Here is a 71,375-nt window from a genome sequence, read left to right on the forward strand (position 1 = left end):
CTTTTTTGCCATAGGGGCTAACCATTCTTCTCAGTAAGGTCTATTTCCCAATTCGTGATATTTGCCTTGCCTTTCAATCTGCACGTGAGAACATGGGTCTGCAATGTAGTTAGCTATCCAATTCCCTTTAAATTCGGCATAACTTCACAATATGACCATGCATACTTCACAATAATGCGACCTGTGTTAATATTTATATTTCCCATGGAAATTTATGAGTTGCATACATCCATAACATACAGATATGAGCCATAAGGTACAGGCATACGTGAATGTACTATTGAAATGTACTATTGTACTATTCTAGTACGAAAGAATGTTCTCGGCACACAGTCGCAAGGTTTTGGGACCTCATTGGTCAGTTCCAATTTGGTTCCAAGTTTTTGTGAGCTAATTGGTCAGTTTTAAGTTTCAGACGCGAACCCCATTCGCCAAGAGTGCCTCGTTTTGGAAGTGAACGATTTGCCGAGAGAGCCTTCGTTCCGCATTACTCGCGCATGAGTTCGCGGGCTATAGGGTATTGCGTCCCGCAGTAATGTATCTTTGTAAAGGGATGGTAAAATAAAGAACAAGAATGTATGACTTAGTTTGATTGTTTTTCATTTTATTGATTTATCATCGACTTCAACACCTTAACATAAGGTGAATTATTCAAGGCAAATATTGTGATTAAACATCACAGGCAGAACTTGGACACATCTCCAAGACACATGACACTCCAACTGAGCACAGGGTACACAAGTAATGTCTTTATAAAAGACACATGGAAATGTTTCAACAAACATTGAAGAATATGTAATTTAGAGAATTAGAGAGTTGATTTTCTCCCACCAATAGCATACACAATATGCACAGTTTCACAAAAACAAACCATAATACAAAAGGAACATTTTGATCTTAGAACAGATCAGTTGATAGTTAATCACAGAGTGATATTAACAGGTATGATACCCAGTATGGGTAGATGATCCTCACGGAGGAACAGGGATGTTACTTATAACTCAAGTTGACTCAAATGACACATGCATCATCGAAGATGCTCAATATAATATCAATATGGCCATATCACTACAAAAACGTAGTTGGAGCCAAATAAACTTTTCTCTCACAAATGTTGACCTTAAAACAGATCAGGAAACAAATCAGAAAGATTGAAGAATATAATACCCATCATGGGCAGAAAGCCCTCAAAGAGGGCAACTAGAGCTAAGATCATGTTGATCTTTAACATTGCAAACACATGATAAACATAATTATGCTTTGCCTACATAGTGGCTGTAACCTCAATTATATGATGCCAACACTTCAAAAATGTAGTGTTGATGAATGCAATCAATTTCATAGAAAGAGTTGCAGTTCTTTCAAACAACCCCTGCATAAGCAGAACAAGAGGAAGAATTCTTCCTATTTTCATTGCAGTCTCTGACTTTAGTAGACCAACATGGTCTAATGTGTTTGTCTGAAGAGTGGAGCTCCAGTCTGTAGGACTCTACCAGGGCCTCCAGGGGGCGCTGTTGACTGGACTCTTCTCTTTGCTGATGCTGTGCTGGGCTGGGGAGCTCAGCTGAGGCAGGTCACTCTCCCTCCTGTTCTTATCAGAGGAGGGCTGCAGGCTCTGGAAGTGGCTCAGCAGTCTTCTCTGGGGCTGTGTCTTCACCTCATCCTTGGACAGGAAGTGCACCATCTCTTGGACACACCTGGAGTAACCCTGATTGGCAGCTGCTGAGCAGGAGGAGGAGCTCACTGGCTTGTTCTGCTGCTGTCGTCTCAGGTAGCAAACTGTCATCTCCAGGATGTCGGCTTTCTCCAGCTTGGAGTCAGACTGCTGGTTGAGGATCTCTGGACCCAGGAGGGACTTGAGCTGCTCAATGCTGCTGTTGATACAATCTCTCCGTAACTTTTCCACCTCTGGCTTTCTTAGCTGCAGACAGAAAGGAGGAATCATTAATAACCTTATTCTGAAATATCATATAAATTAAGTAAATTCAAAATAGAATTCTATCAACATAAATGTCCATTTAAATATTCAATTTACCTTGTTGGTCAGACTCAGGTGCTCTTTAGAGTAGGTCATTGCTGAAGTGATTGTCGGTGCCATGGCTGGATCTCTGTGTAGAGTGAATCTGATCTCTTCTGGCTCCATCCCTCTTATATATAGTCCCAAATCTCCATATGAATGTGTGGGTCTTGGTCTATTTGGAGGTTCTCACAGTCTGTAGCCAATGGGTGAGCTTGGGGGGACAATGAGGAATGTGAAGCTGCCTCATGCTCAATGCTCTTATTGCTGGGGGGACAATGGCCAAGTCTCAGGGGAGCAGGTGGAGGGGTTGGGGGTGATGGAGAGAGACCCACAGAGCGCTGTGTGGATCTGGGAAAGTGGTGACCCTGTAGAGAGAGCAGATCTGCTGCCTGATGTTGGGATCAATGACACATCAATGACAGAGCACACGCTCATCATCACAACATACACGTGCGAGACTGACCCAGATGCCCAACAACACAACTGGTGATACCTGATCCATCTTGATTGTTACATATCTGACGTTATGATGTTGTGCAAGTTAGCAAAGCACTTCAAAACAGATTGTACACCTACAAGTATTGCTTATCTCATTCATGGATTTCGAGCAATATCACCAAATATTTTCATTTTTTCTAACTGACAGAAGTTTTATTGTTCAGAACTATTGAATACATATTTTCTTTTACAGTTTTGCTTTGATTACAATCAACATGAACTATATGGACTGAAATAAGTGGTAAATGATTGTATATAAAATAAAGTGCATTCAAAGCATAATTTGGCGGTTTGAAGTATAATGCTGCCAGGTTGGCTATCCTGGTATCTTTAGATCTCCAGGTATCTTTAGATTTCCTGGTATCTTTAGATATCTCTCCCAAAGCTATCCTCTTTAGATTTTCCTCCCAAAGTGTGCCTCTGGCTGTGGTGTTGGTGAGATCTTGAATGGAAATGACAGACACTGAACTAAATACATCATTATCTAAACTGGGACGAATAAATCACTTGCAGGAGCAAATGGGTCCTAGTCCTGCAGTGTCTTTAGTTTCATTAATGATAGGTATGTTCCATATCGCGTCTTCACTATCCTGCCATACACGGAAAGCTTCCTTAAGATATGCATATATCTTATGCATAATGTACTCTCAGAGACTGGATTCAACCCCCAACCCGACCCCACTGCTAATGTGATGGTCAACCAGACACACTTCTTTTGTTCCTCTGTTGAGAGCAGTGAATGGACAGAGTGTGGGAAACCAAGTAGAACTCACTCACAGACCCCCTGTGGGATAATAGATTCAGGACCTCTACCCTGGAAGGTCAGGGCATAGGGAGAGGAATTTTGTTTGTTGAATTTTAATATGAAAATGTTCAGTAATTGTTGTTTCCAAACGGCTGAAACCACACTAACTCATAGAGCATGGTAGAGATAATACATGTAGATTCAGATTCCAAAGTAATTTTATCACATTATTCAATTAAATTATAAATACTTGATGTATCCCAGAGGGGTGATGGTTACTGGATATTATAATAAAAAGCACTGTGGGATAAATGTATTTTAATTTTTTAGTTTGTCCTCAAACCGATGTCCTAAACTAAATTGTCTGTCAAAATATTTGTGTTTAGCACCTTCTTAATTGAGGACGATCAAACGTTAGCCCCAGGGGACGGTTGGGAACTGCTTGTGTAGAGAAGCATTAGCATTTAACAAGGCACACTTCTATTGTCTAGAGGAGACTTTCTCCATGGGCAGAGTGTGGGAAAGTTCTGGAGAGCAGAGTCACAGTTCAGTATCATTAGCATCCTCAATCCCTTCAGCACCTGACTGTCTGGGGAAGGACACACACACACACACACACACACACACACACACACACACACACACACACACACACACACACACACACACGCACACGCACACACACACCCACACACACACACACACACACACACACACACAGACCCTGGGGAATAGGCACGCTTTAGGAGGGGAATGGGGGGGGGGTGCTCCTCTAACTTTTAAAGTATTTTTACTATGAGAAGAAAAATCTTGACTTTCTACTTTTCCGATGTGCAATGTTTTCATGTGTTCCATAGTTGCCTAGAGCTATTGCCTGATATATTGCGTCATATACAATTACATTTAACTTGAACTGTGGCAGTGAATTTAGACCAAGTCATGCCCATTTCTGCTCAGGTATTGTGCCTGTATACAATTGCACGCATAGCTAAATGAGTCAGGTAGTGCCGTTCGGCTAGCTGTCCCCCTCCAGATGGCCAGTGACGTGGTCAGGCTCTGTCTATAGAACAACACACAGCCAATAGCGCTCACTAATGGCCTATTCAGAACTCAGCTGCTTTTGTAGTGCATTGATCACAGCACACAGGACTCAGTGTGGGAAACTCAGAGCAGCTCTCTACTCACACTGACTAGCAGCCAGTAAATTAGACAGAGAACACACACACCTGCTTCAGCTGGGCTCTGACACTGAAGGAATCCTCTCCCCTCTGTCAACACACAGCTCATATGAACAGTAGTGCAACATCACTTCTCCCAAGTTGTTTGTTTTTGCATTTTTGATAACTAATTAGTGTTGTCCCATGATATTGATCTAAAAAGTTTAAACATTTGGTCACAGTTGGTTAGTCTTTCTTTCACTTTGTTTAGAATGGAACCCCAATTCATGTGGACCATGCTTACTGTGATATGAGCATGATATGAAAAACGTGTCTCTCTCAGACTGCTATAAAACCATGTTCAAATCCTTTACAGCTCAAGAAGCAACATCAAGCCATAACAACAAAATAATGTTCAACAACATCCAGTGAGTTCATATCCCTCTATTCAGGCCATGACAAGTGTTTATTCCATATAATACATAATAATATTCACATTAAAGTATGAATCCTCCGATAAAAGAGATTAGCAACACTGTAAGTTTTACTCCAGATGATTTGCGTCACTCTCGCACGTGTATGTTGTGATGATGAGCGTGTGCTCTGTCATTGATCCCAACATCAGGCAGCAGATCTGCTCTCTCTACAGGGTCACCACTTTCCCAGATCCACACAGCGCTCTGTGGGTCTCTCTCCATCACCCCCAACCCCTCCACCTGCTCCCCTGAGACTTGGCCATTGTCCCCCCAGCAATAAGAGCATTGAGCATGAGGCAACTTCACATTCCTCATTGTCCCCCCAAGCTCACCCATTGGCTACAGACTGTGAGAACCTCCAAATAGACCAAGACCCACACATTCATATGGAGATTTGGGACTATATATAAGAGGGATGGAGCCAGAAGAGATCAGATTCACTCTACACAGAGATCCAGCCATGGCACCGACAATCACTTCAGCAATGACCTACTCTAAAGAGCACCTGAGTCTGACCAACAAGGTAAATTGAATATTTAAATGGACATTTATGTCGATAGAATTCTATTTTGAATTTACTTAATTTATATGATATTTCAGAATAAGGTTATTAATGATTCCTCCTTTCTGTCTGCAGCTAAGAAAGCCAGTGGTGGAGAAGTTACGGCGAGATCGTATCAACAGCAGCATTGAGCAGCTCAAGTCCCTCCTGGGTCCAGAGATCCTCAACCAGCAGTCTGACTCCAAGCTGGAGAAAGCCGACATCCTGGAGATGACAGTTTGCTACCTGAGACGACAGCAGCAGAACAAGCCAGTGAGCTCCTCCTCCTGCTCAGCAGCTGCCAATCAGGGTTACTCCAGGTGTGTCCAAGAGATGGTGCACTTCCTGTCCAAGGATGAGGTGAAGACACAGCCCCAGAGAAGACTGCTGAGCCACTTCCAGAGCCTGCAGCCGTCCTCTGATAAGAACAGGAGGGAGAGTGACCTGCCTCAGCTGAGCTCCCCAGTCCAGCACAGCATCAGTAAAGAGAAGAGTCCAATCAACAGCGCCCCCTGGAGGCCCTGGTAGAGTCCTACAGACTGGAGCTCCACTCTTCAGACAAACACATTAGACCATGTTGGTCTACTAAAGTCAGAGATTGTAATGAGAATAGGAAGAATTCTTCCTACACTTCTGCTAATGCAGGAGGTTTGGAAGACCTGACCATGTTGGTCCTAATAGCCTTTGCTTCTACTTTTGAAGTTATTTTCTTTTGCTTTCAGTGTAAAAAGCCCATTATTAGCTAATAATTATATTCAATATTTGAATATACATTTCTTGATATCTATTGAGAACGGAATCTACGAACAAAATGCTAATCTGAAATATATTTACTTAATGACAGATAATGAAATGTTTTATTTTCATTTTAAATTATATATGAAGAGTGAATACTGCTTATTTGTTTCCCTATGGGAATATTTTAACTATCAATGAGATGGTATATATGTTCACTGCCTTCCTTATAGGTAAGATTAGTGAACAATGTTTACCTGTATGTAACCTGTGTGTTATATGTATGTATAGATGTAACATATATTGCTTTGATATTGATATTGGATATCATAACAAGAGAGCAAACATATTATCGCAGATGCCACAATGGCATTTATTGAACATGACGTCTGCATTTTAGGCAGACAAACAGTATATTCCTCTCAATTGAGACAACATGAGGAAACTGATTTCCATTACTATGTGTCAATATCCCTTACCTTCTGTGAAGGCATTTTTAAGTCTGCAAATGTATTTTCGCAAAATGAATGTATTGATCCTTCAAATGAAGCTGCGAATAAAAACAATCACAGAAATGTCTTAGTTTCTTAGCTTTCATGCTGCTCGTCATTTCCCCATACCGAGGTCAAGCATATCCAGCTTCAATCAAACTGTAAGTTCCCTCAGTCAGATAAAGCTGCCTCTGTCAGATAAAGCTGCCTCTGTCAGATAAAGCTGCCTCAGTCAGATAAAGCTGCCTCAGTCAGATAAAGCTGCCTCAGTCAGATAAAGCTACCTCAGTCAGATAAAGCTACCTCTGTCAGACAAAGCTACCTCTGTCAGATAAAGCTGCCTCAGTCAGGTAAAGCTGCCTCTGCGCTTTGAGTACAATCCTTTAAAGGGGCAATCTGTAATTGGTACATCCATGAATTTACTTTTAAATTAATGATATAGCCATTGATTCTTAAATAATATAACATATAAATGCAGCTTGAGCTTAGAACAACTGTCCTACCCCGTCAGAAGCCAAAATATAAGCTTGTTTTACTCCATTGTTTGTAAACAAACACTGTATACCTTCAAAACATGGTTAAAATGATAATTTTGATCTCACGGATGGTCAGTCGTTGCATCCATAGCTTTGTCTATCACATTGATAGAGTGGTAGAGTGGCTACACATCTCAAGCCCCATTCTTCAGCTGTTTACCAAAAAAAATGGCAGACATCCCGCTTTGTTGTTGTTTGAATTACAGATTGCACCTTTAAAGATACACGCTGGGAGTTTAATTGCTCATCGTTTACCTACACTTTTAGCTTTAGGCTTACAAACAAAATAAGATTGTGCTCATTGGAAAGTGCACTACATTCTTACCAATGAGATAATTTCCTGACCATTATTTCTGACTATTAGGGGGATCCCTTTTGGCTCAAGGGCACCCCCAGAGGCAAAATCCTCCATGATGTAACTTTAAAGGGTGCTACATTGGACACACGCTCTCTCACCCTGCTATTGCTGACCTCAGTGTCGTCAGCTTGTCATCACTATGACTTCACTATGGCAGGAAATGCACATAGATATTTCATCTTTATTACGTTGAGCTTCCTAAGAAAATACTGGGTAAAAGCGTTATTACCTGATAATTACCTGATATCATATCAGTTACGCTCGCTGGTTCTCTTAGATGAACTGACTCAAGCATCACCGTGTGCCACTTAGCATCAGTAGGTATCAATGGTACTAGGCTGCAAAATGCGCTTATCGCATTAGATGCGGAGAATTAGACCCTATTCAGCTGATAGACTGGTCTAGTTCTCTGTTCCTAATCAATTTGATCAATATTCTGTACTGTGCAGGTACAGTGCATGCAAGCTACACCATCATCATCATCATCATCATCATCGTTACAGAGTGTAGAACAAAATGAAGGAGATAGAGTTGCAATAGGTTTGTGAATTTATTTGGCCACAACATTGAAAAAAAAAACGATTTACACAAATCAAATCCTATTGGGTTTTTACAATAATGTAAAACAAAACAAGTTTGCTGTATGCATCATCATACAAAACAATAATCTGCTCCTTTAAGAAAGAAAGGTACAGTTGGTGTGTGAATGTATCTGCCACCTTGAAATAAGGCAGTGTGTATCTTTAAAATCAAACCTGAGGGTTCACATTTTCACAGAAAACGACAGAGCAGCACAACCCTGCTTATATAAATGCATACAATGCATTTCAAACGCCTCTACAGCTTCACATTTAATGTAAAACAACTCAATAGGGTCCAGATATGTTGGGACCACACCGTGTTAGTAAAACACCATGTTAGTACCACACCATGTTAGTACCACGACATGTTAGTACCACGACATGTGAGTACCAATACATGTTGGTAACCCACCATGTTAGTACCACTACATGTTAGTAACCCACCATGCTGGGACCACTACATGTTGGTACCACTCTCCAGACTGGTAATCAACCACACCAACAACGGTGCAATGATCATTCTGTCCTAGACCATTGTTTCAGCTTGGTCTGTGACCCCCGACCCCTGGCTTTCGACCTCTGAGTCCAAGCATCTTGTCTAGTTCATTGTTGGAGGCAGAGTGGTGCTACGTCCTCCTCTGAAGCGGGGAACAGACGCAGGATGTCCCTGGAACATTTAGAGTAGCCGTTGTGTGACAGCAAGGCCTTCCTCAGTGTGAAAAAGGACACAGCCTTCTCCAGGAGGTCCGCAGTAGGGATCCCGTTGTGGAGATGTTCTCCGATCACAGTCTTCAGCTTCTCCACGCCACTGCAGCACTTCCTCTCCAACATGTTGAGTTTACACCTGAGAGGAAAACAAGGACACGCCGTTAACATCTCTCCCTCTCACAGACTTGAGTTTCTATCACTGCAACCTTGACAACAGTTACGTACAGGCCTGGAGTATTTCACTACGATGAAACCTGAGCTTACCTAAGCTGCTGCTCCTTGATGCTGTCCTGAAGAGCCATGTCCAAGTAGGCTGACATATTCAGACGTTGGTCTTGAGTTTGTAGCTTGTCCTGGATAAAGTTGAGTTCTTGATCTTAGTTTCGTCGTTCGCCGGAGGTCTAGAGTTTGTGTTATGGCTGCTCCTCTCCTGTGATGCTGCAGGTCTTGTGTATGTTCAAAGTATCTTCTCCAGTGATCTCTGCATCTCCACTCTCTATTTATGCGACTCCTTGCATGCTGTCTCATGCTCTGTAGCCAATCAGAGGTCCCCTAGCTTGGGACAATAGGCAAGGAATATATTAGCCGACTCCACACAGAGCAGGTGGGATGTTGTTCTTTCTGCCATATGCCAATAGGTCGGGCCAAGTCAGTCCCTGGGAACGTGTGGAAATATCACGTTCCCATCGTCAAGTTGAGACACAGACAGTGAGTTTGCTCTGGCACATCTGCTAGGACGAAAAGCACCCCTCCATGTTCCTATTGATACATATGATTAAAATAGATAAACACATCACAAAAACATATCACACGTATGCAATAAGATATGGTCATATATCTTAAGACATGATGAAGAGACATTGGAGGGAACTTTGAATCATATATTAGGGTCACCTGTCTGTCGTCAGACAACTGTTCCAGCAAATGCATGAAAAAAATATATAACTGACAAACATCAACTGGTCATCTACCAGTTTGATAACTTTGTCACATTTTGATTTAGTCAACGTTATAATACACATTTCCAATACCCCAACAATTGTAAACGATATAGAATTCAACCCTTGAAAATTACATTAAAACGACAATACAAAAAAATGGTCAGGAAGCTATGAGGTTTTTGTTTTGTTATTTTTTAGCAGTAGAGAATAAACAATAAAAGTTTTGCCATGTTGTTCACAAGTATCTCTCCCTGAAGTGAGTTATCACCGGCCCAGATGGTTAGCCTGTGGTTGCTAATGTTACACTGGCCCATAAACCAGCCTCTCTCCCTGCATGGGAACAGTCTGAGGGGTTTTGTGGGAGCAGACACACTTCTATTGTGTGAGGGGCTGAGCAGGCTGCAGACAGAAGTGTGGGAAGCCATGTGTCCCTGTGGCTCCCAGCTCCAGAGAGAGGAGGGAGGGGGGGTGTGTGGGTCCCTGTGGCTCCCAGCTCCAGAGAGAGGAGGGAGGGGGGGTGTGTGGGTCCCTGTGGCTCCCAGCTCCAGAGAGAGGAGGAGGGGGGGGGAGGGGGCGTGTGACTGGGGCACGCTCAGCGTTGGGCAGGGAGGGAGCCAGGCAGCTGTGGGAGCTCAGAGGAGAGAAGTGTGCTGCTGCTGCAGGTCTGGGAAACATGGACCTGTAGAGTAGAGAGAGGGACAGACAGACAGACAGACAGACAGACAAACAAACAGACAGACAGACAGACAGACAGACAGACAGACAGGCAGGCAGGCAGGCAGGCGGACAGACAGACAGACAAACAGACAGGCAGGCAGGCAGGCAGGCGGACAGACAGACAGACAGACAAACAGACAGGCAGGCAGGCAGGCAGGCAGGCAGGCGGACATACAGACAGACAGGCAGGCGGACGGACGGACAGACAGACAGGCAGGCGGACAAACAGACAGGCAGGGAGGCAGGCGGACAGACAGACAGACAGACAGACAGGCAGACAGACAGACAGACAGACAGACGGACAGACAGATGGACTGACATCATCACCTCAGTGTTGTGCACCCTCTACTGGAGTCACATGACCTGGTATCACCTAGACTACTCCATCTCATAGGAATCATGTCTGACTAGCAATATATCCTATATACTCTGATATTGAGTTTTAGTGAAAGAGTCCAAATTTAGCATTGGAGTGTTGGTACAACATTATACTTCAGAAAATTATAAGATGCATGTCACTCTTGCACGTGTATGCTGTGATGATGTGCATGTGCTCTGTCAGTGTCATTGATCCCAACATCAGGCAGCAGATCTGCTCTCTTTACAGGGTCACCACTTTCCCAGATCCACACAGCGCTCTGTGGGTCTCTCTCCATCACCCCCAACCCCTCCACCTGCTCCCCTGGGACTTGGCCATTGTCCCCCCAGCAATAAGAGCATTGAGCATGAGGCAACTTCACATTCCTCATTGTCCCCCCAAGCTCACCCATTGGCTACAGACTGTGAGAACCTCCAAATAGACCAAGACCCACACATTCATATGGAGATTTGGGACTATATATAAGAGGGATGGAGCCAGAAGAGATCAGATTCACTCTACACAGAGATCCAGCCATGGCACCGACAATCACTTCAGCAATGACCTACTTTAAAGAGCACCTGAGTCTGACCAACAAGGTAAATTGAGGATTCAAATTAATAGAAATCAATTTGATGTGATTTATTATGATTCTCAATGTAATACTTCAGATTAAGGTTATTAACGACTTTCACTTTTTTTATTTTTTTGCAGCTAAGAAAGCCATTGGCTGAGAAGTTACGGCGAGATCGTATCAACAGCAGCGTTGAGCAGCTCAAGTCCCTCCTGGGTCCAGAGATCCTCAACCAGCAGTCTGACTCCAAGCTGGAGAAAGCCGACATCCTGGAGATGACAGTTTGCTACCTGAGACGACAGCAGCAGAACAAGCCAGTGAGCTCCTCCTCCTGCTCAGCAGCTGCCAATCAGGGTTACTCCAGGTGTGTCCAAGAGATGGTGCACTTCCTGTGAAAGGATGAGGTGAAGACACAGCCCCAGAGAAGACTTCTGAGCCACTTCCAGAGCCTGCAGCCGTCCTCTGATAAGAAGAGGAGGGAGAGTGACCTGCCTCAGCTGAGCTCCCCAGCCCAGCCCAGCATCAGCAAAGAGAAGAGTCCAGTCAACAGCGCCTCCTGGAGGCCCTGGTAGAGTCCTACAGACTGGAGCTCCACTCTTCAGACAAACACATTAGACCATGTTGGTCTACTAAAGTCAGAGACTGCAATGAAAATAGGAAGAATTCTTCCTCTTGTTCTGCTTATACAGGGGTTGTTTGAAAGAACTGCAACTCTTTCTATGAAATTGATTGCATTCATCAACACTACATTTTTGAAGTGTTGGTATGATATCATTGAGGTTACAGCCACTATGTAGGCAAAGCATAATTATGTTTATCATGTGTTTGCAATGTTAAAGATCAACATGATCTTAGCTCTAGTTGCCCTCTTTGAGGGCTTTCTACCCATAATGGGTATTATATTCTTCAATCTTTCTGATTTGTTTCCTGATCTGTTTTAAGGTCAACATTTGTGAGAGAAAAGTTTATTTGGTTCCAACTACGTTTTTGTAGTGATATGGCCATATTGATATTATATTGAGCATCTTCGATGATGCATGTGTCATTTGAGTCAACTTGAGTTATAAGTAACATCCCTGTTCCTCCGTGAGGATCATCTACCCATACTGGGTATCATACCTGTTAATATCACTCTGTGATTAACTATCAACTGATCTGTTCTAAGATCAAAATGTTCCTTTTGTTTTGTGTCTTTTATAAATACATTACTTGTGTACCCTGTACTCAGTTGGAGTGTCATGTGTCTTGGAGATGTGCCCAAGTTCTGCCTGTGATGTTTGTGGTGGAAGTCTAGGACTTACCACTCTGTACTTTAGCTCTTCGGAGGTAAGAATCAAGAAACAAGTCCTGAGTAGCCACAATATCTGAGTCCGGTATTTATTGCTTGCAAACAAGAGACAAGAGCGTAACAGCAGCCCAGCGTAGATCCGGGGGTCAGTTTAGCGCAAGTCTAAAGAGACAATGATCAGGTTTGTCTTTTATACAGTTTGAACATAATGGAAGTCGCCGCCAAGACTATCGGCTGATGGACTTGTGCTAACGTTAGAAAGGGCGTGAGAGAATGAACAATGGGGAGACTCTCTCACTGATCAGTCAGCGCTTTCTTACTGATTAATCTGCGTTCAACATTTCACACCTATCGGCAGTGTAGCTTTTAAGCTATTCACACCAATCCAAATTTAAAATAAAACTTTTTAAACTATTCAGCTTTTTGTCACTCAAAAACTCCAATCTTTTAACACGGTGCAATGTTGATTTAGCCAAGATTCTGAAACAATATTGACTTTAAATATTTAGTTTGAAAATACACGGTTCACGGTAAACATTCTATGTAGACTGTTTTGCTCCAAGGCCAACAGAGTTTGCAAGCTAAATATTTAGTATTTAGTCATATTTAGTTACGTTTGGCAGGCAAATATTACAGGTCACTCCTGCCTTCCAGTACCATCACCCTGAACTGTGGAGGTTTCACCCCAAGGTTAACAAAGTTTTCAAGCTAAATATTTAATGTCAATGGAGTGTCTCCAGTTATGTTTACCAAGGCGTACATTCTACAGTCACAGTATGGACTTTCATAGTATCCAGTGCATTCGGAAAGTATTCAGACCCCTTCACTTTTTCCACATTGTTATATTACAGCCTTATTCTAAAATGGATTAAATTATTTTTTTTCCTCATCAATCTACACACAATACCCCATAATGACAAAGCAAAAAAAGTTTTTTAGAAATTGTTGCTAATTTATTAAAAATCCAAAACTGAAATATCACCTTTACATAAGTATTCAGACCCTTTGATATGACACTGAGCTCAGGTGCAAGTGAAATTGAGCTCAGGTGCATCCTGTTTCCATTGATCATCCTTGAGATGTTTCTACAACTTGATTGGAGTCCACCTGTGGTAAATTCAATTGATTGGACATGATTTAGAATGGCATACACCTGTCTATATAAGGTCCCACAGTTGACAGTGCATGTCAGAGCAAAAACCAGGCCATGAGGTCGAAGGAGTTGTCCGTAGACTTCCGAGACAGGATTGTGTCAAGGCACAGATCTAGGGACGGGTATAAAAAAATGTTAGCAGTATTGAAGGTCCCCAAGGACACAGTAGCCTCCATCATTCTTAAATGGAAGAAGTGTGAAACCACCAAGACTCTTCCTAGAGCTGGCTGTCTGGCCAAACTGAGCAATAGGGGGAGAAGGTCCAGGGAGGTGACCACGAACCCAATGGTCACTCTGACAGAGCTCCAGAGTTCCTTTGTGGAGATGAGAGAACCTTCCAGAAGGACAACCATCTCTGCAGCACTCCATCAATCAGACCTTTATGGTAGAGTGGCCAGACGAAAGCCACTCCTCAGTGAAAAGCACATGACAGCCCGCTCCCCATCCAACCTGACAGAGCTTGAGAGGATCTACAGAGAAGAATGGGAGAAACTCCCCAAATACAGGTGTGCCAAGCTTGTAGCGTCATACCCAAGAAGACTTGAGGCTGTAATTGCTGCCAAAGGTGCTTCAACAAAGTACTGAATAAAGGGTCTGAATACTTATGTAAATGTGATATTTAAATGGTTTATTTTTAATAAATTAGCAGCAATTTCTAAAAACCTGTTTTTGCTTGGTTATTATTGGGTATTGTGTGAAGCGGGTTGAGGAAATAAATTAATTGAATCCATTTTAGAATAATGTTGTAACATGACATAATGCAGAGAAAATGGAGGGGTCTGAATACTTTCCGAATGCACTGTATATATGAACAATGATGTAATTTGTGGACTTGCTTCGGCTGGACCTCTAATAACCCATAATTGGGCCCAAGTTCTGCTTTAATTGGATTATTGATGCCTATCTCCTTGTAATGTGTAGTGTGTTATTCTGAACTATGATGTTGGTGTCACCTCTCAAATGGCATCCTGCTTTTGCATCTGATCAACATATTTCTGACGTTAAAAGCAGTTTAGTTTAGATCTGGTTTTTAGTTAAATACGGCATTCAGTGTATATAGTGGGCGGCAATGCACACAGGATATGCTGATCCAGAGTGTCTCTCCATCTCCCGCAACTGCAGGTGATCCCACTGTCCCACAGTGCTGTGCTCAAGGACGGACTGGGACAACAAGACGGTCCTTGACTTTTCAGCTGACCGGGGTGATTTTGGGATGCGTCTCTCACCGGGCCCGCAGCCCAGAAATCCACCGGCCCATCCACCGTTCTCGCATCCCACAAATGGCTTCGCTCACCGGCTCCGCAGCCCACAGATCGACCAACCCAACGGGAATTCTCCCGGTGCTCCACCTGACAAGTCTGCTACTGGCTGTGGTCTTGATCCACTCAGCATCCAGGGAGCCACGGCAGAGACGAAAGGCGCACTGGAAGAGCTGGTAAGGTCACATTACTCACCATATCTGACTCAATGTACAGTACCAGTCAAAAGTCTGGACACACCTTGCCAAGTGTGTGCAAAGCTGTCATCAAAGCAAAAGGTGGCTACTTTTAAGAGTCTAAAATATAAAACATATTGTGGTTTGTTTAACACTTTTTTTGTTTACTACATAATTCCATATGTGTTCCTTCATAGTTTTGATGTCTTCAATATTAATCTAGAAAATAATAAATAAACCATTGAAGGTGTCTCCAAACTTTTGACTGGTACTGTATGAATTTGAAATGTCCTAGTGTGGTACTGGGAAACAATGTTACTGTGTTGATTCTGTCATAATCTTCTTCTCCAGTGTTGGGGAAGCTACTATGTCCTTAACTAAATTACCAATTAGCCTACTTTTCTAAATTTTATGCAGAAATAACATTGCTATGTTTAAATTGTTTAATTTCTGTTGTCGTTTTTTCGTTTGGAAAAATTACAGTAGCTTACTCCGCTACATGGCAAACAAGTAATACTGGAAACACATAGGCCACATGTGTCAAACTCAAGGCCCGCGTCCGAATCCGGCCCGCCACGTCATTTTATATGGCCCGCGAGAGCTTAAAAAGTACATAATTGTCTTAAAATAAAAGTCTACGCTGCTTTACAGCGTACAGTGACCATAAACTACATCTCCCACAATGCATGTCAAATTTGTGACCCGCGAAATGACGGGATCCTGCCGCTAGATCGCATATCGGCGTTTGACTAAACCGGTGATGGATATGAAAAAGATCTACAAATAATCCCAAAATGTCCAAGAAGAGAAAAGTCGATGCAGAGGGAAGGCGAATACATGGAACTACACCCCAACACTACACATAACAGATATTGCTCTTTATTTGATCGGTGCCAAGACTTTACATGTGGATTAATTAAGCATAAAGATGTCGATTTCAATTCCAGGTGCAGTACCGGAGGCTTTACCTGTTGACGTTGGTACTGGGAATCGGGGGATCATTTCAATATGGATTACATGTCTCCATCATGGCTTCTCCAGCAGAGGTAAGAATGCTCAACTCCAACTGTGAGGTCTCATATCACATGTCAGAAAGAAAAAGTAGTGGGGGTGAAATCTGAGTGAACTAAACAAGTCCCTGTCCCTGTCTGTAGCACATCCAGAGATTTGTGAATCAGACATGGATAGAGAGGTACGGGGTTCCAGTGGAGTCTTCTACCGACATGCTCATCTGGTCCTTCATAATAGCTGTGTTCAGCATCGGGGGATGTGCGGGAACTATCCACAGTGGCAGCCTCGCTGTCGTCCACGGACGGTGATACATGATACTCCAACACACATGCACAGACACGCACACACATGCACAGACACGCACACTAACACCATACTTTTCTCTCTTCCCTTATGTCCCACTCTCTGTTTGACAGCGTTTGCAACCTGCGGTTTGATTTTGCAGGAAGAAAGTCCTGCTGTTCAACGACGTGGTGGCCGTTGTGGCTGCTCTGCTGATGCTCTTTAGTCGCATGGCCAAGTCCTTTGAGATGATCCTGCTGGGCAGATTTCTCTATGGATATAATGTTGGTATGTGTGTGTGGTTCTTTTTTACCCCAACATTTTAAAGCTGAACTAAAGGGTCAATTCTAATGACCTTTGAGACAATATAAGAATATAGCCAACACCTATTAAAGGAATTGCTCATAAAAAAAAAAATCTTCACTTGTTTTGCTAAGACTAAAGCAACTTCAGCCTAGTTTGCCATGTAGCAGATAAGAGTAAACCAACAAGAAATCATCCCCCCGACACACGCATCTGCAGATACACACACACACACTCACACAAGCACCAAATCCATGAACATTCCTGAGATGCCAATTATGTTCCTCCTGCTCAATCGCATCTTGAGAGAAAGGAGCACTTTGCAGAAACATGCATGTTTTTTGATAATCGGCTTGTTTTAATTTGAATTTTCTTCCAAAATCTAAATCTAACAAGAGGTATACTCTTCCCCATTATATTAACAAGGGGTACTGGCATACCCCCACAATTCAAGCCCTGACTGTAGGGCTCTGGCCCCAGGGCTATGTCCTAGGGCACTTACTGTTCTCCCTCTACCAAATCTCTTGGCTCGGTAATTTCCTCACATGGTTTCTCCTACCACAGCTACGCAGATGACACTCAACTCTTTCTCTCTTTCCCCCCTTCTGACTCACAGGTGGCAACACGTGTCTCTGCGTGTCTTGCAGACAATTCTGCTTGGATGTCAGCCCACCACCTCAAGCTCAACCTTAACAAGACTGAGCTGCTCTTCCTCCCAGGGAAAGGCTGTCCTCTCCAAGACTTCTCCATCACAGTAGAGAACTCTACTGTGACCACCTCCTATACAGCCAAGAACCTTGGGGTGATCCTTGACAACCACTTATCCTGTGTGGCGAACATCACAGCGACAGCACGCTCCTGTAGATTATTCCTCTACAACATCAGAAGGATACGTCCATTCCTCACCAGAGAAGCAGCACAACTTTTGGTCCAAACATTTGTGATCTCTCGACTACTGCAATGCACTCTTGGCTGGTCTCCCCGCCTCCACCATCAGGCCTCTGCAGCTCATCCAATCTCTCCGAATTCTCCCATGTCTCTCCCCTCCTCCGCACCCTTCACTGGCTCCCGGTAGCAGCTTGCATCAGATTCAAGACCCAAGTCCCTTTGCCCACCTACCGGGTGTCATAGGGAACAGCCCCTCCCTACTTGCAAGCAATGGTCAGCCCCCAAACCCCTGCCTGATCACTCCGCTCTTCCACCTTGGCTGGCCGCCTGGCACCGCCGCCTCTACGTGGATGAAGCAGCCGCACTACTCGGTCATGGCTTTTCACTGTCCTGGCGCCTCGCTGGTGGAATGAGCTTCCCACTGCTGTCATGACTGCAGAGTCACTACCAATCGTCCGCCGTAGATTGAAGAGCCATCACTTCAGGCTACATTTTAATGGTCCCTCCTAAAGAACTCCTCACCCCCACTACCCCCCTGTACAAGTTTCTCTCCTGTTAATAAAAAAATAAATAAATTCCTTCATCTACCATTGTGACTGCCTATGACCCCTGGTCTGAGCATTGATTACTTTATCTTATGATGACTGATGGATAGATGATTCACTTACTTAAGCAAATGTATTTGTAAGTCGCTTTGGATAAAGGCGTCTGCTAAATGCCATAAATGTAAAATGTAAATGCTATATGTGTACATGTGGACTCTATGTGAGATTATGCTTGCAGTCTTTGTGGTAACATCTCCTCCTGTCTACCTCTCTCCATATTTTCAGGCCTTGGATTGAATGTCCACCTCATGTTCCTGGGTGAGAGCTCTCCAAAGAAACTGAGAGGATTCGTGACCCTCACTTGTTCCATCTTTATTGGCGTTGGGAAAGTCATAGGTCAAATAGTTGGCCTCAGGTCAGTGCCTTTGACATGTCCTACATCAGTTGTACAAAAATCACCCAGAGTTGTAAAGGATGAGTTTCCACTTTCAGTATTACATAGCTAGTCAACACACACTGTGCAAGGCAGTGTAAAACCACAACTCTCTAACGTATTAAAGAGGAGGAGGAATACATCCAGGGCTCTCACACACCAAACACCTGTGTACATTTTCCAGCTGAACGCCTTCTCCACTCCAGACCTAACTATGTGCACTGGATTACCATAAGTACAAGATATTGAAGAAGATATTGAGCTCATCTGACTAATCACTCAGGATGAATAAATGGCATGATGTACACAGAACAATGACAAAGAGCTGTTTGACAGGGGCTGACAAAAATATATTCCCTATTAAAGATGGGATTGTGGTGACATAAGTCATTCACCTCTCTCTGTCTCTCTCGTGCAGGGAGCTGATGGGTACAGATGACATGTGGCCCTACCTCCTGGCCCTCGGTGGCGTTCCTGCTATTCTTCAGTTCGTGACCCTGCTCTACTACCCTGAATCGCCCCGGTACCTCTACATAGACAAGGGTGACACAGAGGGCTGCAAGAAAGGTGTGTGAACCAGGCCAGCTCTATGAACCCAGAGATGTCGTGTCGCGTAAGATAATAGATTGAGCGTATGTATTACTGTATGTTACTGTGTATATGAAGTGTGTGTGTGTGTGTGTGTGTGTGTGTGTGTGTGTGTGTGTGTGGTAGCTCTACAGTGGCTGTGGCAAGAGGATGATTTGAAGCTGGAGCTTGAAGACATGGAGAAGGAGAGAGTCGGCTCACAGGGCCAGAAGGCTAAAACCGTGTTAGATGTGTTTTGTTCTCGCTGCGTGAGATGGCAGCTGCTGACTCTGATCATCCCTTGTTCCGGTATTCAGTTCTGTGGCATTAACGCTGTGAGTGAATTATTCTACCCATATCACACAATCTAGTGTCAAAACCTTTACCTGATAAGGTCATTCTGTACCCGATATACAGTGCAACTGAAGAATTGATTCATCATTTTACCCACTTCTGATGAACTGCTTCCCTCTCTGTCAACTCTTGTCATTCTTCTTTGGTCTTATCCCAAATCTTGTTGTGGATTTGTTTTACCTTTTCTTTCTAGGGTACCTTTTCTTTCTAGGGTTCACAACATCACTCTTTTGTTACACCCATAATTATAACAGTGTTGCTGGCAAGATGAATCGCCCTAATTTCTCTACTGTCTTTATCTATCAGATTTATTTCTACGCTTTTGACATCTTTCAACAATCTGGCGTGGACGTGGACATGATGCACTACCTGTCCATTGGCATTGGAACAACAGAGCTCACCGCTGTCTGTCTCTCTGTGAGTGTCGTCTCAGACTGTGGTAGGACAGGATATGAAATCACATAAAGCAAAGAATAACATTACTGTGAAGCTGTCTACACACTACAGGTCGTTTCTATGGTCGGGTCGCTTTTCACATAACAGTGTTCCAAAGCACTACTTCACCATAGAACGCCAAGCATGAGCGAAATGTGCATTGGCCACAATCAAGTGATCAACCATGTTTTGTTTACCGGTATATTATCCACATTTTCTGTTGCGTTCCAGGCTTTTTTTATAGAGCGTTCCGGCAGGAAAAAGCTGATGGGATATGGTTACCTGATAATGGCTGTCATCATGTTAGTGCTGACAGTCACGCTGTCTCTAAAGGTAACTGTTCTATACATTCATTACATTTACATTTATGGCATTTAGCAGACGCCTTTATCCAAAGCGACTTACAACAAATGCAAGTAAGCAAATAAGTGAATCCTCTATCCATCAGTCATCATAAGATAAAGTAATCAATGCTCAGACCAGGGGCCATAGGCAGTCACAAGGCTAAAAGAAGGAAACATTTTTATTTTTTTATTATTAACAGGAAAAAAACTTGTACAGGGGGGTAGTGGGGGTGAAGAGGTCTTTAGGAGAGACCGTTAAGGTGTAGCCTGAAGAGATGGGTCTTCAATCTATGGTGGAAGATTGGTAATGACTCTGCAGTCATGACAGCAGTGGGAAGCTCATTCCACCAGCGGGGCGCCAGAACATTCATGGCTTATCTGTCTTTGTTTCGTCAAGCATGCCTGAGAGGTAATACTGCCTCTCTCTTTCTACAGGACCTGCACCCATGGATACCCTATATGAGCATTGCAATCATCTTCTCTGTCATTTGTGTGTATGGACTTGGTCCTTGTGAGTACTCTACATGCCTGCCTATAAATGCCAATCACTTCATGTGTGTCATGTCTTAAATACACCAGTGGATTGAGTGATGTGCTGTGTTGGGATTCAGGTAAACTGCAGAGCTGGTTGTAAAGGAACTCTGTTGTCTTTTCAGCCGGAGTGTCTAATACTCTCCCTGCAGACCTCTTCCTGCAGGCCTGGCGTCCTTCCGCTTATGTCATCAATGGCACAACCAACTGGGTGGGCCTGTTCTTCATTGGGATGTTATTCCCATATGTAGTGGTAAGATACCGACCCCACTCGACGCACACTTCATACTGACTGAACCTTTATTAACTCACCAACTGCCAAAGAATTCTGGAAGACTCACCACCTAGAGTGCCAAGTGTTTGACGTGGTATTTACCTAGCAACAATACTTTGATTGGCTACAAAATCTAGAATGTTGACAATTTGGGTGACTTTATTCGCCCACTAAATGAGTTAAAACAGTAATACATAATTTTCTTTGAAGTAGGCATTGTAAGTTAACAAACCGCCGTAATGAGGTATTGTCGAATCTCTATTATAGGTAGATGGGTCCTGAGTGTTAGTTAGCATCTGTCATTCTTTCACCAGTACATGTTCCTTGAGTTAATGATGGTCAGTAACTGTTCATATTTGTGTGTCTGTGTGCAGAGTGGACTGGGACCATACTGTTTCCTGATCTTTGTGGTTTACTGCATCTGCGGCGGAGCATTCATGATATATTTCATCCCAGAAACCAAAGGAAAGAGTATGGTGGAAATCATGGAGGACTTTAACAAACTTAACTATAAGAACAGGGGGACTGACACTGAAAAGGCTGACTTCATTGAAAGTTCAACTAAATTTTAAAATGTATAAGTTTGTGTTTTGTATATTTTATTTATCTAAAATACCAAATACATTATGTATTTCCCTGACAAGTCATTAATTTCTTTAAGTGCCAAGTCAGTAAGGTATATTATCATGATTTAAAAAGACACTAAACTTGGCCCTCCATTTAATTTGACAACTGAACAAATATATACCATATCTGAAAAAACAGTAACTTGCCATAATGAGAGCCATCAATGACATGCAACTGAAAACAGAATACATATAAAAACTGTGTTTCTGGACAAGAAATGTCTTTACTATGTCTACACCTGAAAGCTGCCACCTCTGAGCAGAACTGTGTTGATATGCTGAATGTGAGTCAAGAAATAAACTCATTTACAAATACTTGAGATTAAATTAATTTGTCACCAACCATTTAGCTCGAATGCGTACTGTAAAATGTTCTGCACTTATCCACATAACGAACCAAGCTGTCTTACAATTTCTGTGTGTGGATGTTTTAATACAAAAGTGTCACTATGTATGATTTAGCCTTTACAGTTGGTCCATTATTCTAGCTTTTTAAAGGCACTTTGCAACGGACCAAAATAATAAGACAAGAAACAGAACAGTTGAGTATATCTACACAATCAATAAAAAACATCCTTTAAATTTGAGTACCAAAATGGGTGAGACAAACAGCACTACCAGATGAATTGATTAGCATATGGGCTATTCCCAGTGTGCCGCAAAAACTAAATATAGCCTAATATAAGAATAGCCTAATATATCTCTCACTTATCCAATGCATAACACAAAACAGGCATTAGACTCCTCCACTGTGTCACTGCAAGTGCATCACAATGATGGAGAGGATCAAAAAGGGAGCCGATGGCCACACCGATTGGTCAAAAGGGAAAAAAAAGAGGAAGTAATTCCTCCTTCTTCTAGCATTGTGACTGCCAATGGCCCCTGGTCCTAGCATAGGTTACTTTTTCTTATGATGACTGATGGATAGATGATTCACTTCCTTAGACAAATGTATTTGTTGTAAGTCGCTTTGGATAAAGGCGTCTGCTAAATGCCGTAAATGTAAATGAGAGAGGAGAGGAAGACAGACCGAGATGGACAGCGAGTACAACGTCCCCTAGTGGCCAGCCGACAGAGGGGAAAGTTGTGCTCACTTTGTCCCCGAGGGAGATGTAGACAGACACTCAGATATTGCTTGTTGATGGTGCAGGTTATGGTGCATCCTCCGGGGTAATTGCAATTGCAAAACAAGCTGGGTTTTGGTGTCAGAACGGTCACACTGCGATGCTAGGGGAGATATGAACAAACAAACACAATGTCCTTAAGATACTACGCAAGGAAAACAGCACAGTTATCAGTACAACTACATACAGACATCAGAAGGATCTGTCTTCTATGGTAGGTAGGTGGAGAGAGACAGACAGACACACACACACACACACACACACACACACACACACACACACTGTACAGGTATACGTCCAGGAGATAAGAGCTGACCTCACCCTGCAGCGGCTCCACAGTGCCGTTGCCTGATGCAGTTGGTGGAAGGGTGAACGCAATAACCTCCAGTGCATCTAAAGGCTTAAACAGAGCAAACAAAAGAGGTATAACTGGAAATCAGGGTTGCCAGGTCACTCTTAATAGTATTAACTGATCCTAGACCAAAGATCAGTCTCTCCTCTATGCATTCAGACCTACAGACATCCACCATAGACAGCTAAACCAGAATTTATTCAGATAAATTCCTGCTGTGTTTTCCCCCTATTATGTACTATTGATGAAGGTAAAATATTGTTTCCGCCCGGTCTCGAACCGGGGACCTTTCGCGTGTTAGGCGAACGTGATAACCACTACACTACGGAAACTCTGAAAGCAGCCCTCAACGGTGACTAGCTCTGTTTTGGTCTACTCAACTCATTATTTCATCATTGCATCAGTTAATTTTAGACAATCATCTCAGTACAATGTTACGGCTACAGAGAGAAACCACCACGGCACTTGAATGGTGAGAGGGGGAAAAAAATGTGTTTCCGCCCGGTTTCGAACCGGGGACCTTTCGCGTGTGAGGCGAACGTGATAACCACTACACTACGGAAACGATACAGCATGTGGTGACACAGGATCTGAGGAAGGCACAGACTAGGGACATGTGGCTACAGCAGGTGTTGCAAGTCATTCATAAAGTCCCTGCTGGTGTTTTAGATACTACTGCAATGACAGGCTAGAGTTCTGCATCATGATAGCCTATATGCTATACATTATATTCTGCACTGTTAGAGAATTCTTTACAATATACACTCACCGAACACTTTATTAGGAACAAACCTGTACACCTTCTCATGGTGGAGGTGGTGTAATGGGGTGGGGAATGTTTTCTTGGCACACTTTGGGCCTGTTAATACCAATCAATCATCGCTTGAATGCCACTGCCTATTTGAGTATTGTTGCTGACCATGTGCATCCCTTCATGGCCACAATTGACCCATCTTCTAATGGCTACTTCCAGCACGATAATGCAACTTTTGTTTTGGTTCAAAGACATACAACCAAGATTGATCAGTTGTGTTTATATGTTATTTACATAGTTTAGCAGTTGTGTGTGTGTGCTTTGTAATAACTCAAATGTGGAGTTGGATAAATGTGTTGTCTTTTGCTTAAATTGTCCTGATTGAACATAGATGAGGACAAAAGAGGGTGCTTGTCATTATGATGTGGTCAAAGATAAAAGAAAAATAAATATGGATCACTTTTGCAAATTAAGTATTGAACTAGGGGCAGTGTATGATAAGATTTGGGTGTGAGAAAAGGCACTGCAGTCTTCCCAAGGTAAAATAGACACTGTTAAGGTACAGTTCATTGTAACATAAAACGTCATATTTCCTTTAATTAAATGAATTATAGATCATCCGCATGTTGTGTTACATGAAATACTTAGTTCATGAAGAACATATGTTTTAAGTGGGTTTTTTTGCTGTCCTGAGATAGGATTCCAACCCAGTCTGAAAGCACGGCAAGAAAAGGTCAATAAAAAGTCAAAATCTGTTACGACTTCGCGTGATCGGCGAACGTGATAACCACTAAACTACGGAAACGGTGGAGACAGTGATCATCAAATAGGCTTGATATTCGCAAACTAAATACAACGTTTAAAATCTCTGTGCAGTGAAGTCACGATCTGATTTTAAATGAATTATATGAATTTGGGCCTAGGCCTGCCGCCTCTTCCCTCACTCCTTTCTAGCAGTTACCGTCGTCTTCAAATGCTCAACACATAGTTGACCACTGACATTTACTTCGTTTAAGAGGATTGCATACTTTGATACTACAAGGTTATTATTGCATTCAAGAACTTACCACAGACAGACGACGACGCAGCACAACTTGTCAGCTCACGACATGGGTCGAGGTAGCTAGCTACCTTGTCAACTGCACTTTATCTGAGTGGCAAGTCGTCTTTCTTACTGTCAGGTGCCACAAAGGATTCGTGTTGGGTAGTTCCACCGTGTAGATGCATTAGGGTGATAGGTGTGATTTGCTGAGAGACTTCACCTTACATATATAACAATTATATATTGTTTATTCATCTTTTTTGTTTTCGATCTTTCGGGTGGTTCACAAGGCGGGAAGTCCTTCCACACAGTTGTGTCAGTTGTCAAACAGGTCATCATTACGCATGAGGTCGGGATCAACAATGTGATGATTAATGGTTAATGCTCGAACACCTTTAGGGTGTGTTGTGTCATTTTGAGTTTTTGCAGGAATTAACACAACACCTGCTAACGGTGTTTTTCTCCTGAGCATCTGGCAGCGAAGCCATAACCCACATTTCTGGTTCTGCTATTCTATTTCGGTTCTAATTCGTTGACCCGCCCCAGTCTCGGATTGCTTAATCCTGCCGATAGACCTTCTATTTCGCGGATCTCGGTTTGACTGGTTTAAGGCTTCGCTGTCAATTACTCATAATGTTTAGGGGAAAAACACACCACTAGCTATCACGTGTTGTCTCGTCTACTGACTTTGACAAAGTCCCATTAGCGAGATTGTTCTCTACGCGCTAAATATGTAAACTGAACCGCAGTAGGCAAATAGAAGAGCGAGCCGAGTTACCGGAGCGCTGAACGCAAAAAGCGCACCGTCAGCTCTGTTCAGCGGGTGGGACTTAGGACCCACGCATGCACCGACAGCGAGATCCTGCTTAGCAAATTTGACCATGGCGGAATGTGATCGAGTGGACAGGAGCAGTCACAGCATGGATAAAAGCATTACTCTCCCACCCGACGAGATCTTTAGGAATTTGGAAAATGCAAAGATGTTCGCCATAGACATAGGTACTTGGATATACCAACTTACAATTTTCAGTCATCTCTGTTTGAACATAGCTTGCACTTTGCTAGCGTAGCAGGCTAGCTACTTTGACAGTACAGATTTGATTGCAGGCAGAGCTAGCAAGCTACTTAGATAGCTAGCTTGTATGTCCAGTGTAGTTTAACCAGCAAGCTACCAATCTCACCAGCTTGAATTGTGTGGACAGTAGTACATGTGAAACAACTGTAAATGTTAATCAACTTTCAAAGTACAAAGGTTGCATTGACCTAGCCTAGCTGCATGCGTGCTGATCTGTCAACAGTGTGTTTGTTTTCTCACGTGACAACAGAAAACAACACCTCACTTGTATTTTTGTTTTTTTTGACAGGTGGATCTTTGACGAAGCTTGCCTATTACTCCACTGTACAACACAAAGTAGCGAAAGTCCGGTCATTCGACCACTCATTAAAGGTAGCTAATGTTACGTGTAAATGAGTTCCCTAGGTGGACTATAGCCAGGGAGGACTGTGCTAAGTATGTCCTCCTAACAAACTAACTGACTAACCATTATGTTTGCCATTCACACCACAAATCAATAACTGACGGTCATATAGTATTTGCAGTCAGCTGATAACAATCATGTCCGTTTCAAACAACAAGACCTTTAACATGCGCAAAGAACACGTTATCTAGCTTTTCCAAACTAACTTATTTGATTTTTGTCCAACGTTTTGTGAGCTTTTTAAGCCATTTCCCCAGCAACAATAGCATATCTATGTCAGTGCTCAATGGTGAGGCTAAAACGATTTACTGCTCAAATGCACAGCTATGCAGTGTGATTGCAGTGCTTAGACCTCTAGGGTTGAAAACCAGCACGTCATGCTCTCTCTGCTTGCTTGTTCAGTACACTGTCAAACAAGCCCTTGCGTAAGAAGAGTACTCGGAGTAGGGGTATCTCCAACTTCTGTCTTATGAAAGAATTTAATTTGTATAAAACGATTAAAGTGATCTAGAAATGTGGAGTTGGGACAGTGAGTGTGTGCTGTGTTTGGCCTGGGCAGGCCCCTTCCTGACCTGTGCCCCTTTCTCTTAGGAGTCGGAGGGTGACCCCCTCTATGAGATCTCTGTGCAGGAGGAGATCACTGCTCGCCTTCACTTCATCAAGTTTGAAAATGCTTACATCGAAACCTGCCTGGACTTCATCAAAGACCACCTGGTCAACACGGACACCAAAGTCATCAAAGCCACTGGTGGAGGGGCTCACAAGTTTAAAGATCTTATCGAGAAGAAACTGAAGCTCAAGTGAGTGCTCATTGCTCGAAAGCTTTTTGGACATTTAGTCTTTTCGAGCACCTTTGAGAGGGGCGGGGCACACACATTTTCTGTCTCCATATTTGTAAGATGAAACTGTCTTTTATTCGATTTTGTGTGTTTGAAATCTCAAAACCAAAGTGACTAGTGTGCACAGGTTGTTCTTCTTGTAATGGGACTCATTACATGTATTGCACTGTGTTAGGGTGGACAAGGAGGATGAGATGACCTGCCTGATCAAAGGTTGCAACTTTGTGCTGAGGAACATTCCCCGCGAGGCGTTTGTTTACGCCAAGCATGCAGATTCCGAGTTCCGCTTCCAGAACACTCAGCACGACATCTTCCCTTACCTACTCATCAACATAGGCTCCGGAGTGTCCATCGTCAAGGTAACAATCCCTGAGCTGAGACACATGTGGCCTATATGGATTTCGCTGTTTCTCTTTCACCCGTTGGCTCACCAGGCAAGCTCTCTGTCTTCCCAAACAGGTTGAGTCTGAGGATAAGTTTGAGCGCATTGGAGGAAGCTCCATAGGAGGTGGCACATTCTGGGGTCTCGGTGCTTTACTCACCAAAACAACGGTAAAGCCCCTCCCCCCATCTCAATGCAGTCTCTTGTAAAATAACCCACCTTGTTTAAATTACCTTTTGTAGTAGCCTATTGTCTGATGGACTGACTGCTTGACTGTATTGCCAGTTGACTTAAAAAACCAAACACAGAAGCTATTTGTTGTCTTGCTGTGTGTGTGCATTGTAAGACTGTCCCATGCTCTCTGTCCCGAGACTCATCTTATTCAATGGCATTGCTACAAATTACACAAAGCTATCCACGTTGGCACTGAACGTCTTCCTTCTCTTCTCTCTTCCAGAGGTTTGATGAGCTTCTCCAGCTGGCCTCCAAGGGGCAGCACACCAGTGTGGACATGCTGGTCAAAGATATCTACGGGGGATCCTATGGCTCCTTGGGTTTGACTGGGGACCTTATTGCCAGCAGCTTTGGGAAATCTGCCACTGCTGACAAAGGTGAAGTAAGAGGCCTGACAGTACTTTGAGTCCTCTGGTTTGGCCTCTGTAACCAGTGTCTCAATGTCTCCCATAGCTGAGCCATCACAATGTCTCCTTGTGAAACACAAGGCACTAACTGTTGACCTCTCACCTAGTTGTTGTGTGGACTCTGGGCTTCATACTGTTACTGTTGAGAAATGTAGAGATGGCAGGCAGCCATGGGGACTACTCTCTCCCTACCTCCCTGTCCCATTCCTTGTCCCTGTCCCTCTCCCTGTTTCTGTCCCTGTCCCTCTCACTCTGTTTTGCCATTCATGTTTCCACGACGAAGCCTAGTCATAAATCATCAACCTAAATGTTGTAGCCACTCACATGGGGCAGGGGTTTGCTGGCCTTTTATGTAAATGTTTGTTTAGCTAGAACCAGATACACAGGAGGCCATGCAGTGTTATCTGTATGTTTACCTGCCGAGTTTCCGTCCTCCATTTTAGAGTTCTCTAAAGAAGACATGGCTAAGAGTCTGCTCCACATGATCAGCAACGACATCGGGCAGCTGGCCTGCCTGTACGCCAAGCTCCACAACCTCACCAGGGTCTACTTCGGGGGGTTCTTCATCCGAGGACACCCCGTTACCATGCACACCATCACCTACAGCATCAACTTCTTCACCAAGGCAAGGCTGAGCTCTTCTCTGTCAGCGTTTTCATAGCATAACCCTTTAAGAGCTGAGCTGAGCTGAGCTGTGCTGCACTGGGCTCGCCTGGTTACACATCCAACATAGTAACAGTGCTGGAAAGGACAGTGTGAAAGAAAAAATAAATGTCCAAGCCAGCACAGTATGGTTGGGGTCAGCCCTACAGGTACAGCTCCTAACAGTCTTCGTCCAGGTTCTGGGTAATTCAGGATGTGTCTGTCTGTCTGTCTGTCTGTCGTTCAGGATGTGTCTATCTGTCTCACTATCTGTGACAGTTTCTTGGGATCTAGATTTAGCACTGAACTGGGTCTGTTATCAGCTGAATAGGATGGGGGAATATGTCCCTAGAGGCTAGATTGGAAATGGAACACTAGGATGCATTGACAGGGACGTGGGACGTCTGGGAAATGGCACATACATTCACTGAACACTTTATTAGGAACACTATACTAATACAGGGTAGGGCCTACCTTTGCTCTCAAAACAGCCTCAATTCTTTGTGGCTTTGAATCCATAAGATGTTGGAAACATTCCTTTGAGATTCTGGTCCCTGATGACATGATTGCATCACGCAATTCCTGCAGATTTTTTAGGTGCTGTGAATCTCCCGTTCTACCACATTCCAAAGGTGTTCTATTGGATTCAGATCAGGTGACTGGGAAGGCCACTGAAGAACACTGAACTCATTGTCATGTTCATGAAACCAGTTTGAGATGACTTTTGCTTTGTGACATTATCATGCTGGAAGTAGCCATTAGAAGATGAGTCAATTGGCCATGAAGGGATGCACATGATCAGCAACAATACTCAAATAGGCTGTGGCATTCAAGCGATGACTGATTGGTATTAATGGACCCAAAGTGTGCCAAGAAAACCTTCCCCACACCATTACACCACCTCCACCATGAGAAGGTGTACAGGCGTTCCTAATAAAGTGTTCAGTGAGTGTATACTCTCCTCCTCACAGTTGTCAGAATGAGACAGACATCTGATTGTTGTCAATCGTTGTGTAACGTATCACAATGCGATACTATTGCAATACAATACATATGGCAACGCATTGTGTTACTACATACATTTACTGAAAATTGAACCAACTGTGTTGTGTGTACCGCTTTGGTAGTCAGTATTGTACAGTACGCATACAATACATTATTGATATAACTCAGGGAACAAATCGACCCCCCCCACCCCCCAAAAGAAAAAGTCTTGAATCTTGATGCTGGGGCTGAATACGTGGTAGTCTTGTGAAAAAGAATATTGCAGTACTCCTCTGTATCGATTCCTCTGCCTCTGCTTCCTCTTATTATAGACAATGTTGTTTGCAGGGTGAAGTTCAGGCGCTGTTCCTCAGACACGAAGGATATCTGGGCGCCATCGGAGCCTTCCTCAAGGGAGCAGAGGAGGACAGTAAGTTGAGATGTTTCTTTCGTCTTTGGATTCACTCTTACATTTACATTTAGCTCTTACATTTACATTTAGCTCTTACATTTACATTTAGCTCTTACATTTACGTTCATGGCATTTAGCAGACGCCGTTATCCAAAGCGACTTACATTTACAAATACATTTGTTTAAGCGAGTGAGTCATCTATCTCTCCATCCACGGCGTTAGTTTTGTCATAGTAAATGGCACTGTGTGTGTGTGTGTGTGTGTGTGTGTGTGTGTGTGTGTGTGTGTGTGTGTGTGTGTGTAAATGGCACTGCCGAGACTTATTACACCCCTCGGCTGGTTCAGCATTTCTCCACGAGTTCACGTAATATTTGTATATTCTTGCCTAGATCCAAACCAGTACAGCTGGGGGGAAAACTATGCTGGGAGCTCTGGTCTGATGAGTGTGTCTCCTGACCTTAACCCCATGCAACGTGCACGCAGTGGAACGGTAAGGACAACTTGAAAAGAAAAGAGCAAAACCCTGTACGGCCACCAGGGGGCACTCATACCCTACATGTTGACATTCCATTGACGTCGTCTCCTTCCCCACAGCCTTTCATCATTAGATCCCATCTCGTGTGACGTGAATTGTTTGCATCAAAGCTTTTTCCCAGAAGACATTGTTGCTCTAAAAACTTGTGAATATAATCTAGGAGCTATAATATAATATAATCCCTGTGACGGCTGGAGCTTCATTTTTATGTGTTTTATGTTTTATATTTGTATATTATTGATGTTTTTTATTATTATGGATATCAGGCAGCAATGTTTTCATAGATTTTCAACAAGCTAGAGACTTCCCAGTGTTACTGAAGTACGCCATAATTACTTTGATTAGGATGCTTTTCAAGGGCCATGGGAGGCTGGGAACATGGCCCATTATTATAGTTACCCCCCCCCCTCCACCCTCTTATCAGATTTCTGAGATAATTGTGGTTTTGATATTTTCTGTTGAAATGTCACAGCAGCTGTCCTTTCATATCCACAAGCCTGATAACATCCTTCATTGATCTCTTCAATCTAACATGGTTTTGTTCTCATTCCTTCTCTTCATATCCACCATCTCTTACCTCTGTTTACCTAACCTTATCCTTCAGTTTTCTGTAAGTACTCTCCCCCCCCCCCCCCCCCCATGCCTTGCCTGTGTGTAGTGGTCTGAGCAGTTTAGGTGTTGCTTCCGCTCAGGATGCTAGCTTCATAGCTAAACACTAAGAGGTAGTGTGGTTTGTTCACTGACTGAGTTGCAGCACAATTGAACACGCTCACTGCACTGCTGCAACAGGTCTGTGGGGACTGCAGTAACAGTGTGTACTTGGTCTTTACACATAATACTGTAGTCAGCTCATTAACCTCCCATTTGAGAGCTGAAAGTGTAAATGATAATGTTGACATAGAAGGAGTTGGGGGCGTTGGTGTCCCTTTGACGAGTGCTTCAGTCGTTCAGTGAGTCCAGTCTCGTGTGTGTGTGTGGCTGTGTGTGTGTGGCTGTGGCTGTGGCTGTGGCTGTCTGTCCCCCCAGCTTGTCTCCAAGTCCATGTGTCTGTCTGTCCCTCCAGTTTGACATGTTGGAGATGGACCGTCTGGAGAGACAGCTGGTGAACCTCCCTCTGCTCCAGGACGCCTCCTCTTACATCCCCGACACCATGGACCTGACGGAGGACGCTCTGGCCCGAGAGTACTGGCTCTACTGCTTCGAGGAGGCTCTGGATGGGGTAAGGCCACCTCAGTGCACTCACTAAATGCATTTGGACCAAGTCCGTAGAATTCTGTTTATTCTGTTTTTTTTATTCTGTTTCGCTTCAGTATTTGCCAGTGGCGACGGGGGGGGGGGGGGTAGCAGCCCTGATCATGGCCTCTCCCACGTCATGATGAGGCGTCCTCTACACCATCCTCCTGTCTCCCTGCATGGATATACTGCATGGCGTGGGCCGTTAGGTCACATGGGCTGATGTGTGTTGTTGTGTTTCTGGTCAGGTGGTGAAGAGGGCGATGGCCAGTCAGCCTGCTTCTCCAGACGCCGCAGAGCGAGCGGAGAAGTTCCGTCACAAGTACCGCCACAAGCTCCAGACCCTGCGCCACCAGCCATTGTAAGGACAACCCCCCCACCCGCCCACTCACCCTTCGACCTCCCCAGCTGGCAGTGTTACCAGGGGGACGATTTTTCATCTGTTCATAAGCCAGTTCAACCTGCTGTGGCGGAGTGCCCCCCCCCCCTCCCCCGCCCACTCACCCACCACCCCTTTTAGACTAGACTAGAACTCAACACTGTTTCTTGATCGTCTGAATAGATGCCTATCTTGAAAGCCAGCCGATGTCTCACTTGCCTTAGTGGATGAGAGCCCCGAGGGGGTAGGGTCAAAAGGCAAGAAGGGCTACAGTATGTCCCACTACTGTTGAACGCTTTGCTCCTCCTTTTCCTCCTCCTCTTCCTCCTCATCATATACTGTCCCCTTTGCCCTGACTGTGCAAATAGATCCTTCAGTCTCTGTCTCTCTCTTTCCTCCCCTCTAGTGCGTACGGATCCCTGACAGTCAGAAGCCTGTTAGACACCAGGGAACACTGTTTAAACGAGTTCAACTTCCCCGACCCCTACTCAAAGGTTATACTCGATTACATCACTCTCTTTATCACTCTCTCTATCGCTCTATATGCCACTCTCTTTCTGCCACTCTCTCTTCATCACTCTCTCTTCATCACTCTCTCTTCAACGCTCTCTTCCAGTGCCCCTGTTTGTCTAGTCTTTCTTTCTCTTGCATTTCTTCTCGACGATGGCAATTCAATTTCACTTGCCTTGATTAGCTTTTATTTGTATGTGTGTAATAATCAATCAAATAAACCTGATAAGTAGGTCTCTGATGCCTCTCTATCGCCCCCTGCAGATCAAACAAAGGGAGAACGACATGGCGCTGAAGTACTACCAGAAGGCGGTGAGGTGCCTGGAGGAGCTGAGCTGGGAGCAGAGGCAGTTCGCCCTGGTCAGGGGCCTGCTGGCTGGGAACGTCTTTGACTGGGGAGCCAAGGCCGTGTCTGAGTGAGTGCTACCACACAGCCGCTGTATAGCCTGCGTCCCGTTTCTCCAGCCTCCTCCTGAAGTGTGCACCTGTCCGCCTTACGAAGCAGATTAAAGAAGCGTAGGATTGGTCTAAGCATGGGCCTGTACACCTATCCATTCCCGTCAATCCATTTCTGGGAGGACACAAGTGCACACTTCAGGAGGAGGGTGAGAGGATTTGATGCAGCGATACAACCGACCCCGGCTCTGTGTGTGAGCTCTGAAGCATGGCTCTGTGTGAGATGCTAGGATTCAGGTGTTGTTCACCTATGCTCCTCTGGTTTCTTGAACATGGGATGTCAGGTTTAGTTAAGATAAGCCAAAGCGACTTGCATTGCAGTGAGTGCATACATTTTTCATTTCATTTCAGTATATACGGTCCCAGTGGGAATCGAAACCACAACCTAAGCGTTGTTAGCGCCACGCTCTACCAACTGAGTCATAGAGGACCGCAGACATATGTCCGAGTGTGATGTGTAACTGTGGCTCACGTCTCCTCTGCTTGTCTCCTCTGCTTGTCTCCTTTGCTTGACTCCAGTGTCCTGGAGTCAGATCCCGAGTTTGGGTTTGAACAGGCCAAACGGCAGCTGGAAGGTAGGAGACAATATCCTCCCCCTGTACATATCCTGCTGTTGCTGTCACCAGAAACTTTAGCCAGTAGTCAAAATACTGTAGGGGACCTTTTAGTTTTTGCATCTTTCTTTGCCAAGGAGACATTTTAACGCGTGGAAATGTCGGTTCAATAAACCATGAAGTAAACAAGTCTTCTCTCTCCACAGAGCGGCCGTGGCTCATTGATGCGTATGACCAATGGCTTGAGAGGCTGAAGGTAATTTTACCTCACAAGTCTCGCTCCGCACGTCACAATTTAAACGCCTAATTAAAAATGGAAAGAGAAAATATATCTTTAATCTTCTAGATACCGCCTGCCTACTTGTTGTGATGTGTTTAACCTGATGCGTGGTAATTGAACGCTCTGCTCACCGGCAGTGATTTAACAACAAGTGTTGTGTTCAGTGATTTATTACATTGCACACTGGCTTTCTCTTGCAGCGTTCTCCTGATCAGTGTGCCTTGTTTCTCTTGCAGGGTCCTCCTCATAAGTGTGCCTTGTTTTTCGTAGATAATAGTGGGATAGACATCATACTGGGGGTGTTCCCCTTCGTCCGGGAGCTCCTCTGCCGGGGAACAGAGGTAATGAACCCCCACATCCCAGATATGACACGGTGGCTGTGTTCCAAAGTGCGTTCTTGTACCCTGTCTAAAGCGTATACAGGGCCGCGCCATCCACACCAACTAGTACGCCACCCTGAGCCTCAAAATGGCCGTCCTCAAGAACTCCTGGCTGGCCGACCGGCTCGTGGGGGTGGGAGGTGGGGGGGTAGTGGGCTCTTCAGCGTGGTGTTCAAGTACGAGGTGCCCCCCCCCCCCGAAACACCCCACGAGACTTGGCTGTGGCCACAGCTATGATCAGCTTGCATGTGTCTTGATAGGGTTCAAGTATGGTGTTCACTCTAGATAGTGCAAGAATACAATTTGGCACACAGCCCTCGTTTCCTTCAAAACAAATCATAACTGAGGATGGAATCCAAACCCAAGATCCGTGCTTGTAAAGTCCTAAAAATCATCTGCCGGATTTCCTATTGACATCCATGCAAGATTTACGCAAATGTCGGGGTGACCCGCGCAGATCTCGAGTTAGGATTCCTCCCCTAATGTACAGCACCGGTCAAAAGTCTGGACACACCTTGCCAAGAGTGTGCAAAGCTGTCATCAAAGCAAAAGGTGGCTATTTTGAAGAATCTAAAATATAAAACATATTCCGGTTTGTTTAACACTTTTTTGTTTACTACATAATTCCATATGTGTTCCTTCATAGTTTTGATGTCTTCAATATTAATCTACAATGTAGAAAATAATAAAAAATAAACAAAAACCATTGAATGAGAAGGTGTGTCCAAACTTTTGACTGGTACTGCATACACTGTAGCACATTTCTTACACATTTGCGATACAATGCGCTTTACAGAAAATAGTTTTTAATAAGAAGAAGACAACAAGATTAAAAATGCAAGAGGAGAATACAAGTCATACAGCCATGGTGGTAGTACAGTAAAAGCACCTTCATTGCTCTTCCAAACACACAGTGCTTTGTTTACTGTCTCGATCAGATTAAAGATTTATGCCAAATGATATTTTCTGTCTGGCTGTATGGTTTGTTTATGCTGGGTTTCAGGTTGTGCTCGCCAGCAACTCTGGCCCTGCTTTGAACGACGTGACAAACAGCGAACTGCAGTTCTTGACTGAACGAATCGCTGCCATGGACCCCGTCATTCAGTGAGCTTATTTTGTTTGTTTTTATTGTTTATTTTAACTTTAGTTTATTGCATTTGTAACTCATGTCATATGGATTATCGATGTAGGGTTGGGTGCGCTTTTCGGACCACTTTGATTTATTTATTTATTTATTTATTTATTTTTACCTTGATTCCGAACCGTGAAATGTGACCTTAAGGGGTCGTTCCTCACAGCGCTTTGCTTCCGTACACAAGTGTACAATGCAACGAAATTCTTAAGGCAGAGCAGCTCTGCAACGTCAGTCAACATCAGCAATACAGTGTGTTAAGTAAATGCAAATGTAAATATGAGCACTAAAAGCAGTAACAGCTCCTGAAAAGGAAAGAGTTGATGACCCAGAGGGTTGTTGTCGCCCGTGTGGTGTTTTGCAGGTCTGCGGTGAAGGAGGACAGGTTGACGTTGGTTCAGAGTGGCTCCAGCTCTCCCTGCTTAGACTTGAGGTCGGTAGAGGTCTACCGTATCACACCCGAGTGGTTCACCAGATCATTTCGCAATTAGTTCTCAAAGTATTTCAATCCTCTAAATGTGTGTGTCTCTGTCTCTGTCTCTCTCTCTCTCACTCTCTCCCCCACTCCCTCTCTCTCTTCTCTCTCTCTCCCTCTCTCCCCCACTCCCTCTCTTTCTTCTGTCTCTCCCTCTCTCCCCCACTCCCTCTCTCTCTTCTCTCTCTCTCTCCCTCTCTCCCCCACTCCCTCTCTCTCTTCTCTCTCTCTCCCTCTCTCCCCCAGCCGCCTGGACAAAGTGTTGGCCACGGTTGTGCGTGAGCGCCACACAGACCTGGTGGTCATCGAGGGCATGGGCCGCGCCATCCACACCAACTACTACGCCACCCTGAGCTGCGAGAGCCTCAAAATGGCCGTCCTCAAGAACTCCTGGCTGGCCGACCGGCTCGGGGGGAAGCTCTTCAGCGTGGTGTTCAAGTACGAGGTGCCCCCCCTGAAACACCCCTTGGAGGACCCTGTGGCAGTGACACTGTCATGAACTACCCACTCACTGACCCACCTCTGAAGTCTGATGGGACTGGTTTAAATCCTGTGTTAAAATTATAGCTGAAGTCTGGTGGGAATGGTTTAAACCCTGGGTTAAACCAGCTGTGGAACCTGTTGGGACAGGACCAGGAGGGGCTCATTACTGCTCCCTGGTGGGTGACATGATGATTGTACAAGGGAATGGTTTTAAGGTAATCAGTAACCAATAATCAGTGGGATTTGAAGACTTGGTGGGTGATTATGGCAGGCTTATTTCAAGGCAGGGTAGAGTACGTTGCTTTTTTAAACATCAGACATTATTTTACGACGTAATACAACCATACTTAGTTTGCGGCACCTTGCACAGACCTAAATTCTGATATGGTATTAAAGCGGGCCTGAGCCCTTGTCAGAGTTGTCGTGTGCTGACACACAAACGAGATCCTCTCGTGTGTGTGTGTGTGTGTGTGTGTGTGTGTGTGTGTGTGTCTGTGTGTGTGTGTGTGTGTGTGTGTCTACACGGCGTCAAGTCATCAGCGCCCAGCCCAACACGCAGCATCCCCGCGGTTACCATGACAACCCGCACTTTCTCCGACAATGGGGTTGAGATGTTTCGGAGAGAGTACGTGCCACCCTGGTCATTTTATAGCTTTCAGAGGTAAAGCTTTTTACAGCAGCAACAACAACAACAAAAAAAGTGGTTAATGTGCCTTGAGGAAGTGATTTTAAAAAGCATGGCTCGCTCTCAGTGCAACGCAGCTTGCTTTTCATTCCTAGTGCGGTGAAGTAACGCCTGTACGGTCTCTTCACTAGGCTACATACTGTTGGAGTAGGACTTCACCGTCATGTGTCACCGTCCGAATCCAAGCGTCCATCACTGCCGATACACGAATTGAGATTATTAACTAGAAATGAAACATGCGGTGATCATTGCCCAATTAGCTACACATGTTGAATTAAATGAGTGAGTGAATGATGGCACTTTATTGTGGGGCTAGAAATTATTATGTTCTTACAACTCCGGTAGGGGGCAGTGTTTTACTGTGAAATGAATTTCTCTCAAAACCCAAATTAAATGTGAAAGTGTTGTTTTGTTCAGTGGACTCTGAAGGTGCTTAATCTGTTCAAATCAATAGCACTGAATTTAGGTTGGATTGGTTTTACGGCGAATTGTTTAAACAATCTTGAATTTACGCATCATTATATATAATTCTTATTGGTAGCCAAAGTAAGATATTAAGTCAGCTTCTGTAATCGAAGGCATCAGAAGTTGTCGCAGAGAAACCACTGTCATTAACACGGACAGGGCTTGAAAAGGGAACATACTCTCCATCCAAAGGCCTCGGCAACTGCACACTCTTCTACGGCAGCACCCTGGGTGATGCGCGGTGGCTGGAAGAATGTGACAGTGGATTTACTGTACAGTTCCTGCTCATTTACCCACCCGTTTCACAGAGGGCCTGGAACGAAATGTCTCTTGATTTTGTGTGAAATGAAGGAGGTTGTTTGGGTAAAAGCCTTTCTGTCTAAATGTTTCCAAAGCTGTATTTGCTTGACCTGTGGACTCACTCTGTGATGTGTGCGTTATCTTTTGTATATACATGTGACATACGTGTAAATATAATTCATTTGCATTAGCCTACTCGGCTTATACTGTATGGGGAAGTATTATGTTCTCTTCATGACAATCAGTTTTAATTAAACAGCGAATATATTTTACACTTGAGTCTGTGTGTCTGTGTGTCTGTGTCTGTGTCTGTGTGTGTGTGTGTGTGTGTGAGTTCAGCGGAGTTGCCAGTTTGACGCCAGCTAGAGTGGGACCCTTGGGAATACCAGTCGGGCGCTACACCCGTATCACCATCAAAGAGCTGTCAGTGCCCGTGGCGCAGTAGAGCGAGCGCTCGGTGTGTGTCGGTGGTCGCCCGCCGCACGCTCTTACCGGGGAGCCATGTGCTGATAATGCATGCTGCCACGCGGGGGGTCCTCCACAAACCTGCTGCGTCTTCACTCCTTCAATACCCCCCACCGCCACATGAACCCATGCCAGCTCCGCGAAGTAGAACAAGTATTCTGTTTGCCTTCCTGTGTCTCGTCCACTGACAATTCAAACAATATGTCTATTATATTACTGTTGTCTCTCAGAGGCTGTTCCTCGACGCACATTTAACTTGCTTTTTATCAAACCAGTTGACAGATTTCAATGCAAGGCCACTATTTAGCAAAGTATATACATTTTATAACAACTGGTATGGTAGCCTAAATCTCTCTCTCTCTCTCTCTCTCTCTCTCTCTCTCTCTCTCTCTCTCTCTCTCTCTCTCTCTCTCTCTCTCTCTCTCTCTCTCTCTCTCTCTCTCTCTCTCTCCTTTCAACATCACCATTGGCGACAGCACCAGGTTGTCTTCTCCATCACCTTTATGGGACCAATGCTGACATCAGTCCCGACACGAACGCGCATATGGTGACGCGCTTAGAGCCAGTGACTCCTCATATACCCGATACAACCCAGACGCGCAACACATCCTACCGTCAACGGAGTACAAACACGGAATTTCTGTCCTGTTCGCTGTATCAACCTACAACTGCCATCCCATATGATTGAGTCGCCTTGGCATTTATTGTCAACCTCAACGGATTAACCAACGTGAGTGAGATTATTTTATTATTATAAATATGATCTATTTCGCTCCAATAACTGATCCAAAGCCTTTCACTGTCGCAATAACTGCCATACATAAACTAGTAGTTATACATCAGGCTATTTATTTGGTTCCTCACTTGGTTATTTTTGCCATATTACAGTGCATGAAAAACGTCCACTTTAGTTGTCTTTAAAAAGTTGATATCGAAATGTAGTCCAATATGAATAGCCTAGCCTTGGGAAACCATGGCAGACTGGTATCCCTGTTCACAACAATGATGTCATTAGCAGTTTGCGATTAGCGACATATCAGAAATTAGTCAAAGTAAATATTTTTTAGTCTTGCTTTGTTTTTACAGATGACATTTATTTAATATTTGTATGAATGAAATTACACATGGTAGGTCATTGTTTAGTGGTAGGTGACAATAACAGACAGATTATAACAGACCTATTATTTGAAATAGTTTTCTTATTTACCTTATTTACCTGAGTGATATGTGAATAAGACATGATGGTATAACATGTTCATATTCCAATCTGTTGCAATGATGTCCTCTTGCCCAGGAGGATACTCAACAGTGTTGGTATTACAGGGACATAATTACAGAGAGAAAGAGAATGTGTGTGTGTGAGAGAGAGAGATAGAGAGAGAGTGTGTGTGTGCAAGAGAGGAGAGAAAGAAAGAGAGAGAGAGAGAGAGTGAGTGCGCAAGAGAGAGAAAGAAAGAAAGAAAGAGAGAGACAGACAGAGGGTGTGTGTGTGTGCAAGAGAGGAGAGAAAGAAAGAGAGAGAGAGTGCGTGAGAGAGGAGAAAGAAAGAGAGAGAGAGAGACAGACTGTGTGAGAGACAGAGAAAGAGAGAGAGTGATTGCGCAAGAGAAAGAAAGAAAGAGAGAGAGAGAGAGAGAGGTTGTGTGTCTATGCAAGAGAGGAGAGAAAGAAAGAGAGAGAGAGGAGAAAGAAAGAAAGAGAGAGAGAGAGAGAGAGAGAGACAGACTGTGTGAGAGACAGAGAAAGAGAGAGAGTGATTGCGCAAGAGAAAGAAAGAAAGAGAGAGAGAGAGAGAGAGAGGTTGTGTGTCTATGCAAGAGAGGAGAGAAAGAAAGAGAGAGAGAGGAGAAAGAAAGAGAGAGAGAGAGACAGACTGTGTGTGTGAGAGACAGAGAGAGAGAGAGTAAGTGGGGGGTCTCTGAGATCATGCAATTAAAAGTGAATATAAAGCAGACATGTGGTGCATCTACAGACTCATCGTTAACAAGCGTGTTGATTAAAGGCAAGTCAATCAGCAGGAGTGTGCATGAGGCATGATCACTAGAGCTGTGGAGGGAAGAACCTGACTGTGAGGCTGAGGCATGATCACTAGAGCCGTGGAGGGAAGAACCTGACTGTGAGGCTGAGGCATGATCACTAGAGCCGTGGAGGGAAGAACCTGACTGTGAGGCTGAGGCATGATCAGAAGAGCCGTGGGGACAGGGACCTGGCGGGGAGGCCTCAGGCAGGGGCAGGGGAGCTGGGAGTCACAGCGAAGTGCGGAATGATTAATGAGAAAAATGATCATCATCATAAAAACGTTTTTTATTTGAAGACCCAAGGACACGCACCACTTGTGATGATTCATCATTCTCTTTTCTATGGAGAATTTAATGTGTCTGGAAAAGGACAAGCATACCGATTGGTGTCAACTTTTTTTGACCATATGATTCAGTGGAGGCTGGTGGAGGCAGAAATCGGAAGACGGGCTTATTGTAATGCACGCATGTTTGATACCATTCCTCATTCCGTTCCATGCATTACAATGACTCCCGTCCTCCGTTTTCTACCTCCACCAGCCTCCCCTGACACAATCCTGTTGTGCCTGTGTGGGTTTCAAATGACGGGTCTCCAAGCACTTCCATGTGCTGTGCCATTGAGCAATAGCAGACCTCAATGGTAAGACATTGCTATGTGTGGTTGCATTGCAGACTCGGCCTGTGTTGTCAGAAGTCACACAGTAAATGCCAGTCGTACTCCGTCCATCCACCAGATAACGAGAGCGGGCTCCCCCACAATCATTGCATCAACTGCATTCACGATTATTAAAAAAAAAGACATTGCGCAAACATCTTAATGGAGTTGTGTGTGAGTCATTGTGGAAGGTGGTGTCGTGTTGGAGCAGCAGAGACAATCCCGTCTCAGTGTCATTATCCTCCCCTTGCCTCAGTGGTTGCTGTACGCTTACCGCACAGCTGGAAGCAAATACATTGTTAGAGGATTATTACTTATTAAGTTATTACTGTGTCAAGCGTTCATCTATTATGTATTCTCCAGTAGATATACCCTCGCTGCATGTTTCACATGAATGTAGAACCATCCATAAGAGACCGGGCCGTGGCCACAGCCACAGTCAGCCTGCATGTGTCTGATAGGGTCCAATTACTGAGACCTGCTAGCCAGTCATCATTCTCGCATGTCTCTAGGTCCGCAGCTGGAGTTCGCTGCTTGTTAGAAAACAAGCTGTTGTTCTCGTTGTGTTGGTTAGCTAAGGCATATCTTTGTGGAACAGTGGACCCCAGCTGGTCTCCTTATGTGCCACAAAATGAGAGATGCCCACTGTCACTCTGTCCCAATTAACCCTTGGTACTGTAAGTGCTCTCTCACACTCTCTCGCTCTCCCTCCCCTCTCTCGCTCTCCCTCCCCTCTCTCGCTCTCTCTTTCTCACACTCTCTCTGCCCCCCCCCACCACCACCACCACCACCTTTCTCTCTCTCAGTATGGTGTCAGTAACTGTGCTCCTGGTGCTGTTTGTGTCTCCGAGCGTTCCTGGAACATGTTTCTTTGTGTGTGTCTGGAGGAGGTTGCCCCGCTGTGCGTGTGTCTGTGTGTGCGTGCATGCGTGTCTGTGCTTATGTGTGTGTCGTGTTGGTGTGTGTCTGTGTGCGTGCGTGCGTGCGTCAGTGAGTGTGTGTGCAGTGAGCTTGCCCAAGGGGAAGATAAGGGCCACATCGCAGGGTGTCTGTGATGTTGCTGTGCAACAGTGGCAATGTTCAATCTCTCCCCCAACATCTGTTGTACCTGCAACAAAATGACCAGAGTTTCTGTTTGAGTCTCTCTCTCCCTCTCTGCATGGGCTGACTGGCTGACAGATGGCTCTTCCTTATGGCTCTTTTTTATCATCTCTGTTGCTGCGGCCAGGGGCTCCGTGACTAATGTGCACTCAGAGCTGCAGAACCTCCCAGTCGATGGCGTGAAATCCCCAATATTGTTTGTGAGGACTCAGGGAGAGGAGAGGAGAGGAGAGGAGCAGTTCAATTGCTGCAGTCAAGTGATATTGATCCAGCTTTGTAGGAAGGGATGAACTTTGCTGTGCTTACTGCAGCTATGCATGGTGGGGGTTAAAATCAGATGGTGTCTTACACTGTAGGTTAGGTTAGGTGGTGGTTGTTCGGGCAATACTGATTTAACGGAGGTGTAAGCTACTGTGTGTGGCCTCTCTGTGAGTGGAAGAAGAAGCTTGTGTTTTAAACTTGGCAAAGACTGGTCACATTGTCTGGTCTGGCAAATAATTAGAATGGTCTCAATGTTTGCATTCTTGTCTCAAGAATAAGAGCACGTCCTAAATGAAATCCACTTATAGCAATAGATCACTAGCTGTTTATTTAGTACGTGTTATTATGCTTGGGGGCTTATTTCCGTTCATTGGAGAAGCCAAGAAGGGTAGGTGAATGAATCATGCATGTCTAATCTGTTTGGTGTGAAGTCTTTCTTCAGCTGTTGTGTGAGCGGCCATGTGTAATGGAGAGAGGAACCAAAGTCCACCTGCCACCCAGACAACCCCCCCACTCCACACCTAAGCCCCGCCACTCAGTCTGCCACCCTGCCCTGCCCCCCCCACGCTCAACACACACCTAAGCCCACCCAGCCTGCCACCCACCACTCCCACACCCTGCCTGACAAAGGACAGCTCCTCGTTGGCCTGCCCTCGACAACCCTGTAACCACATTACAAGAGCAAACACACACTCTGCAATCTGCTGCTCATGCTGCTAATTATGTCAATAATCTGATAAAAATGGAAAAAAGGACACCCCTCCTTTTAAACGTAGGCTTGTAATCTCTTTACACTGCTGCCCAAAACCACTCTGGCAAGGTTGCCAGGGATACCCCCTAGTTTCTGTGAGTCTGTCGTCGAGATCCTTGTTTGGTGGTTCTTACATGGTATTTACATTTGATAAGTACATTTGCTTAAAGTAAGTGAAACAACTATACAGCACAATAATCACAATTAAAACTTTCTAGAACATTAAGTGCTAGAAGCAGTCACAGTAGTAGAGAAGTAGACAATGAAATGCAAAAGTGACAGTGCCACAGAGGAGTGCAACAATAAATGTAGGTCTGGGAATGAGGTGTAGAGGTCTGGGAAGGAGGTGTAGAGGTCTGGGAAGGAGGTGTAGAGGTCTGGGAAGGAGGTGTAGAGGTCTGGGAAGGAGGAGCCCAGATGTAATGTAAAGAGATGGGTTGTTAGTCTATGGTGGAAGATAGGCAGTGACTCTGCTGTCCTGACAATGGTGGGAAGCTCATTCCACCTCTTGGGCTCCAAGACAGGACAAGACAAGACAGTTAAGAGCTGTGACCAAGCTGAGCTACCATGACCTTGTGGAGATGGCGGTACCAAGCGGCCAGCAGAGGTGGTAGAAGTGTTCGTACCGGGGTTCGGGGACTGACCATTGCTTGCAGATATTATGGGCTGATCCCTTTACTGCCCTTTAGGCGAGCACCAGGGTCTTGAATCTGACGCGAGCTGCTACTGGGAGCCAGTCAAGGGTGTGTGGAGGAGAGATGGGAGAACCTGGGGAGGTTGAACAGCAGACGGGCTGCAGCATTCTGGATAAGCTGCACAGGTCTGATGGCAGAGGCGAAGGGGTTGCAGGCCAGTCTGGTTGCTAGGAGAGATAACAGGACAAGACCAGATGGTTGTTGGAGGCTCGTGTCTCAGTAGGTGAACTTATCAATGCGAATAAAACAGAGTCCACCGCCAGCACCTTTTATTTCGCCTCGCTGCCCCCCCCCCCACTACCTCCCCCCACCACCACCACCCCATGCCCTCCCCTGTTCTCCCCTTCCTCCTTCTCCGCCTCCTCCTCCTCTTCAATTTTATTTCAGTAACTACGTTCTCCACCTCCTCCTCCTCCTCCTCCACCTCTACCTCCACCTCCTTCTCCTCCTCCTCACCCTATCATTTCAGTGTCTTCCTTGTCCTCTACCTCCCCCTCTCCTTCTCACCCTATTATTTCAGGGTCTACATTCTGTGCTGTCAACTGTGCTGTTTTTATGAAGCATGTCAAGTGCCTCGTGGTTGAGGACTGACCGATTGGTCACAGAGCAGAGGGAGAGGTCTCAGATCTCATCGGTGGTTAATGAAGCAGCCCTTCAGAGGCGGCCCTTTGCTCTCCGCTGCAGGATTGCCTATCACTCTCTACTGGCCTCTTTGCACTTTAATCCTTCCCTCTTGTTTTTAATCCAGCTCGCAGAGACTCGTGGAACGGTAAGCAGAGGTTCTACCAAGTCCTCCAGGATCCGCGCGGCCGTCGTGTCTGCTAGTTCCTCAGTTGTTGAATAGGTCATCGTTGAAGTTCACAGTCTGTGTATAAGTACTGAAGGTGCACCACATGTCCTTTCTCCTCACACTCACTCAAAGCCCCCCCTGTCTCCCCAAACAGAGCTACACAGTGCTCCCGCGTCCCTGTCTTGGCCTGCTAACGCCTCAGCCACAGCTTTAACACCAGATGCTCTCCCTGCTGCACCCTACAGTACCTATATCACACAGAGCTGTTTAATACACTGTTTGGCAGGAGTCTGTCTGCGTGCGTGTGTGTGTGTGTGTGCGTGCGTGCGTGCGTGCGTGCGTGCGTGCGTGCGTGCGTGCGTGCGTGCGTGCGTGCGTGCGTGCGTGCGTGCGTGCGTGCGTGCGTGCGTGCGTGCGTGCGTGCGTGCGTGCGTGCGTGTGCGTGCGCGTGCGTGTGTGTGCATGCGTGTGTGTGTGTGTGTGTGTGTGTGTATAGGGGAGCTGCTTATCGCCAGCAGATTCTAAGAACTCCCACCCAGTGTGTTCCATTATCACCCCCCCACCACCCTGTGTCTCCTCAAAGGACCACCTGTTAGTGACACATGAAAGAGTGTTAGGGCAGTGGCAGGGGAGCGGCAGGGGAGTGGGGTGGTGCTGCGTCGGGATGTTTGGTTCCTCTCTGTGCCTCCCTCCACCTCCTGCCAGCTCCCTATTCAGGCCCTAGCACGGATGGGTTCTACCGACATTTCTTTCTGTTTCTATGGAGCTGTCACTTCTCTCTTTGTGTGAGAGAAAAATCATTTGGGCGACATTTAATCATGCTGCTCAGCCTCTCTCTGTGTGTGCTATTATCTCCAGGCTCATTTCAGAGGCCTCTGTGATCTCTATTGACTCAGCTCAGTCAATATGTACAGTCTTAGACAGGGGAACCCTTTGAAGAACCGTTTTGGGTTCCCTGTAGAAGCATTTTGGGTACCATGTAGAACTCCTTTGGTACCATTAGAACCCTCTGTGGGAAGGGTTCAACACGGAACCAAAAAGGGTTTTAGATGGACCCCAAAATGGTTCGTCAAAGGAACCTTTGTTGATACTTACTAGAACTAGTGTATCTAAGAGTCTACTTCCTGAATGTTTTTCGATTTGATTATGTTTATTTTTTCCAAAATGGGTTGATTTTAGAAGGGACGACAGAGCAAACAAATAAGGGAGATGGAGTTTTCTCCTAGTGCTGCCAGGGTTTCTGGTAACTTTATTTGCTGTTATTAGAAAAAAAAAAGCTAGATCTAGATCTAGGGCACGCAGTACTCCACAGCTGCAGCACCTCACGTGTCAAAGGCAGAGAGGGAGCCTGATCAAACGCTGTGTGTGTGATACGGCCCAGAGCCCTGCTTCTTGACACCATGCAAGCCCAGAGCCCTGCTCCCTGCCCCCTGACACTCTCCATGCCCAGAGCCCTGCTCCCTGCCCCCTGACACTCTGCAGGCCCAGAGCCCTGCTCCCTGCCCCCTGACACTCTGCAGGCCCAGAGCCCTGCTCCCTGCCCCCTGACACTCTCCATGCCCAGAGCCCTGCTCCCTGCCCCCTGACACTCTGCAGGCCCAGAGCCCTGCTCCCTGCCCCCTGACACTCTCCATGCCCAGAGCCCTGCTCCCTGCCCCCTGACACTCTGCAGGCCCAGAGCCCTGCTCCCTGCCCCCTGACACTCTGCAGGCCCAGAGCCCTGCTCCCTGCTCCCTGACACCCTGCTAGCCCAGAGCCCCGCTCCCTGACACCCTGCTAGCCCAGAGCCCCGCTCCCTGACACCCTGCTAGCCCAGAGCCCCGCTCCCTGACACCCTGCTAGCCCAGAGCCCCGCTCCCTGACACCCTGCTAGCCCAGATCCCTGGTCCCTGACACCCTGCTAGCCCAGAGCCCTGCTCCCTGACACCCTGCTAGCCCAGAGCCCTGCTCCCTGACACCCTGCTAGCCAAGGCTAGGGAGATAAAGGTCTCACCTCAGCAGCTACTGTTCCACTGTTGTTTGCAGACGGCCCAGCTGGTAGAACTCCCAGAGGTAGGCAAGCAGACTGCAGCCTAATCCCCCAGCACCGCCTGCCTGACTGCCTGCCTGCCTGCCTGCCTGCAATAGCACTACAGATTTCCCCTGACAGCAGTAGCTTCCTCTCCTCCCCCCTCCCCCCTCCTTCTACTGCTGGCCTGTTTTTAGAAGTACCTAAATAACCCACTGTAAACCCCAGGGTGTGAGTGTTCAAGTTAGTGTGTATATGTGATGGAGGAGGCCAGGCTATCGACCCATGCAGGCATGCACACACGCACGCACACACACACATACACACACACACACACACACACACACACACACACACAAATGCACAGACACACACACACACACACACACACACACACACACACACACACACACATATACATGCACACAAAAATGCACTCACACACACAGACACACAGACACACACACACAGACACACACACACACACACACACATACACACACATAGACACACACACACACCCCCCAACATCAGTGGCTGCCTCAATACTTCTCCCCTATTGATTTTCTGTAAGGGCTGCACGCCCGTCTGTCTCCAACACAAAGGAGGGGCCTGTGAGGCCACAGCAGTCGCACTGCGTTGCTACGGCGATGGACTGTCTCGACCCATCACAGCGGCAGAAAACACCTTTTCCTCTGAATAAAACAACCCACATGAACCTCCATGAACCCCCATGAACCCAGAACAGAGGTTCAGAAACAGCGACCCAGAGGTTTGATTAGGCCAGTGAGTTGAATACGAATGCTCATTTAGTAGTTGTTTTCCCTCAAGATTCCCCGAGCCTCATGGCCAAAGTACAGAATGTGCTATAAGTGGGGTTATTATAACCACATATGATTGTTTAATCACACTTACACTCGCAGTGAGTCAAGGTTCATTCTTATTGAGAGACAAGAGCAGCTTTTTGAGCCTAGTTATGCGAGTACTGCTACTAGGCCTGGTGATTGCTGCTAGAGATGCTAGCTAGCGTAGCACTAGGGGCTGGTGATTAGTGCTAGAGATGCTAGCTAGCGTAGCACTAGGGGCTGGTGATTGCTGCTGGAGATGCTAGCTAGCGTAGCACTAGGGGCTGGTGATTACTGCTAGAGATGCTAGCTAGCGTAGCACTAGGGGCTGGTGATTACTGCTAGAGATGCTAGCTAGCGTAGCACTAGGGGCTGGTGATTAGTGCTAGGACTGTTGAAGACTGCCGCCATCGGGGGATGGGAGGCGTGGCTGAGGATGATATGGTGGAGCTGAGAGCTCATGGGAGCAGGACATGCCAGGGCCCTCTGTGGATGACAGGGGGCTGGTGGACTACATGGCAGAGGTTCACAGCAGAAGACCGTCGCATAAAGTAAATCCCACCGGTCAACGTGACTCTGATGTTTCTCCAATGGAAATTAGACATGTGGAGAAATTTGGCTGCTGCTCATGTTTTTTAATCATATGCTGGACTTAATGAGATGTACTCTTCCTCTGTTATAGCTCACCACAGGGGAGTCCATAGTGTGTGTGTTTGTGTGTGTGTGTGTGTGTGTGTGTGTGTGTGTGTGTGTGTGTTTGTGTGTGTGTGTGTGTGTGTGTGTGTGTGTGTATGTGTGTGTGTGTGTGTGTGTGTGTGTGTAAGTGTAAGTGTAAGTGTGTAAGTGTGTGTATAAGTGTAAGTGTGTGTAAGTGTGTGTTGTTGCTTACTGGAAAAGTTTTTCCCTCCCACACATAGATTCCGTACTGTTCCGTATTGTTGCCATACTGAGTCTGCCGTTCACATGACATTTACAAGATAGAGTCAATTTGAAAAGGTGATTCTTTTCAAATTACTTTAAGAACACGCCAAGCAATTAACCTAAGCAAGTCAGGAGGCATTGTGAAGCTATTCTGGTTTGAAAGGCAGAAGTAAACAACTCAGAATGTTAATTAAATGGCTGGTTGCACTTCCTCCTCCTAATTCAGCTTCATTAAGGCACAGCAAAGGAAACGCTTATATAACGTGTTCCTTAATGCGCTGCCATGGTAGCTGCAACGTGTGGCCGTGATTAAAACTCAAAGGAAACTCAAAGGAAAATCATTTTCACATTGATGAAGACAAAATGAATTTATGATAAAGAAGTTTGTGTGTGTGTGTGTGTGTGTGTGTGTGTGTGTGTGTGTGTGTGTGTGCGTGCATGCACGTGCATGTGCGCGGTGCACGCTTGCTCGTGCATCTTGAGTAGAAGGAGTGCACTGAAATTGTGGTTTTCGTTTCTCCAGCAGGTGGCGCTGTGATTACAGATGATGGTTCTCTCCTGGCGTCTGCCTGTGGCGCTCCTGGTAGTCACGCTGGCCGTGTCCCACAGCGCCGAGAACGGCGCCACGCACGCCAAGAGGAGACTGGCACAGCCTTCGCCAGGCAGCGGCAACGCCCTCCAGTACCCTGAGCATGGGTTACTGAGCCACGGGCACAGCAGGGAGCGCAGCGGGGGGCACGGGGGCCAGGGTGGGGGCCAGGGTGGGGGCCAGGGTGGGGGCCAGGGTGCCCGTGGCGCCAAGACTGGTTCTGGGCTGCTCTCACGCAGGCCCCTGCAGCCTCTGAGCCGTCCAGAGGATGACGGGACCGGCCTGGAGGGGCTCAGCCCAGTGAGACTGGAGATGGGCCCTGGGGGCGGGGGCAGGGGCAGGGAGAGGGACCGGGCTCGCATGGGCTTTAGGAACCCAACTCATTCCCGGGACAACCACCCCCTGGGGCCACGCAAGGGCAAGGGGCATGGGCAGGGGCACGGGCATGGGCACGGGCATGGGCACGGGCACGGGCACGGGCAGGGTCACGGGCAGGGGCAGGGGCACGGGCAGGGGCAGGGGCACCACTTTGAGAACAGGAGACATGGAGGTCGGCATGGTAAAGGTGAGTTCTCAATGGCTGAGAAAACCAATGTTTACATTTGTGGTATACAGTCATCGTATATGTGTGTTTGTGCAGGTGAAGTGTATGAGTTGCTGGACATTTTGAAACAGCACCAGATGTTGATAGACGTAGACCTATAGACCTATATTGTCTACAGAGACAGGTCCTTCCTATGTGAGTTTGATTATGTACATCCCTCTCCCCTCCTCCCCTCTCTCCTCCCCCACCCCTGCCTTCCCCCACCCCTCCCCTCTCCCCTCTCCCCTCTTCCCATCCTCCCCTCTCTCCTCCCCTATCCTCTCTCTCCTCCCCTATCCTCTCTCTCCTCCCCCACCCTGCCTTCCCCCACCCCTCACCTCTCTCCTCCCCCACCCCTGCCTTCCCCCATCCCTCCAGGGTTTCTCCCAGACTCTGAGCCTGAGCTGGGCTCTGTTCTAAAGGACAAGGATCTGTCTGAGGAGGCTCTCTCCTCTGCCGCTGTCTTCCCCTCTCACCGCATGACCCCGCCCACCGACCCCCCCTCCCCCATCGGCGGCGTTGTCTTTGGCTCCGGCTCTTCCATGGTTACCACGGTGATGAACGAGCATCCCCCAACGCTGCCCCCAGCCTCCACCAAACCCCAGGTACCCCTGAAGAAACACAGGGGGTTTATTAGAAGCAGCCTCTGCTGTGCTTCAGTGTTACTGGTTTATAGAGACACCGACAGTACCGTGGAGGCTGGTGGAGGTGCTGGACTTGCAATGCAATGAACCCGTCCTCCGATTTCTGCCTCCACCAGCCTCCCCTGATGCAGCAGGCGTGGTGAAGAGAGGCTGTAGGCTAAGCACTAAAAAACAATGAAAGCTCATAATGGCTTTAGTGTATCACCCACCTGTCAGGTCTCATCAAAGAGGGCTCTCATCATCTCATCAGCTAGTCATTATCACACCAGTCTCCAGGGTTCCCAGATACGATGGGTCATGTTAAACCATTTAACACACAGTATCAATTCTCAGGGCTCAAATTCATACCATTCTGGGAGAGAGGTAGTAATACCCCCATCTGTCCCTGTGACTCCCTCGTTATCCTGTATGACTGTAGAGCAGGGTAACCTTGTGTTGGATGTACTGTCTGCAGCAGCCATGTGCTGTTGGCTACGCAAGGCATTGAGAAGGAGGCGAGTGTGAGGGGGGAGAGGTGTCGCTGCTCACCCCTCCTCCTCACAGCCATCTGTCCTTCACTGTGTCCTAGCATGCTGCCTGACATCACAACACACGCACGCACGCACGCACGCACGCACGCACGCACACGCACGCACAGATAGTTATCACTCCTCTGTTCCCTCCATTGACAGGTAGACACAAAATACATTTCTCACAACACACTGCTGCAGCTTAAAACCTCTAATGCTCTGATGGTAGTCTGAGGACTGGACTGTCAGACTGCTTGGTATGCTGTTTACAAGCTGAGAGAGAGAGAGAGACAGAGAGAGACAGAGAGAGACAGAGAGAGAGACAGAGAGAGACAGAGAGAGACAGAGAGAGAGACAGAGAGAGACAGAGAGAGACAGAGCCCTGTCTGTGTATGTCTTTATTCAGGGGCTGTCAAGGTATTGGCCTGCAGGAGAAACTATAGCCTTGCGTGGACCCGGATTCAATGACGTACCGACGCTGCAAGCGTTCTTAATGAATGTTCGATCTCTGCTGATGGCTAAATGAACAGCCAGCACCAGTAACCTGCTGCGATTCATCTAATTGATGTTCCTCACCGCGTTCTGAGGGTTGGAGGAAACGAGCAGCAATCGATGTGAACGAGGAGCCTGGAGGAGGAGCTTATTTCTGATAGATGGTATTCTACAGAGCTCCGGTCTCCAGGATTCCCCGAGGGACCTCCTCAAAGGCATATTGACTTCATTATACTCCCCTATTATTTTCTCCGACAGAGTGTGCAGGAAATGCAGTGTGGGAAGAGCTTTTATGAAGTTCATTATGCATGGTTATGGCAGTGTGCAATATCCACCAAGGAGACGCTTTGTCAATATTGACTTGCGGTTAAATTGCTTTGGCTTGGTGTGTGTAACTGAAGAACATCCTCACCGTCCTCACCCAGCCCCTCTCCTCTGACCAATTACCCTTTCCCTCTTAGAGACTTGACAGTATTCAATGTTTGGTTTTGTGCACCAGGGGGCATAGTAGGCAGCCCTGTCCTCTGGAAGTCAGTGTTGGAAGAGCTGCTTGGTGGGAGGTCCTGCCTGAGGAACCTCAAGCTTGAGAGGCCATCTACAGGCCAGAGCCATCTACAGGCCAGGGCCATCTACAGGCCAGGGCCATCTACAGGCCAGGACCATCTACAGGCCAGGGCCATCTACAGGCCAGGGCCATCTACAGGCCAGGGCCATCTACAGGCCAGAGCCATCTACAGGCCAGGGCCACAAGTCTTTCCTTAAATTCCTTGTATCCTCTATCCTCAACTCCTTCTCAAAACTGATTGGTGGAGAAGGTCTGAGGTTCCTCCCCTTGGATCCTCTCCTCCAAAGTATTTGAAGAAGGAGGCAAGGAGAGAGGGCAGGAGGAAGATTCTGCCCTAGTGTCGGTCAGTGCACCTGAACATCTCAATAGGGACCTTGAACTGTTTAACACCGACACCAGGGGAGGCTGGTGGAGGTAGAAATCGGAGGACAGGGGTTCATTGCGTTCCATGCATTGCAATGAGCCCGTCCTCCGATTACGACCTCCACCAGCCACCACTGACCGGCACACTGTACCGTTAGAGAGCGAGGGTGTTAAGGATCTGAGGTGTTTTCTCTGTTCCAGAAGTTGGGCCGGGGGAAGGTGCAGAGTGAGGTGATGCCCACTCTGGACATGACTCTGTTTGATTGGACAGACTACGAGGACATGAAGCCAGTGGACGCATGGCCCGCTTCCCGGAAGAAAGGTGAGTTCGTTCTCTCTTTTCATTGAAACTGATCCCTTTTGTTTTCTCCTTGTCTCCTTGTCTCCTTCTCTCCTTCTCTCGTTCACTCAAACAGACACACTCACTGGTTGTGTCCCAATGGTTTTCCCTCTATTCCTCGCTTCCTTGTCATAAAGCATTGCAGCAGAATATCTATGCGGAGGAACCTCCAAAGATCTTCTCCTCCAATGCGTTTTGAGAAGGAAGCCAGAAGAAGATTATTGGCACACACCTCTACATTTTCATCTCCTGGAGTCTGACAATGAGCAGCGAATGAATGCTGAACCTCAAGCACCAATTCTGACAGACATGCCGAAAAACATGTGTTCTTCTCCCCCAAATCACATCCTTAATCCCTTGATGTGTACTGACAAATATATACATCACAGTTAAACCCACGCTTGAAGTATTTGTTGTTGTTTCACATTAAAGTGTTCATTTAATCATCCATCTGAATGTCTGAGTCTGTGTTTTGTCAGACTCAGTACTAATTGGTTGTTTTTGTTATTCCTGCTGCAGACAAAAGGCGCAGTAAGAATCTGAGCAGTGGGAACGTGACTGTGGATCCTGATGCTATTGAGCCATGTGACCACCACCTGGACTGCCTGCCAGGTCAGTGGTTCCACCGTGACCCCTGACCCCTGACCCCTGAGTCATTACCATACTCAGGCCACACCCTCCTCCTCATTCTGATGAAGGTCCCAGTGCATTCAAAACATCATCAGTGCTTTCAAACATCAGTGAATAAAAAACAGTTTGAAAACTTACAACAGAGTTGCACTTTTCACATCTCGCAATAAACTTTTAACTGCATTTCAGCTTTTCATGTTGATGTTTGTCCAAGTAGCATCTCCCAACCTGTGAGACTATAAGGGATGGTTTGCCATGTACTGTACAGTGTGTTAACTCACCAACTGCCAAATAATTCCGGAACACTCTCCGCCTAGAGTGCCAAGTGTTCTATGTGGTGTTTACCCTAGCAACAACACTTTGATTGGCTACAAAATGAAGCGTCATAATGTCTGTATTTTCGGTGAATTAAGTCACCCGTGGCAATCTAGAATGTTGACAATTTGGGCGACTTCATTCACCCTTGGCACTGAATGAGTTAAGCTGGTTGGTCTCTTTCCCCCACCCATAGGCTCCTGTTGTGACCTGAGACAGCACGAGTGTAAACCTCACAACCGAGGCCTCAACAACAAGTGCTATGATGACTGCATGTGTGAGGAGGGTGAGTGACAGCACCACGCGGAGGACTTGCCTGTATATTACATTACAGTACCAGTCAAATGTTGACACACCTTCTCATTCAATGGTTTTTCTTTCTTTATTTTTTTAAATTATTAATTTGTAGGTTAAATTATTAATATGTAGGTTAATATTGAAGACATCAAAACTATGAAGGAACACATATGGAATTATGTAGTAAACAAAAAAGTGTCAAACAAACCAGAATATGTTTTATATTTTAGATTGTTCAAAGTAGCCACCTTTTGCTTTGATGACAGCTTTGCACACTCTTGGCAAGTTTGTCTCCAAACTTTTGACTGGTACTGTGTATGTTTATAACCCTCACTCAGGGAAGTCAGTTCAATTTAGTAGGAGATTCAGAGCAAAACTGTTCAATTAGTGAATTGATTGTGATTGTGTCTTATCACAACCAACCAATCGGCCCTCCCTCCCAATCAACTGACTGGTTTTCCATGATTTCATCCCAGGGTTCCGTTGCTACGCCAAGTTCCACCGCAAGCGCCGTGTGACCAGGAGGAGGGGCCGCTGTGTGGTGCCAGAGTCAGCTAACAGCGACCAGGGAGCCTTCATCACGGTGTGAGGAAGAGGAGGAAGAGGAGCAACACACACACACACACACACACACACACAGAAAAACAAACACACACACACACACACACAGAAAAACAAACACACACACACACACACACACACACACACACACACACACACACACACACACACACACACACACACACACATCCCATACATGACCACTATGACAGAGCAGACAGAAGACAGCCTACACTGACAGTGCTAGTTCATTCAGAATGATTCATATTATCACCTCACCGGGTCTCCCCAACCACCGTGCCACAGAATCATGCACACGCGTGTCCAAACACACAGCCAACGAGCCGTGTTTGATTATTACCTGTGTCCTGTCCTGTACATATGAATGTGTTTTCTCAGAATGGATTGATTGCCTTTTCTGGCTTTTCTACCGATGATGTCACAGTACTCTTTAAAAAAAGTAATTAGTATGGAAATGTTTGTTTGACGTTCATTTGACATGATTTAATATATGTTTTATTTATACTATCCCTTAAACTGGATTGTCTCTCTATATTGTGTTTTTTTCAACCTCATTTTTCATGATTAAACACTTGTACAATGATGACTGTTGTCTGGAGTATTTTTGAGTAGCAGTCATTTTTCGAGTAGCAGTCATCTATAGAATCAGGATCATCCATATTGAATGTCTCCTACCTAACATCATTGTCTAGTATAGATGTATGATGATATGGATCAGAGGAGGCTGGTGGAGGCAGAAATCGGAGGACGGGCTCGTTGTAGTTCATGAAACGGAATGAGAGATGGTACCCTGATATGGTTCCTATCTCAGGCTAGCTCTCTGACTGCTCAAACAGTGTTTTTTAGCACAAGCAGCAAATGTGCCATCCTCGTCAACTCAAAGGAACTGATCTCAGGCCTGTCCCAAAAACACTCCAGAGGCCGATACCCCACACCCCATACCCCACACCACACACCACACACACCCTACACCCCACACCCCATACCCCACACCCACATCCTACATCCCACACCCCACACCCCACACCCCACACCCTACACCCCACACCCTACACCCTACACCCCACACCCTACACCCCATACCCCACACCACACACCACACACACCCTACACCCCACACCCCATACCCCACACCCACATCCTACACCCCACACCCCACATCCCACACACCACACACACCCTACACCCCACACCCTACACCCCATACCCCACACCACACACCACACACACCCTACACCCCACACCCCATACCCCTCACCCACATCCTACATCCCACACCCCACACCCCACACCCAACACCCTACACCCTACACCCCATACCCCACACCACACACCACACACCCACACCCTACATCCCACACCCTACACCCTACACCCCACACCCTACACCCCACACCCTACACTCACTCCACACCCTACACCCTACACCCCACACCCTACACCCCACAGCCCAGTACAGTGTCACTGCTCATACCCAACAGCAGAAAAGTCACACGGCACACCCCATGACACCCCCATGACACCCTATGACACCCCATGACAGTGGTTTTCTCTGTTGCTGTGTGACAGTGAATGAGGAAGGATGTGACTATACAGGAACTCTGATGACTGGCTGTAGGCTAAGTACCAACTGAGTGGGTTACTGTGTGTGTGTGTGTGTGTGTGTGTGTGTGTGTGTGTGTGTGTGTGTGTGTGTGTGTGCGTGTGCATGTGCGTGTGCGTGTGTGTGTGTGTGTGTGTGTGTGTGTGTGTGTGTGTGTTAAAATACCAGCCTCTGGTCACACTTATTAGTGACCTTGGCTTCAGGTGTCAGCCAGTAATATTGATATTTATCAGCCTTGGAAATGTGCATTATGTGACAGTATGCTCCCTGCCAATTGCAGGCCTCTGCAAGAAAAAAGCCAAGCAGCTTGCAAGATATTGCTCTGTGTAAGCTGTTGTGGTGCACTATATGGCAAAGACGATGCTACCTGTGCTCATGACTATATGTATGACCTTTGTTATATTGTATATTCTATTGATGGAATGCTTCACTGTGAACACAAGCAGCACACTCTCTCTCTCTCTCTCTATCACTTCCTAGTCCCCCCCCCCCCTCTCTCTCTATCACTCCCTCATCCTCTCTCTCTCTCTCTCTATCACTTCCTAGTCCCCCCCCCCTCTCTCTATCACTCCCTCATCCTCTCTCTCTCTCTCTATCACTTCCTAGTCCCCCCCCCCCCTCTCTCTCTATCACTCCCTCATCCTCTCTCTCTCTGTCTCGCTCTCTCTCTCTCTCTTTCCTTCTCTCAATAGCTGCTCCACAAAGCAGAAAGAAAGTTAAATCAATGAACTACTGTGCAGTAGCAAGTAAAACGTTACATCGCTCCCGCAATCCTGTCTCTATCAATATTTGATCAGCCAGAGAAAGTTACATTTGTTTCTCTCCTTAAAAATCAGCTCACTGGCACTATAGGGTTCGGTCTCTTGAACAGTCAGCTCACTGGGACCGCAGGGGAGGCTGGTGGAGGCAGAAATTGGAGGACGGGCTCATTGGAATACATGGAATGGAATGAGGAATGGTATCAAACACCCTGGACAAGAGGGTCGGTCTCTGTCTAAGAGTCAGATCAATGGGACTATTGGGTCGGTCTCTTTAACAATCAGCTCGCTGGACTATAAAGCTGGTCTCTCTAAAAGGTTGGTCTCTCTCTATTGAATTAATAATTACTCTTAAGAGTAAAGTTAAGAAGAAAATAGCAGTTCAGAAGACATTCCTTCTTAAGAACCTTTCGTGAACCCAGGCCCAGATCACTGGGACTAGAGGGCTGGTCTCTCTGACAATCAGCTCGCTGGGACTATAAAGTTGGTCTCACCGTCTGATATACGGCCATGGAATAAAATCAGCAGTGATGTATTTTTAATACTTACCTCTAAGAGAGTGTGTTGTGTGGTACTGAGAGCTCTGCTAGGGCTTGGCCAGTAGCCAGTGGGATGATATATCACACTCAGGCTGATCCCGGCAGGTTGCAGAGGGAACCAACAGCAGCATCGCATCACTAAGGGACCTGCCCAGACTGTTAAACAGCTCATAAACCACGAGATGGGACAGGGATGGGACACTGTGGCTTTACAGTGAGGGCACTGCGGGATGTTTTTCAGTGAGTGTTGTGTTCACGGCATCGTCGATCACTCTCTGGGGAGGAGACCAGCAGACTTCCACCGGTTAGAAGCCAAACAGGGTCACTTGTTCTCCAATTACGTTAGATTTCTCTGTGATTGATTTGGCTCCTTGTGTGTAAAGATAAAAAACGACAATGGGAAATTAAGTAACATTCGCATCCATCTGTCCCCCATGCACACACCCCACCACTCCCCACATTCTATCCTGCCCTCCCCACCCCAACCTTCTATCACTGTGAGGTCAGGGTTCAGGGGTCACAGCTGCCACCAGAGGCCAAGGGCCATCTGCCATATTGGTGACACACAACCAATGGGGTCATCACCGGTGGGGTGTGAGAGGAGGAGGAGGAGGAGGGGGAGGAGGAGGAGGAGGAGGAGGAGGAGGAGGAAGACACCCGAAAAGGAATCGGGGAACACAAAAGGTATAATCTGGTCTGGATGATCTCCCATTCCTCCTGAGACTGGCCTGAGGTATCTGTCAGCAGCAGCAGCAGAGAGACCCCAGGTTTTCTGGCTGCAACAGGAAATGGAGTGATGATTAGAGATTGTATCTGCTTTCATCCGCCTCTGATGCAGCTATCATTCTACACAGACGTACCTGGAGAAGCACAGAAGGGTGATGATACACTCTGCACTGCGTTGTTTCATACCTGTCTCACAGGATAGAAGCCATGAGGAACATGAGGAACGGTCCATTAAGAAATCAGTGGAACACTTATTACATTTACATTTACATTTACATTTACATTTACATTTACAGTACCAGTCAAAAGATTGGACACAAACTTGCCAAGAGTGTGCAAAGCTGTCATCAAAGCAAAAGGTGGCTACTTTGAAGAATCTAAAATATAAAAAATATTCTGGTTTGTTTAACACTTTTTTGTTTACTACATAATTCCATATGTGTTCCTTCATAGTTTTGATGTCTTCAATATTAATCTACAATGTAGAAAATAATAAAAAAATAAATAAACAAAAACCATTGAATGAGAAGGTGTGTCCAAACTTTTGACTGGTACTGTACATTTACATTTAAGTAAGTGACTCATCTATCCATCAGTCATCATAAGATAAAGTAATCAATGCGCGGACCAGGGGCCATAGGCAGTCACAATGCTAGAAGAAGGAAAAATTACTTATTTCTTCTTTGACTGGAGAGAAACTTGCACAGAGGGGTAGTGGGGGTGAAGAGGTCTTATGGAGGGCACTACTTATTAGGCACTAATGTGTATCTTATGAGTGTTTAATAAGTTGCTAATTATGCTATTTTTGGGGGGTTTTACTCACCATTTATTAGATATTTTTTCAGTGTTTTCTTATTCTCATGTTAGTCATGTAGCAACTGGTCATGTAGAGCAGGTGTGATTTCACCAACCCTCCAGTCACCGGCTCACATCCGGGAAGTGAACCAGCAACCTTCTGGTCAGTTGCTAGCCTCCCTAGCATCAAGGCCAACCTTGCCCCCAAAAACATTGTTGTGTGTGTGTATGTGTTTGTGTGTGTGTGTGTGTTTGTGTGTGTGTATGTGTTTGTGTGTGTGTGTGTGTGTTTGTGTGTGTGTATGTGTTTGTGTGTGTGTGTGTGTTTGTGTGTGTGTATGTGTTTGTGTGTGTGTGTGTGTGTTTGTGTGTGTGTATGTGTTTGTGTGTGTGTATGTGTTTGTGTGTGTATGTGTTTGTGTGCGTGTGTTTGTGTGTGTGTATGTGTTTGTGTGTGTGTGTGTGTGTTTGTGTGTGTGTATGTGTTTGTGTGTGTGTATGTGTTTGTGTGTGTGGTGTGTGTTTGTGTGTGTGTGTATGTGTTTGTGTGTGTGTATGTGTTTGTGTGTGTGTATGTGTTTGTGTGTGTGTGTGTGTGTTTGTGTGTGTGTGTGTGTGTGTTTGTGTGTGTGTCTTGGGTAGAGCTGGGTAGAGAGCAAACACGTCTAAGCTGTAAAGGAGTGCCTAATGTGTTTTCACTAAAAATAAATCTGTTGTCGAAATCAGTAACACCAAGTTACAAGGAAACACATTAGCAATCCTCTGAAGCATCAGCTGTTCTGAGAAATACTGTATTCCACACACGCTGCCTCTCCCGGTGCAAATAAACAGATCAGCCCCATGAGAGAGAGAGAGGGTTTATGACCAGCTGTAGCGGAAATGACAAGAGATGTTACGTGATTGTGTCATCTCATAACTGCAGATTCAAGTGCACACCCACGTTAGACACCTGGAGGGTGTCAGGGGAGGCTGGCGGAGGTAGAAATCGGAGGATGGGCTCATTGTGATGCATGAAGCGGAATAAGGAATGGTATCAAACCCTGGATCACTTCTGGATATTCACCTTGTGATTTATTTTATGATTTAACACCACTCTCATGTTCTGTGACATGTCACTCACGTCTATATAAATGATAAAAGAAAAGTTGCTTCTGTAACTGGTTTAACAACAAATGTAACACAAGCATTCCGGGTTGTCGTTTTTCCCCCACACGTTTTTATTTATTATTTTTTATTATTACTTGAGGGCCAGTGTGAATAGCAGAATACTCATGACTCAATCTATCTTCCTGGGCAGGGTCTCTGTGGTGTCTAGAATGGTCTATGGTCCAGAATTCCTTCTTTATTAGACTTTACAGAACACACATACTGTACGCAGGCAAGTAACCAAAGAATGGTGCGGTTCGTATACTGAGCCAGCTTCGTATACTGACATGCTTACATTCCAACGCGCACGGTGAAATCGCCATGATAATTGATGAAGAGATAAGGGGAGCGCCAATAACGGTTGTTCACAGCTCACATGGTTTCAGTCTGAAACGGTGGAGGAGAGAGGAGTGGGAAGGTGGGGGGAGTGTGGAGGGGGGAGGAGGAGGGGGGAGGAGGAGGGAGTGAGGAGGGGGGTCACGTGGAGGTGGTCAGGCTCCTGTCACATGGTTTGTGTTTGCTGTCAGATTAGGCGGGGTTGAAACATTTCAGAAGAGAAGTTGCACAGTTATGCACTTGTCCACAAAAACTTGAAAAACTGACGGGGACTAAATTAGATCTGCGTTGGCCTCAAACAATGGAAATTCCTGCCATAAACCTCAAGGTAAAGCTGGTTGTTTTACTTCACTTTGAAGCCATGTAGAGGTTGTCAATACATGTTCACGATGTTTGCTGTCTTTACCTTACAAGATGCGCACTTTGACAGTTGTTCACATTCTAGCAAAAACTATGTTCGCTCCGGTTAAAGTTCCTGCTGAGAAGATTTGAGTAGAAACGCTTATTGTCATCACTTGGATGAAACGGGCAACAAGTGAAACAAACCTCAACCTCCGTGTCGGAGACTATAACGGGATGCTCTCAACTCCTCTTTTCCCACTAATCATATACATGTATGAACCGCAATGTGGAGCTGACGTGACTCACGTCCCGTCTTTACTCGGCATCAGTTTGGTGAAAATGACGTGTGACGTTTGTGTTTTTGTCCCTACAGGCCATAGTATTGGTGCACTGGCTGCTGACTATCTGGTGAGTGTGGGTGGGTGGGTGGGTGGGTGGGTTGGTTGGCTCCTCTGTGTCTGTTCACACTTCTGAGGAATGTATCTTCTTGCCCTTGTCAACACAGTGGAGCGGTCAGCCTAGTGATTCACTCCTACTCAACACTGTACAGTGGTCAGCCCCGTGGTTCACTCCTAGTCAACACAGTGGAGTGGTCAGCCTAGTGGTTAACTCCTAGTCAAGGGTGTGTTACCTGTGGTTGGCTACGCAGACTAAGACCTGAACACTTTACAAAGATTGTCACACAAGATGTGCTCCATATACTGTCTATTGTATGGTCTGTAAAGTCGTAACATTTAATGTCTGCAGCTCAATGCTCCCCAGTGATTTATTTTAGACGCACTAATAGACAACGATTGATCCCAGATCAAGTCTCACCCACATGATTCCCTTCTTAATTAGTGTGTGTGTGTGTGTGTGTGTGTGTGTGTGTGTGTGTGTGTGTGTGTGCGTGCTCTAGGGGGTGTATGGCCTGGCTGCCTCCCTCCTTTGCCTGGGGTAACTTCAGCGTTCTAGCTGTGGGTGTGTGGGCCATTGCCCAGAGGGACTCCATCGATGCTGTGCTCATGGTAACCCCCCCTCCCCCTCCCCCACCCCACCCCCGCCCTCTCCTCTGGTAAACCCCCCACCCTCTCTCTCTCTCCTCTGTTAAATACTTCCCCTCTCTCTCTCTCTCTCTCTCTCTCCCTCTCTCTCCCCCCTCCTGCACAATCTCAGCTTCCTCTGCCCCCCGTAATACAGTAGTCTGACTGGCTTTTAACATATCCATTCCATTCCGTTCCTACAGGCCCTTGACAAAGAAATCGGAGATGAGTTGCACAGCTTGAAATAACCATTATAGAAGTGTCATTATCAGCGCCTCGCTGGTCCTGCTGTTCACGACACACTTCGTTTCAGTTATATTTCTCCCCACATGTGTTTATGGAGTCTATTAAACCCTGTGTGTCTGTTCCCTCCATCTGCCTTCCATGGCTCTAGTTTCTGATTGGGATGACGGTAACGTTGCTGACGGACATCATCCATTTTGGCATCTACTACCCCCTGGCGGAGGGTCTGGCCGAGAGGAACAGAGACACGTTCCGCTTCAGCGCCGGCATGGCCATCCTCAGCCTGCTGATCAAACCCGTGTCCTGCTTCTTCGTTTACCAGATGTACCGTGAGCGGGGAGGAGATTACAACGTCAACTTCGGTAAGTATTGTTCAACAAGGTGTGAGGTTGTAGCAGGGGAGGCTGGTGGAGGATGGGCTCATTGTAATGCATGGAGCGAAATGAGGAATGGTGTCAAACCATTCCTCATACTGTTCCATGCATTACTGTACCATGAGCCCGTCCTCCGATTTCTACCTCCACCAGCCTCCCCTGGACTATAGGTAAGGCCTTAACCAAAGAGCCATGTACACAGTCCCTATATATGATTAGTCTAACCTTAACTAACTGTTGTTTCTTGGTAAAGCTAGTTTGTTTTAGCTTCTAATGGTCAAAGAAGGCTTTGGAGTTCAGAGCAGGGTTGTCTGACCAAAGCTAGAAGCATGGTGTGGCTGTGATGTGTGTGCTTCAGATCCCACCCCAGTGCTAAAACCTTGAGGAGAGAGAGAGAGGAAGGCTGGAGAGCCCTAGCTGACAGCTTGTTTGCGTGTGAAAGCACAAGCGCACTGTATCAAACCAGAGTCCAGCTAATTCAGTTATAGTGACGGTCACAAGACTAATGCACCTTATTACCAACCCAACGTGAGCCACTTAGATAAGAGTTACGGCCACGGTGTGTTGTGAGATCACATTACAGGAGATGATTTGTTTGTTAATTAGTCATGGCTCATTATTGACACACATGTAAGAAATGTTTAGCCTTAATGTATCATGCATGTAACTGTATGAAAAACGATGTGTCTGTTGATGTTGGTTAATTACTGCCATTCCACAAACATCAGCCACTGGAGTTATTTTTTTTGACTCGGTGGCCTTAATGATGTGGCATGAGCGGACGTGGAGATTAAAACCAGTGTTTTTAAGGTGTTTTAGTAGAGGTTGATCATGTAGACAGTTAACTTAACTTACTGCGTAGCTCACTCCATTGGTGCATGAATGGCATATCCTGTCCTGTTTATTATTAAAAAAAAATATATATATATTTTTAGGGCATTTCTGCTTTATTGGGATAGAGACAGTAGAGATTGACAGGAAGGATGGGTGGGTGAGAGAGAGAGGAGGGATGACATGCAGGATATGTCGATGGCCGGAATCGAACCAGGGACCTTGTGATGATATGGTATGCGCCTTAGTGTGCTACGCCACTGAACGCCCCTATTGACTATTGTATCCTGTCATGTTGAGCGTGACACGGGATACGCGTGAGACGACACGTGTTCAGTTATGTATGCTCTTCCCAATTGATTTGTTGGATCTACAGCATCAGGCTATTTCAGGCTTTCATTCCCCGTATAAATCCACTAAGGGATGTTTTGCTCATGTTTTCGATGACTCCCTGTTTATTCAGATGGTAATAGAACATTGATGACGCTGACCCACAGCGGGAACCTGTGGCTCTGATTGGAGACCAGCGCAGCTGTTAATGAATGTCGATAATGATGGCGTTTAAAGGGGGTTAATGGTAATGGTTCTCTGATTGCCTGACTGGAGGGGGCGGGTCACTTAGACCCCTGCAGGTTTAGGTACCAAGGACTCGATCAAAGCATAGGCTACTGTGATTGGCAGTTATTTTGGTATAAACAACTCCTTCATTTGGAGCAAACTTGGCTGTAGTTGACTTCTTTTAACAGAGCTTGTTCTCAGTTCTGCAGTCGGCGTTAATTGTTATTTGGTCCACGTTCCAGTCCAAAATGGCTGCCATGCATCACCCCCCCGACATGCTTTATGTTCGCTAGAAGTGAGTAAGTGAATATGTCAAACTTATATTCTATTTTAAGTTACTTTAAGTTGTAAACAACAAGCTCTCTGTTTGCTCTTCTCTATGCCTCACTTTGTCTCTGTCTGACGATCTATCTTTACCTTTCTGTCTGTCTGTCTGTCTGTCTGTCTGCCTGTCTGTCTGTCTGCCTGTCTGTCTGTCTGTCTGTTTGTCTGTCTCTCTCATCTCTCCTCTCCTATCCTCTCTCTCCTCTCCTCTCCTCTCCTCCTCTCCTCTCCTCTCCTCTCCTCTCCCCTCTCCTCTCCTCTCCTCTCCTCCTCTCCTCTCCCCTCCTCTCCTCTCCCCTCCTCTCCTCTCCTCCCCTCCCCTCCCCTCCCCTCCTCTCCTCTCCCCTCCCCTCCTCTCCTCTCCTCTCCTCTCCTCCTCTCCTCTCCTCCCCTCCTCTGCTGATCTTTGTCCTCCCAGACCTAGAGACCTCAGCAGACAGCCGCTGCACCACGGATAGCGCTGACAGTGCCTTTATTGGCCGCCGCTACTGAGCCTTCCTCCTCCTTCCTCCTCCTCCTCCCTTTTCCCCGTTTCTCTCCAACCCCCCCCCCCCCCCCCCCACACACACACACACACACACACACACACACACACACACACACACACACACAGAGGAACCGCTGGACTGGAGAAGTATACCTCACGTTACATTTTTATTTGGTTTTGTTTTTCTAAATCCCCTGTACTCTGCTGTCCACCCCCTTGTTGTTGTTCCGGTGTCTGTCTGTCACCTGTTCGGCCTGGGTATAAGACACCATACCAATATGTGTTTTTATGTCTGTGTACTGTGTCTGTATGTCTGTATTCATGCTTCTGTGTATGTGTGGTAGCATACAGTCCTCACTCTGCTCCTCTCCAGACACAGTGTGTCAGTGTAGCTGATACATGTTTAATACATTTATGTATTTCAACTACATTCTGAAGCACAGGGGCACCTCACCAGTACACTGCACCAGTCTTGCACACAACAGACATTATTGCAGACTCCACCTGTACCCACCACAGCTAGACATCAGCGATTTTGTGTTCTTAAACAGCAGTGAGACGTAATTCATGTAGAACCTTTTTTTTCTTTTTTTAAGTTATATTTTTAATAAATTCTATTTGAGGGAATGAAATGCTAAGTGTATTTGCGTTCATGATTTCCGTGTGCTGGTTGTGGTTGAAAGCTAAAATGGACCCTTGCAGACTGGAATTATATGCTTGGTCGTTTATAAGAAGGGGGATTTGATATGATATTTAGCTTTGGCCATGTGATCAAAGCTAATGATGAATCCGGGTTAATAGAATCCAACCTTATCTGGCGTTCGGTCGTTGGTATTCTGAGCATGCTGGAGTAAGAGGCTGATGTTTGTACAGTACACCAGGGGAGGCTGGCGGAGGTGGAAATCGGACGATGGGCTCATTGTAATGGATGGAACGGAATGAGGAATGGTGTCCATATTTTTGTTTTGTCGATTTTGGTTTTATGTTGACAGATTAAACATTTAACAGTATCGAGCCCCACGCAGTCCATTCACACCAAGTCCATTCAACCTAACAAAGTGTGTCATGAATCAGTCAGCGGAGTGGAACAGGAACGCTACTTAAAATCAATACCGCCGTGGAGACTTCTGCTGAGCTTCAGATTTTAGTTGTTGTTGCATTAAGTGAAGTTTAACGATCGATACCAAAGATGCTCTGGGGCTGCGTGAGTTGGAGTGATTTCTAAATGTACAACATTGGGACGGGAAACAGTGGTAGTTTCATCCAGACCTCTGGCTTGTCTCTGTGCAGCCGGCTTCCCCAGGGTGACGCGGAACAGGGATGCGTACCAGTCCATCGACCAGCAGGACCAGTCCAGCTCCTCCAGCTCTGCCAACCCCTTCAACCAGGCCGAGGCCGCCAGCAAACCTGGGGCCGGGGCCGGGGCCGCCCCTCGCTCCTACTGAGAGGCCACAGTTGGCACTCTGACATGTTGTTGTTGTTGTTGTTGTTGTTGTTGTTGTTGTTGTTGTTGTTGTTTTAATGGGAAGGGGTGCGTGGTGTGGAGTTGTGACATTTAATTTGCCTACCCTTTTTTTTTTTTTTTTTTTGTAGGTAACCATTCATTTGACGGCCCTGCCTCAGCTGGTCTTTACCCAGTGTTTACTAAGCAAGTGTTTGGTAACCGTGGTAACGATCTCGGAACCCAGAATGTCGTCTCTGGTCTGACTTAGTGAGGCTACAGCGACTGGTACCGGTTCTTACCGCGATAAATTCAGCACCTCTGGTAATGGTTTGGCACTCAGTGGCCCGTAGTGGTGTCTGAGCCAGCGAAAACTCACAGAGAGAACCAGCGGGCGTAATTGATATGCAAATATCAGGTGCTGTAACAACACTATGACTCAGTACGTTCTAAGTAAGCACCTGCTTTGTTGTGGGCTGTAAAATAATGGTTACCTTTTTGTTATTATTTTCTTTTTGTCAAATGTAGTAGTTGTATTTCGAAGTCAAGTCATGTCCCCCTTTAAAATGTTGTAAACTGTCATGTTGCACTCCTGAACTGTCATGTTGCACTCCTGAACTGTCATGTTGCACTCCTGAACTGTCAGAGTCATTGGACTCGGCTGGATGTTTCCTTGTTCTGGTACTACTTGTGTGTGTGTGTGTGTCTCAGTTTCACCTGCTGCCAAATCCACTCCGATACTGTCGGAATACTCATCAGGAAACACCCCCGTTCTGTCTGAACGCTCGCCAGGATGTCCTCAGGTTAATGTCACATATGAGAACCAGGTCGCTTGAGATCCAGGCACCTGTAATGGCACCGGAACGTTTAGAGGGCGTTTAACGATATGAAGAAACATTTGCCTCCACTGAAGTCAAACCGATGCGTATGTCGTATGGTGAATATGACAAAGTGAAATGAAAGAGTGGTTGATTTTAACGCTACAGTAACACAGGGGGAGGGGAGGAGAGGAGGGGAGGGGAGGGGAGAGGAGAGGAGAGGGGAGGGAAGGGGAGGGAAGGAGAGGAGATGGGAGGAGAGGAGAGGGGAGGGGAGGAGATGGGAGGAGAGAAGAGGGGAGGAGAGGAGAGGGGAGGAGAGGAGAGGAGAGGAGAGGGGAGGGGAGGAGAGGAGAGGAGAGGAGACGCTGATATGAAATGCACAGTGAAGTTGTTCAAGATTACACAGACTAGTGTGTCTGATGAACACATCTGTTACAATTAAATTACAGACGGAAAGTGAAGGACTGTAGATTAGTAGACTGACAGTATTGATTAGAGAAGCAGAATAACAGTCATTTGTAGTTTGACAGTATTGTGTAGATTAGCAGATTGACAGTATTGTGTAGGTTGGTGATACAAACTACAGTAGCAGTAGTAGGTGGACTTCATTGATGAATGAAGTACTTCAGTTGCCTTAACCCTTGAATGGCTGATATGAGTGTTTGCCACAGTGTCGTAGTCATTGTTTACTGCTTTCGGTCTTATTTTATTAAGTGTTTTTAGTTACTGTATTACAAGCTGTTCTTTTATTAAAACATGTCTAAACGACAACACCTGTGGCGGCAGAAAAGATGGAGGTGATTGTAATGATCTGGTAATGGTGTTATTACACACACAGCCTCTGGTCAGTGATGTTATCTTATTTCTTGTCTAACAGACAATACATCCAATAACATTTTTGTTTTTTTTCCAGACTATCTGTATATTCTCTGCCCACACCGGGGGTTGTTTTGCTAAGACTAGCGTCTGTTATGAGAGACTATTATAGCTGCAACATGACCACCTTTAGCAGTCTGCACTTTATCCCCCGTCCGACATGCCCCCGCCAGCCTTCCCTGGCGTGAGTAGGGGGTGTTTCCTGTTCGACCCAGACCCAGCGGTTGACTGCTCTGTAGAGCGGGCCAGGAAGGCATTGCCTTCCCTGATTCTTCTTACGAAACAAAAATGCAATATTTCTGTCTGTCCTTCCTTTTTTAGGACCAGTATGCCAGGATGTAGGAAGCGTGTGAGTCATGTGTCAGTGGTTGGCAAGGCTACTGTCTGGTACGTTGCTTATTGAAAGCACTGCACTGTGACACGTTGTCTGCCAACTGTAGAATAATGGTGAAATCAGACGTTGGGTAATAATACCTCAAAGAATATTGAACTTGCGACACTTTATGCCTTACATACGGTACATATTGTATTGTATATGTTGTGTGGTCAATGCCTGTTTGTACTCGAGTGAATAAGGAACCGACTCTAAGAGAAGGAGAAAGCCGTACGTTCTCCGTTCTCCGACGCAATCATTTATTTACTGATGTTGACAGCAGCAAGCTGCCTTCAGGGTTTCGTTTAAGGTACCGGCTCTACCAATGAAATGATTCACTCTGACTCTCTCTCTATCATAAAGAACATCTCTCTCTCTCTCTCTCTCTCTCTCTCCCCATCTCCATCTCCATCTCCATCTTTTGAACATCCGTTGATGTCCCTTCCCTCTCTGCCTCTAGCTTTTGACCCTTCGTTACTGTGTGTTTGCATCCTGAATGTTTTTTCGCCACGAAAAAGTCTGTTCCAAGCCAAGTCACGTCTCACGTGTCCCTGTTACTAATAAACTCTCTCAAGTGTCACATTATTTTGTTTGGCTCCTCTTTGATTTCCGACCTCGCGCCTCTGTCGGCCGTGAGACACAATCCTTCACTTCACATTCATGTTTTCAAGTGGCTTTCCTCTGCCTCAATCACAGCTCTTTTACCTCTCCTCACACTGACAGCAGTAGGCGGTAGCGCGCAGGAGATTAACCCCATCTGTGACTAGGCTTATGTGTGTACGCCGGTGGAGGCCGGTGGAGGTAGAAATCGGAGGACGGGCTCTTTGCGAGGAACGGAATGAAGAATGGTATCAAACACCCTGGACACACGTTTGATACCATTCCCTATTCCATTCCGTTGCATTACAATGAGCCCGTCCTCCGATTTCTACCTCCACCAGCCTCCCCTGGTATACACACACCATCCGCATGTAAAGTAAATACAAATATAATCATAGTCACAGATTGTGCTTAGGAGGAGTTTAGAGTAGCAGGCTGTGGAATATAGTAGTCTCCTTCCTCTAATACATCCTCCTCTTGCATCTTAATAATGATCATCTCTCTGTCATTCATCCTCTCTTCCTCTCTGGCGTTGTGTGTGAGAGACACGTCTCTGTTGACCTTGGCCCTGATCTCGTCTGTCAGGAGAGCTTCTCTATATCCCTGGTACTGCTGTGAGTTATCACAGGAGACCTGACACCGCTCATCTTCCTGGGCTCACCGTCCTCTCCTTTCTATACCCAACTGTACATCACTAATTCTCTTGGTCTATTAAATGTTGTGCAGTACATTCAGTCCTCATTTGTTTTAGCAGCTTATCCACCACGCCTTGGTCAGAATTAGCTAATGTCATTCTTTCTGTCTTGTGTAGATACATAGATAGATACTTTATTTAAGTGATACGCCACAGTAATGCATCAATAGAACAATAGAAAAATACAGACTTAAAAGTCACATTGTGGACCACTCACACCGGAGTACTATGAATACAATACATAATCTATATGTCATCTGTGTGGTCCCCTGTGGCTCAGTGTGGTCCTCTGTGGCTCAGTGTGGTCCTCTGTGGCTCAGTGTGGTCCTCTGGCTCAGTGTGGTCCTCTGTGGCTCAGTGTGGTCCTCTGTGGCTCAGTGTGGTCCTCTGTGGCTCAGTGTGGTCCTCTGTGGCTCAGTGTGGTCCTCTGTGGCTCAGTGTGGTCCCCTGTGGCTCAGTGTGGTCCTCTGTGGCTCAGTGTGGTCCTCTGTGGCTCAGTGTGGTCCTCTGAGGCTCAGTGTGGTCCTCTGTGGCTCAGTGTGGTCCTCTGTGGCTCAGTGTGGTCCTCTGTGGCTCGGTGTGGTCCTCTGTGGCTCGGCGTGGTCCTGTGTGGCTCAGTGTGGTCCTCTGTGGCTCGGTGTGGTCCTCTGTGGCTCGGTGTGGTCCTCTGTGGCTCGGCGTGGTCCTGTGTGGCTCAGTGTGGTCCTCTGTGGCTCAGTGTGGTCCTCTGTGGCTCAGTGTGGTCCTCTGTGGCTCGGCGTGGTCCTGTGTGGCTCAGTGTGGTCCTCTGTGGCTCAGTGTGGTCCTCTGTGGCTCAGTTGGTAGAGCATGGTGCTAAGAATGCTTCGGTTGTGGGATTGATTCCCGCTGGGACCATATATACTGAAATGTATGCACTCACTGCAATGTAAGTCGCTTTGGATAAAAGCGTCAGATAAATGGCATATATATATAAAATACATGACATCATCTTTACCCCTAACCCATCTTTATAAAAGAACATTTAGGTTTGGAGAATAAAATGGCAGGCATTTAGATAATGTTTTACCTGATAACATTTCACACGCTTCGTCTGTGGTCGTCTGGCACCTGGACCTCAACCGACCTGGTTCTCATATTTCACACATATTGCATTACAATGAGCCTGTCCTCCGATTTCTACCTCCACCAGCCTCCACTGTGTGTGTGCATATGCTCCGATACACTTCACATGTAGTTTGAATATGTGTGAAATATGAGAATAAGGTCGCTTGATTTCTACCTCCACCAGCCTCCCCTGGTACACACACACACACACACACATACAGTGAAGGTTTCATATTCCATGGCTGCAGGCTATTGTCATAGTAAGGCACATGCCATTGTGAGTTACATACAGCATGGAATGGTAAATAGAAAAGAAATACTCCAGCACACACCATTTACTTCGGCTTATTTGTTGTGCCAGCCCTTCAGTCTAGGGCTGGACTATGTCTTGATAAACGCCGTAGAGCGAAACATTAACGCAATAGATAAACAGAGGTAAATGGTGTGTGTTGGTGAGTATTTATAGGACAATATACCCAGCACTCCCAACAGAAACAGCATGTGTTTATTCACCTACAGTACAGCATGTACTGTACACACCAGGATGTTACGCCTTGA

At 46.1% G+C, this 71,375-nt stretch overlaps 4 protein-coding genes and 3 pseudogenes across 7 annotated transcripts; 6 read left to right on the plus strand and 1 right to left on the minus strand.

Annotated features, from left to right (window-relative positions):
• Nucleotides 1-1,489: 1,489 nt before the first annotated feature.
• LOC310803992 (transcription factor HES-5-like) lies at nt 1,490-2,267 on the minus strand (annotated as a pseudogene). Its single transcript has 2 exons — nt 2,036-2,267; nt 1,490-1,921 (listed from the first exon to the last, which is right to left on the minus strand). The product of its transcript is annotated as a transcription factor HES-5-like (transcript).
• A 2,920-nt stretch (nt 2,268-5,187) lies between these two features.
• Nucleotides 5,188-5,965, plus strand: LOC310803991 (transcription factor HES-5-like; annotated as a pseudogene). The gene is made up of 2 exons: nt 5,188-5,419; nt 5,534-5,965. The product of its transcript is annotated as a transcription factor HES-5-like (transcript).
• Nucleotides 5,966-11,229: 5,264 nt separating this feature from the next.
• Nucleotides 11,230-12,008, plus strand: LOC310803993 (transcription factor HES-5-like; annotated as a pseudogene). The gene is made up of 2 exons: nt 11,230-11,461; nt 11,577-12,008. The product of its transcript is annotated as a transcription factor HES-5-like (transcript).
• Nucleotides 12,009-15,090: 3,082 nt separating this feature from the next.
• LOC310803677 (solute carrier family 2, facilitated glucose transporter member 11-like) lies at nt 15,091-21,851 on the plus strand (the record flags this gene model as incomplete). The annotated part of the gene is made up of 12 exons (XM_083668530.1): nt 15,091-15,312; nt 16,260-16,358; nt 16,467-16,627; nt 16,769-16,893; nt 18,627-18,756; nt 19,193-19,341; nt 19,489-19,676; nt 20,002-20,112; nt 20,362-20,463; nt 20,910-20,985; nt 21,131-21,258; nt 21,654-21,851. The coding sequence occupies 12 exons, from the start codon at nt 15,091-15,093 to the stop codon at nt 21,849-21,851; spliced, it is 1,689 nt and encodes a 562-aa protein (XP_083524656.1).
• Nucleotides 21,852-26,041: 4,190 nt separating this feature from the next.
• Nucleotides 26,042-38,681, plus strand: pank4 (pantothenate kinase 4 (inactive)). Its single transcript, XM_083669028.1, has 19 exons — nt 26,042-26,176; nt 26,542-26,624; nt 27,247-27,455; nt 27,670-27,853; nt 27,954-28,046; nt 28,334-28,487; nt 28,961-29,142; nt 30,492-30,573; nt 30,946-31,046; nt 32,155-32,310; nt 32,573-32,685; nt 33,110-33,197; nt 33,478-33,629; nt 34,189-34,244; nt 34,430-34,479; nt 34,740-34,844; nt 35,887-35,987; nt 36,380-36,448; nt 36,737-38,681. The coding sequence occupies exons 1-19, from the start codon at nt 26,059-26,061 to the stop codon at nt 36,987-36,989; spliced, it is 2,349 nt and encodes a 782-aa protein (XP_083525154.1). The 5' UTR covers nt 26,042-26,058; the 3' UTR covers nt 36,990-38,681.
• An 820-nt stretch (nt 38,682-39,501) lies between these two features.
• Nucleotides 39,502-54,849, plus strand: draxina (dorsal inhibitory axon guidance protein a; the record flags this gene model as incomplete). The annotated part of the gene is made up of 7 exons (XM_083668531.1): nt 39,502-39,618; nt 49,460-50,087; nt 50,484-50,710; nt 52,880-53,000; nt 53,538-53,630; nt 54,160-54,249; nt 54,737-54,849. Exons 2-7 carry the CDS (start codon nt 49,478-49,480, stop codon nt 54,847-54,849), a joined length of 1,254 nt encoding a protein of 417 aa, XP_083524657.1. The 5' UTR covers nt 39,502-39,618; nt 49,460-49,477.
• A 6,197-nt stretch (nt 54,850-61,046) lies between these two features.
• On the plus strand, nt 61,047-66,371 carry agtrap (angiotensin II receptor-associated protein; the record flags this gene model as incomplete). Its single annotated transcript, XM_083668533.1, has 5 exons — nt 61,047-61,073; nt 61,461-61,495; nt 61,986-62,094; nt 62,504-62,714; nt 66,217-66,371. The coding sequence occupies 5 exons, from the start codon at nt 61,047-61,049 to the stop codon at nt 66,369-66,371; spliced, it is 537 nt and encodes a 178-aa protein (XP_083524659.1).
• Between the last annotated feature and the right edge of the window lie 5,004 nt (nt 66,372-71,375).

The sequence above is a fragment of the Argentina silus genome, assembly GCF_951799395.1.
Source record: "Argentina silus genome assembly, chromosome: 4".
In the NCBI taxonomy this organism is placed as follows: domain Eukaryota; kingdom Metazoa; phylum Chordata; class Actinopteri; order Argentiniformes; family Argentinidae; genus Argentina; species Argentina silus.

Coding starts and splice junctions, on each gene's coding strand:
- pank4 (XM_083669028.1), top strand. CDS start 26,059: ATGGCGGAATGTGATCGAGTGGACAGGAGCAGTCACAGCATGGATAAA. Junction 32,311..32,572: donor TCGAGGAGGCTCTGGATGGG/GTAAGGCCACCT, acceptor GTTTCTGGTCAG/GTGGTGAAGAGGGCGATGGC. Junction 32,686..33,109: donor ACCCTGCGCCACCAGCCATT/GTAAGGACAACC, acceptor CCTCCCCTCTAG/TGCGTACGGATCCCTGACAG.